The sequence below is a fragment of the Sardina pilchardus genome, chromosome 2 (genome assembly GCF_963854185.1).
Source record: "Sardina pilchardus chromosome 2, fSarPil1.1, whole genome shotgun sequence".
Classification (NCBI taxonomy): Eukaryota; Metazoa; Chordata; class Actinopteri; order Clupeiformes; family Clupeidae; genus Sardina; species Sardina pilchardus.
The window spans coordinates 19,710,934-19,780,727 of NC_084995.1; the positions used below are offsets into that span (position 1 = coordinate 19,710,934).

The following is a 69,794-nucleotide window of genomic DNA, read 5'->3' on the forward strand; positions in this document are numbered from 1 at the left end:
GTCTCAGGCTTTAAGCATACAATCTCATTAAGACTACAGATCCTGTTTCACTACTTCCTCTGTCCACAACTGTTTCAAAATAAAGGTCCTCACTGCAATAATACACTATTAAATCATTTAACCACTGAAACTACTCAACTATTGAACTGTTCAACCATTCCAACTGTCAGTTATCATCCACTATGCCTCCAGTCAACTACATGAAACCTCCATGTACCTAGCAACCAACATAGCAACCATTAAAATTAAGTGTTTATGACCGTTTCCATAGCAACCAACATGATTATACTGCAGTAACTTCTTGTTTCCTGATAGTGGCCACCATGGATACCCTAGCAACAAATGTTTCAAAATAAAAGTCCTCACTAGCAAGTTAGCTAGTTAGCATGGTTAGCATAGTTAGCATTGTTAGCATTTTTAGCATAACTGCAAAAAATCATAAACTAAGTAAGCTAATCAACCTGGTTAGCATTGTTAGCAAATTTAGCATTGTTAGCATAGTTAGCATTTTTAGCATTACTGCTAGGAATCATCGGTTAAGTTAGCTAATCAACCTGGTTAGCATTTTTAGTAAAGTTAGCATTGCTAGCATAATAAGCATTTTTAGCGTAACTGCTAGAAATCATTAGCTAAGTTAGCTAATCAACATTTTAACATGAATAGAAATCATTAGTTAAGTTAGAACTGGAACGTTTCATCTTTAAACTGTCTACCTTCACACTATCAACTCTCTGTAAACTATGCAACCACCATGTCTACCCTAGCTACACCTTAGTAACCATATCTACATTATCTATCTATTTTTGCATTTTCATGCACTGGTAATTCCTTGGAATTGCATTTCTAGTTCTTCTTCTAACGCACGCAATTCAGCTTCAACCGCTTAACGTAGAAACTCCATTCAAACTATGTCGCGTAGGTCTTACTTACGCGATGTGGGCTTTGTATTTTTCAACTTTGTAACTTTTATACTTTTTAAACTATTAGTTAAAAACTATTACAATTTCCCCCATAGACTTAACATTGCTCATTATGACATCACGGCAGCAATTAGAATCTTATGCCAGGTGGCCGGCCACCTGGGCACCAACTGTCAGTTTCTCTGGCTTTAAGCATGCAGTCTCTCAGAAGACTACATATCCTGTTAACTGTTTCCTCTGTCCACAACTGTTTCAAAATAAAAGTCCTCATTGCAATAATACACTATTAAATCATTTAACCATTGAAACTACTCAACTATTGAACTGTTCAACCATTACAACTGTCAGTTATCATCCACTATGCCTCCAGTCAACTACATGAAACCTCCATGTACCTAGCAACCAACAAAGCAACCATTAAAATGAAGTGTTCATGACCGTTTCCATAGCAACCAACATGATTATACTGCAGTAACTTCTTGTTTCCTGATAGTGGCCACCATGGATACCCTAGCAACAAATGTTTCAAAATAAAAGTCCTCACTAGCAAGTTAGCTAGTTAGCATAGTTAGCATTGTTAGCATAGTTAGCATTTTTAGCATAACTGCAAAAATCATCAACTAAGTTAGCTAATCAACCTGGTTAGCATTGTTAGCAAATTTAACATTGTTAGCATAGTTAGCATTTTTAGCATTACTGTTAGAAATCATCGGTTAAGCTAGCTAATCAACCTGGTTAGCATTGTTAGTAAAGTTAGCATTGCTAGCATAATTAGCATTTTTAGCATAACTGCTAGAAATCATTAGCTAAGTTAGCTAATCAACATTTTAACATGAATAGAAATCATTAGTTAAGTTAGAACTGGAATGTTTCATCTTTAAACTGTCTACGTTCACACTATCAACTCTCTGTAAACTATGCAACCACCATGTTTACCCTAGCTACACCTTAGTAACCATATCTACATTATCTATCTATTTTTGCATTTTCATGCACTGGTAATTCCTTGGAATTGCATTTCTAGTTATTATTACAGTGCATGAAAATGCACTGTACTGTTCTTCCTAGGCTTCTTATTCTTCTTCTTCTAACGCTCGCAATTCAGCTTCAACCGTTTAACGTAGAAACGTCATTCAAACGTTGTTGCGTAGGTCTTGCTTATGCCATGTGTGCTTTGTATTTTTCAACTTTGTAACTTTTATACTTTTTAAACTATGAATTAAAAAACGATTTCCCCATAGATTTAACATTGAGCTGTTTCCCCATAGACTTAACATTGCTCATTATGACATCACGGCAGCAATTAGAATCTTACGCCAGGTGGCTGGCCACCTGGGCACCAACTGTCAGTTTCTCTGGCTTTAAGCATACAGTCTCTCAGAAGACTACATATCCTGTTAACTGTTTCCTCTGTCCACAACTGTTTCAAAATAAAAGTCCTCACTGCAATAATACACTATTAAATCATTTAACCATTGAAACTACTCAACTATTGAACTGTTCAACCATTCCAACTGTCAGTTATCATCCACTATGCCTCCAGTCAACTACATGAAACCTCCATGTACCTAGCAACCAACATAGCAACCATTAAAATTAAGTGTTTATGACCGTTTCCATAGCAACCAACATGATTATACTGCAGTAACTTCTTGTTTCCTGATAGTGGCCACCATGGATACCCTAGCAACAAATGTTTCAAAATAAAAGTCCTCACTAGCAAGTTAGCTAGTTAGCATGGTTAGCATAGTTAGCATTGTTAGCATAGTTACCATTTTTAGCATAACTGCAAAAAATCATCAACTAAGTTAGCTAATGAACCTGGTTAGCATTGTTAGCATATTTAGCATTGTTAACATAGTTAGCCTTTTTAGCATTACTGCTAGAAATCATCGGTTAAGTTAGCTAATCAACCTGGTTAGCATTGTTAGTAAAGTTAGCATTGCTAGCATAATTAACATTTTTAGCGTAACTGCTAGAAATCATTAGCTAATCAACATTTTAACATGAATAGAAATTATTAGTTAAGTTAGAACTGGAATGTTTCATCTTTAAACTGTCTACCTTCACACTATCAACTCTCTGTAAACTATGCAACCACCATGTCTACCCTAGCTACACCTTAGTAACCATAGCTACATTATCTATCTATTTTTGCATTTTCATGCACTGGTAATTCCTTGGAATTGCATTTCTAGTTCTTCTTCTAACGCACGCAATTCAGCTTGAACCGTTTAACGTAGAAACTTCATTCAAACTGTGTTACGTAGATCTTGCTTAGGACATTGGAGGGATGTATTTTTCAATTTTGAAACTTTTATACTTTTTAAACTATTAGTTAAAAACTATTACAATTTCCCCCATAGACTTAACATTGCTCATTATGACATCATGGCAGCAATTAGAATCTTACGCCAGGTGGCCGGCCACCTGGGCACCAACTGTCAGTTTCTCTGGCTTTAAGCATACAGTCTCTCAGAAGACTACACATATCCTGTTAAACTGTTTCCTCTGTCCACCACTGTTTCAAAATAAAAGTCCTCACTGCAATAATACACTATAAAATCATTTAACCATTATAACTACTCAACTATTTAACTGTTTAACCATTCCCACTGTCAGTTATCATCAACTATGCCTCCGGTCAACTTCATGAAACCTCCATGTACCTAGCAACCAACATAGCAACCATTAAAATTAAGCGTTTATGACCGTTTCCATAGTAACCAACATGATTATACTGCAGTAACTTCTTGTTTCCTGATAGTGCCCACCATGGATACCCTAGCAACAAATGTTTCAAAATAAAAGTCCTCACTAGCAAGTTATCTAGTTAGCATGGTTAGCATAGTTAGCATTTTTAACATAACTGCAAAAAATCATCAACTAAGTTAGCTAATCAACCTGGTTAGTATTGTTAGCAATTTTAGCATTGTTAGCATAGTTAGCACTTTTAACATTATTGCTAGAAATCATCAGTTAAGTTAGCTAATCAACCTGGTTAGCATTGTTAGTTTAAGTTAACATTGTTACCATAGTAAGCATTGCTAGCATAGTTAGCATTTTTAGCATAACTGCTAGAAATCATTAGCTAAGTTAGCTAATCAACCTGGTTAGAACTGTGAGCATAGTTAGCATAGTTAACATTTTTACCATAACTGCATGAAATCAGTAGCTAAGTTAACCAATCAACCTGGTTATCATTGTTACCATAGTTAACATTTTAACATGAATAGAAATCATTAGTTAAGTTAGAACTGGAATGTTTCAGCTTTAAACTGTCTACCTTCACACTATCAACTCTCTGTAAATTATGCAACCACCATGTTTACCCTAGCTACACCTTAGTAACCATATCTACATTATCTATCTATTTTTGCATTTTCATGCACTGGTAATTCCTTGGAATTGCATTTCTAGTTATATTTACATATACTGTATGTGTTACCATGTAATTATTAACGCATTGATTAAAAATATGTGTTTACTACACTTTCATATGTTTAGCCCTGATAGTCCAGTGGACAACTGTTCCATGATCCCTACGGGAAAATGTGCCAGTCTGGCATTATGCACAGTGGTTTACATGCAGTCCACTGATGAGTTAAATCATTATTCTCATGTTATGTTATTAAAGGACCATGGTGCTCTAAGGGGACCAGAAGTGGAGCAGGACCTGCCGTCCCTGCATGAACCTTCACTGGTGTCATTTGGAGAGGACAAGTGGTGTGTGAAGTAAAGGTATCATGAACACACAAACACACAAACAAACACCTCTCCATTTATAGGTGAGGACTGATCATCTGCATTTGCTGCTGCCTGTGATTTGTATGGCAGCTCTTGGTCATGATGGGTATGTGTAGATTATTCGATGTAGGATTACTTTTAACATTAAAGCAAAATAATGGAATAAAAATAGGGAGAATGTTAAACACAATCTATCCATCTTCAGGCCAATATACGAGTGTAAATAAATATGTAGTATGCCGATTCTCCACAAGGGGACGAGAAAATAGACAAATGCACATTTACCTAATGAGTATCAGGCCAGCTTCTGAACAGTACTGCATTTATTTGGTGTCTCTTTGTTGATTTAGATTCAGTGTAATGTTTAAAAGAGGCACTGAATCTTAACTCTAAGAGTGTACCCTTTCTACCACCAAGCTTCACAGTTCCCCATTGCCTTTTTTTGAGTGAATGTAAAGAAGACTGTTTTCATCTAAAATATATTTGAAAATAAAATACAAATATGGAGCAACTTGGCTTCTGACATTTAAGAGACACTTGTCATTTATATAGCTTGTTAGAATACTTCTCATTTCAACAAAAGAACCCAATTAAAAAAAAAAAATCAGAATAGTTTACGTTAAAATAAATAAATAAATAAAAAGTATCCCCACTTGCTCACTCACTGAATTATTCATTGGAACAATTTGGCAATGGGTGAAGGTTGAGGGATATTTAGCACCAAGTTGAATAAGTTGAACCAACTATTCCTTCTTAGTTTTGCAAGGGGTCCTTGAAATACAGTACCACACATTGTCATTCTTGTTAGGCAGAAGGCATGTTGTTATCATTGTTCATGTGGCGTTGCACCCAAATACCCCCTTGTGTAATCACCTGCCCAGATACCCCCTTGTGTAATCACCTGCCCAGCACAACAACTTCAATGAGATTCCGTGCTATTTTCCTACAGAATTATCTAGTAACATTATTACTGCTGACACGCCCCATAAACGTGTACAATATGCATTTTGTTCATTTTGAATGCATTTTGTGTTACAACATTCAACAATCCTTGTGTGTGAAATAAGCAAGTTTTGCACATTGCGATGCAGATACTGCACTACTGAGTCCCCCACCCCCTCCACCCCCACGCCACCCCACTCCACCCCGATCACCACCCCAGTGTGTTGACTCCCTGGTTGTGGAGGAGCGCCGCTCCAATGTTTTCCAGCCGGGGAGGCATGCATAAAAGACTCTAAGTAGTGTGTGTGGTGCGGGGGATCTTCAGTGCATTTCCACAGTGCTCGGTGTGAGGATCCCCACCCTCAGCCTCCTCTCACACGGATCCAGCCTCCAGACTCGCTCTGCGCTGCGCATACAACTGCAGGTAATCTCTCGTTAATGGGAAGACTACAATATTCTCTCTGATGGGTGTGTTATTAGGGTGACTTGCTGTAAGGTTGCCTTTATTCAAGTGGTTCTGGTTGGGAGGATTGGTCATCTGTGTATTGCGCCCGAGTAGACAAGAAATGTATGCCAGTGTTGATACTTGGTGATGATCCCACTTTATCAAGGTCTTAATTTTATTTTCTATTGGCACTGTAAGTGGATGGAAACAAACTTTGTATACATTTTGATAATATCAAACAATTATGACTTCATTACATGTTTATGCTATACTATATACATGATGTATATAGCATTTACTATCGTAACATTGAAATAAATCAATAGGCCTAAATAAAATCAAACAACCAATAATAAGAACGTACATTTGCAAGGGTTTCGACTAGAGCTTGAGATATCTTTCGGCAGGCACTATCAACATTTGCTTGTTGGGTTCAAATAACGTCTGTATTGTTTCCGCCTGAGAGACAGAAAAGTTGTGTGTACTTAGCCCATTCTCTTTCCAGTCTAGTACCTACTGCTGTTTGCTTAGCCCTGATGGACTCTGAATGTGACTTTTGAGAGGAGCACATCTCAAGGCCTATTGCCATGGCAACAGGGAGCTGATTTCTGTGGCTGTGTCATGGCTGACGAGATTGCCTGCATACAGATTGAGACACCTCAAGGAAAGAATGGGTGCCATGCTGTGCATATGCTGCTGCTGACCACCCAAGGAGGACAAAATGACTGAGAAGACTTTCTCTTGATTTCAGAACTGTACTTTTTAATCACATGAATTAATTTGAATTCTTAAATGTTCACAGTTGAAATGAAGACCCGTCTGCTTCTCCTGTGCCTCATGGCTTCAGCCTCTGTCATGTGTGTAAGTACATTGGAGCATGGCTTCCTAAAAAGTGAGCTATTATCTGTCCATAAGCCATAGACGACAATAGCGGGGTCCAAGTACATTAGATGAAATGACCCCTAGAGGAAAATGGTTGAACGGTTTGACGGGTTCAGCACGTGACGAAAGGTAACTAGAGTTTAGGAAATGGGAGTAAATGGGACGAAGAATAAGCATGCCAAATGTAACCTGATGATTTTTTAGAGATTGACATGTGCAACTTGTAGCAACCCCCTTTCAGCCAAATTATGTTATAATAAGCACATAGCTTTTTATGTACAATTCTCAAAAGTCTGTGAAATGTCATGAAGATTGGAAAATATTGGCAGCTGAAATTTGATTGTTTTAGGGCATTTCGAAAAGTGAACCAGTTGGCAATTTGGGACATGTACATGTAGACCGAAGTGTACCAAATTAATTCACATTTTTATGTTAAGCAGTTATTGATGTATTGACATGTAGCTGTAGACCCTCCTATGGATGGAATTACATGAAACGGATGTGATTTGTGAAATGTGATTGACATGTAACTTTGAAAGAGAGCAACAAATCAAAAATCTGTAAAGGGAATTTTCCCCATATGGTCTGTAGATGTTGCATACCAATATTTTTGAGAATCTGATGCATGACGTCACTTTTAGTTTTTGAAGAAAGAAGGGCACTAAAGACACTTTTTAGTTCAAATAATAACTATTAGCTGACGTAAAAGACTTGAGACATTAGGACAATGAAAGAACTTTGACTGTAAGCCAAGCTGCTTTGGCGATACCTGCAAGAATGTGACCGTGATTATCACAGCGCCACCTTGAGGCAGGTGCCTGTCATGTCATGTGCCTGAATTAGAGGTGAAGTTCTGAACCCATCTGCCAACTTTGGTTTATTTTGGCCTGCCGTTTTTTGCTGCCCAATCACTTTTAGCCCTTTCTAAAAAATCAATGAGATCAAAAACAATGGGGTTCCAGCAGTTTCACTGCTTGGACATCTAATAAATGTTTTGTCTATCCCTCAAGGTCAGAAGCAAACCTCATGCAAAACATCATGGCATTTCCAAACATTCCCAGTCACCTCAGGAGAAGGTAACGTTTCCTCCTTCACTTATTTGGCTAATGTGCAGCATTTTAACAGTGCATTACAACAGCAGCTTTTCTCAACTCTACATTGTCATCCTTTGGTTTCTATTTTATGCAAAGGTTGTAATGATTAGAACTAAGATCTCATATTACACTCCAACTTCAATGTTATCTCTCATTGGAAGTCACTTTCGGCAAAACCATCAGCAAAGTCAATAAATATACAAGTAATACACCTAGCAACATAACTCTGCATTTAACATGCACTTTTCTCCCCCCTTCTATATCTACTTCTACTTCTACCACTTTTTCTTTCTACTACACTTTGATTAGGACTTTTAACTTCCTTTGTTAATATTATTAACATTATTAATTGATTTAGTATTAATTCCTAACTAAGGCCTCCCTGGCATTGTAGCTAGAATATTACCCCTCGTTTTTGTAAGTTTGAATAAAAGCATCAGCTAAATGATTAAATGTGAAATTGGTCTCTACTGCTTTTCTCCAGGATTCGGATCCTGAGGAACCAAATGAGGGGAAGGGTTCCATTCTACCCACTTTCCTCCCGTTTGAAGCCAGCAGCCAGGGGCAGGAGGACGAGGAGGTAACCGCTGAGGGAGGACAGGATGCCAGTGAGACGGTGGGCTTTGGGGAGGAGGAGAACAAGGAGAGTGGCACCCCTGTGCTCCTGAGTGAGGAGGCACTGGCCCACCTCCTCCAGGGCTCTGAGGACGAGGAGCAGGCAGCTGAGGAGGACGAGGTGGCAGTAAAGGAGACTGAGGTGGGAGAAGGTGATAACGGAGAAGAGGTGAAGGAGAACGGGGAGAAGGAGAAGGAGGACGGGGGGAAGGAAGGCGAGGAAGAGGCTGAGGGCCAGGAGGGGGAGGTGGTGGAGAAGAAGGTAGAGGAGCCAGAAGAGGAGAGCAACAGCAGCACTGAGTATGAGATCCCCATGGACTTAGATTATGCCAGTGACAGCGATGGGTCAGAACCTCTGGACACCAAGTTGGAGGAGACCAAACCCTCGTCCGTCGACGCTGAGAATCAGCCTGCGAAGGAGGGGAAAGTGGAGGACCAGGAGCAGGATGGCGAGGAGATCCCCGCCGTCATGGCCGACTACGACCCCGAGACTGCTGGAGAGGACGGCGAGATGCCCCCCAAAAAAGAGCTGGATGAGGAGCTCACGGACAAAGCCCAGGAGAAGGACACGTCCCTGGACAAGGAGAAAAACAGCAATGACAACAAACAAGGGGACGGCGAAGACGGAGACGACACCCTTCAGGAGGCCAAGAACAGCGTGGAGTTCAGGTCGGCGCGTCTGCCCGGGGACGACGAGGGGGACAAGCAGGAGAAGCTCACCAACGAGAGCGGCAGCCACACCAAGGGCAAGGGCCGCAAGCAGAAGAAGAACCAGCGCAAGAGGAAGGGGCAGATGCAGGGCGACCAGCCCATCCCGGCCGAGCCCAGCAGCCCAGGCCACAGGCAGATGCTCGGGCAGGAGAAGGTCCCGGACACGGATGACAACGCTGTCCAGAGGCCCAAGAGAAGGAAGTCTGGGAAATGGGTAATTGTGGGGGATGACTCCTCTTCTCTGATTGTTTCTTTTAATGCATCGTCATGCTGTGCTTTCCCCTCATGCTGACTCCATTGCCGTCCATTTCTATGCTTAAAAAAAAAAATGCTGTGTCACTACAGTTCCGAGTTTCATCGCTGGGGGATTTTTGCACTTGAAACATGAGAATATTTCACTATAAAATCAGGGTTCTGACCATGAAACGATGTGAAAAAAAAAATGTGGCCTTGTAGACCCTTAACTTAACTCCTCTCTCTCTCTCTCCCTCTCGACAGGCCCCTATGGTGGGCATGAACCCGGTCCAGATCAGAGCCACAGTGGAGCTGTACCCGAGCCTGAGGCCTCCCCCGACCCTGTCCGGCCAGGGCGCAGAAAGCAGTAAGTGTTGTTTCAGCGCTTGTGCCTGCACGCAGCCGCGCGCTCATCAGGAATCTGCTGATGCGGGTCTTTTCTTTGGCGCTCCCACACAGAATGCGGTCGCTGGCCCTGTTTTAGCCGTGGCAATGGGCTTAAGGAATCAATGGCAGAGCTCACATCTGATTTAGCCTCTGTGCAAACTCACCAAGCCCAAGGAATTTAACTCACCTCAGAAACAACCCTCTCTATCTCTCTCTCTCTTTGTCAGAATCTCACATGGGAAAACAACATATAAACATATTGTGATGGCTTACTTTGTGGTAAACTAGGTAGTAATGTCAGGTAACAAGAATGATCTTTTTCGTCTGCACTGTAGATCCCTGTGAAAATGTCAGATGCAAGCGTGGAAAAGTCTGCAAAGTCAATGAAGATGAGAAGCCAGTCTGTGTTTGCCAAGAGGCAGCAGACTGCCCTACCAGTGTTACAGAATTTGATCATGTAAGTTGAATACGGGACATTTCAGCTAAGTTCCGTTCACAGTTGACCCATTGTACACTAAACATGCATTTTGTTTTGTTCATATAATGGAAAATGTAAACTTTAATTTTTTTTTATTTTTATTAGGTTTGTGGGACAGACAACAAGACCTATGACACATCTTGCCAGCTGTTTGCCACAAAGTGTAATCTTGAAGGCACAAAGAAAGGACACAGACTTCACCTAGACTACACTGGAGCTTGCAAATGTATGTCATGCAAAAGTCTTTCATTGTTCTTCATGTTAGAAAGTAAGAGTATAGAGAGACTAATCTCAGCGGGTCTAGTACTTTTGATTTGATTTTATTGATTGATTGATTGATTGATGAGTTGGTAGAGCTCAATGACAGGCTTTAAGGCAAGTACTGTATAGTTCTTTACAAAAAAAGTATGTGAGGATAAATCCATAGTAAAGTGTTCCTCCGTTGAGCTGGGTGACATTTTGATCAAAACTCATTGGATCTAAATGGTTGCTTGTGCTGGCTCTTCAACTGTTAGAAACACATAACACTTAACATGTGCACACTCCAGCGAATGTAACATCTGTATGTGTGTGTGTGTGTGTGTGTGTGTGTGTGTGTGTGTGTGTGTGTGTGTGTGTGTGTGTGTGTATGTGTGTGTGTATGTGTGTGTGTGTGTGTGTGTGTGTGTGTGTGTGTGTGTGTGTGTATGTGTATGACTTCTCTCCCAGTCATCCCTCCCTGCCTGAGCACAGAGCTGGCCCAGTTTCCCCTCCGCATGCGTGACTGGCTGAAGAACGTCCTGCTGCAGCTCTTTGAGCACGACACCATGGCGCCCGGCTTCCTGACCCCCAAGCAACGGGCCAGGGTACGCACACGCAGCTGCAGCTCGCCGCGCAGGCTATAGACTACAGAGTCACCAGAGGGGGGCAAGGCAGTCATGAAACAAGACTAAAGGACTAAATGACTAAATGTTACATGTAAATGAAACTGTCAAGGCTTTGGTAGATGTACTGTATGTGCATGGTAGACGGGTGAACGTTTGCGTTGAACACTGGTAGAGTGGAGCGCCCCACTGCATTGTGCTCTCCAACAGTTTCGTTCATTACAACAATATGATTACTTGGGGGGGGGGTTGTATTGGCTTGATTATTGAAAGGATTACATCACCCACCCCCGTCCCCTAACACACACGCACCTACAGTACATATTGCATGCCTATGATTCCTGTTCTACAATGGCTTGTTTCTAGTTGATGATATAATACAACTACAAGTGGCTTTGAATGAAAGCGTCAGCTAAACGACTGAATGACTAAGTGCAAATGTGGCTGATGTGATGTCCCATCTGCTCCCCTACAGGTTCAGAAGATCTATGAGAGTGAGAGGCGGCTGCACGCAGGAGACCATCCCATCGAGCTCCTGGCCCAGGACTTTGAGAAGAACTACCACATGTACATCTACCCCGTGCACTGGCAGTTTGCTCAGATGGACCAGCACCCCACAGACAGGTATGGTACATCCTTAACATCGGGACAGTCCTTACGGAGTCCTAATGCTTGAGATCAAACTCAAGCACGCTTGAAACAAACCAAACGCTGCCACAAGAGACAAGTAATGTGAAAAAAAAGTTTCTTGACACAATATAAGCTTGTTGTATACTACTACTAGTGAGATAGAAGCAGAACGCGTACCACTGTGTCACCATAGCACTTGATGATCGTGCGTCACTCCAACTGCTCCCCCTGGTGTTTGCCCCGTGTACTGCAGGTATCTGTCCCACTCAGAGCTGGCTCCTCTCCGAGTGCCTCTGGTGCCCATGGAGCACTGCACCTCACACTTCTTCCAGGAGTGCGACGCAGACAAAGACAAGCAGGTGTCCTTCAAGGAGTGGGGACACTGCTTTGGCATCAAGGATGGTAAGAGCTGTGGCATTTTCACAGGGACACAAACACCTTATCTATCAGGACTTACTATATATGAAAGTGTAACACATCCAGACACTCGCTGATTTTCCTACAGGAACTCATTCAAAACATTATGACACTGCAAACCACACACACACACACACACACACACACACACACACACACACACACACACACACACACACACACACACACACACACACACACACACACACACATTTATGTAATGTTTTTAATTCATGACTTGTATTTTGACGCCATACCTAACTGTCTGCTTGCTCCTTACAGAGGACATGGACACTCACCTACTGTTCTAGTTACCTCTATACCTCATGCATGGAGAGACAGCTTCAGTAGGACTTCTCCGACTGGTGCTGAGCAGACAGGAATCAAGCTTCTCAGACTGTGAACTGTAAAGGGGGACATTGCAGATTCAAGAAGGAACACGTGCTGAGTTCTTCTTGCCACTGTTTTCCACTTAGATGGATTGAATGAGAAATGTGGGTTTTTTACAGATAATCCAATGTGGGGAAATATGTATCTACACATGGGCACGTTGTATGATGCAGTATGTAGTCTTAGCTAGTGAGGATTTTTTGTAATTAATGTGCTCTTGTATACCTAACCATTAACTACAATACTATCTATGTTACAAAAACATTCCAAAGGGGGAAAAGTTTACATTTTGTTCATATTAGATAGAATAAAGTGTTAATTATTATGCCGGAATATCATGTTTGATCATTCCATATGGTGCTTTTACATCACTGCTCTAAATAAGAGCAGAACATGAAATGGCACTAAAAACAAAAATAAAATTGAAAGATCAAATCGATTGCTGTAAGTTAACAGCAGTAGCTGTTACTATGTAGTGTAAAGTGCCACATTTTATTTTACATGTAATGTCTGATGCTTCCTTAACACTTCTAATAAAAGCCTTTGAATATGGGTGTGAATATGTAATTGCTGTTTCAGCCTATTTTCTTTTTCATGTTCAGATGGATTACTTCTGCTCTCCACACAGAAAAATAGCCAAAATCATGTTATCAAACTTGTCCAGACATTTGACAAACCAATAGTGGATACATATCTTTGAGCAACGTGTTATAGAGTTTTTAGAAAAGTGTCAGTGATGCTTTTTCTAAGCGCTATGTACTGGCTCTGGTTAAAATATTTCTGCCGCAAAAGTTGCAGAAGTTGTACTGTATTCACCACATCTGTGGGAAGTAGTTCAGCTGAGCAGAAATGTCTGGCCACAGACACCTGAGCTCTACAATCTGGATGGTCTTGCCGCTGGTAGACGTTGATGTCATCTTTACGCACTCTTTGGTCTGGGTGTGTGGGGACGGGATTTGTAAAATGATCACCTCACTAACAACCTATGGTAATCACAATGCCTGGTGCTTCACATGGTCTGGTTTCCAAAAGGCCTGAAAATACATACTATCTCTCATTAGTGGTCACCCTGACTTAGTTAAGTGTCTAAAGAGATAATGATATTGTGTGGACAGAGGTAGTCTAAGCTAGGTTCTTTATAAAAACAGGTTTTTCCTGCAGGCAGAACAGTCAGTCTTCCAGAGGATCACTGGCAGTATCCAACCAAAGGTATTGGGAAATGTGTCCCGGATGACTGAATGCTATTGTGTTTGCGTAAGGCCTAAGGTGGCTCTTCCAGTGTAAAACATTTATATTTTTCAGGTGAGACAAAACATGATCTGTTTCCTGTGGATCATCTTCCCCTCCTTGGCCTCTATGGTAAGATTGCATGAGAGCTGTGAGAGAATGCAGTCTTGTTTTTGTTATGCAACTTTCTTCTCTCTCTGTGTTTTTTTGGAGTTCACTCATGATGAATGATTTATTGTTCTCCGGATGTTTAGGCGCAGGCAGGGGGATCAGGAAGTGCAGAGGTATTGTTGATCAATAATTTGCAGAGTGGAATTTAGTCACTTTAATTATTCACATAATGTCTTGCTAATAAGGCCTTCATAGAGAATGTTTTCCTGTCCATGATTATCTTTTCTGTGTCGTAGCATGTTATGCTTTTGAACTGCTCTGTATTCTCCCAGGTTGTGAAGGCTGCCGCGGGGGCAAAAGGGGGTGTGGGTAATGCCGCTGGTGGCAATGGCGCTAATCCAGGGATCCTCAATGGCATTGTGATGAACGGACAGCTTCCTCAGGTGGATATCATAGTGTGAAAACACATAGTGTGTAACACGTAAATACAGTATTAAACATGTGATTTTTTACAAAGGATGCTGGCTTTCAGCTGAAAAATATGCTAGATATTCTGTACAGAGAAGATTTTCTGGTGTAGTATAATAGGCAAAATGTCTTACCTCGAGTTTGTGGAGTGAGTAATATTGATTACAATGTATTTATTACAATGTATTTCACACTCTTGTGTTGAAAACAACACAACTTGCGTTGTTTTTTTTTAACACATTCTGTGTCCAGATAGGGACAACGCAATTTGTGTTGTTTCCTATTTTAGTTTATTTTTTCATTTGTTTCATTTTGTGTTGAAAATAACACAATTTGTGTTGAAAACAACACAACTTGGATTATTTTTGTAACACATGTCTGTGTCCAGATAGGGACAACATGTTTTAAGAGTTCATGAACCTTTTCTCAAACAGGACAAGTGATTAAACAGTTTAATCAGCAATAAATAAAACAATAAGTCTTTCTGTAGGTGTGCCAACATCTCTTCAAGATACTTGAGGATATTTTATTAAAATAGATGAGAGGTACAATAACCCTATCAATAATGTATCCCGAGTTACCATTTCATCGGACTCCATCTCTCTCTTGCAGCTGGTACCAGTGGGTGCCTTACTCCTCCAGCAGCCTGGGGGCGCTATGCCTATGAACCAGGGGGCCATGCAGGTGCTTCCAGGGCCAGGTGTGCAGCCTGGGATGACCTTCCCCCTGGCCTTCGCTCTGCCTCAGCAGCAGTTACCTCAGCAGCAACAACAGCTGCAGCTACCACAACAGCAACAACTACAGCTGCTGCTGCAGCATCAGCTACAACAGCATCAGCTACAACAACAGCAGCAGCAGCAGCAGCCTGGACTGCCCCAGGGCCAGAATCAGCCACAACAGACAGTCAGCAATGCTTATATTACACTATATCTGACATAAACTGTCACTGTTGCATATGTTACATATCTGATAAACATCATGTCCAGACATTTGATTCATACTGCGCTGTTGCAAATCAATTCTATTGAAATATAGCCTACATTTTAAAAACGAATGGGACTTGACTTAAACAAAGCTGATTGTTGCCTCACTGCAGTTTGCCCATGTGTTTGCAGGCAGTGCCAGTGTTTGCAGTGTTGCCCCAAATGAATGGTATGGCAGGGATGGGAGGACTGCAGTTCCCTTGGATGGCAGCAGGGCAGCAAATGCAGGTGATAATCACGCCATGACGATTCATGATTCAGGTCTTTACAAAAACTCAGAGTTCACAGTGCTCATGAGTCAGTATTGGGTCGCACCTCTTTGACAACGTCTTCCAATGTTTTTTTTTTTAATGATTTCCATATATTGTTTTTATTTGTAAACATTGCATTGTTGTTTGCAATTACCTAAAGTGTTTATGTTGTGTTCGCTTCAGTTTTTGTCTCTGGGAGCGGCAAATCTCCAGCAGGGGGCAGGTGGCGGGCAGGGACAGGGGCAGGGCCAGGTCCAGGGGCAAGGAGGAGCAGCTAAAGCCCGAGTGAAGGTACTGTTGTGTCCAAGTGAGACTAGAGGCAGACATCTCGGGTTTAGAAAGTAAAAGTCTTGCAAAGTAATTGATCCAACCATTTAGTAAACCAGCTCATCCTAATTAGCTGCCAGGTATATCAGATAATTAGTGATATCACCAGTGCACAGGTTGAAAGAATATATGGCAGGACTTTTACTTTCTGGATGTCCACCGCTGACTCTATAGTAGGAACACCTTCAAGTTACCTTGAAGTCAACTTAGTCAACTATATATTTTACATGGTATTACACACATTATATATTTTATATGGTATATTTCATCATGAAAAATTATAATATGTGTGTCAGTGTGATTTTATTTTCATATTTTTACCTTATACACATACTATCAATGCACATTCAGTCAGCTCTTTTCTCTTGATCCAGCACTCTGTCAGTGGCATTCAAGAGCCCCTGTCAACGACCTCTGAACCAGCAATGGTAATTTTACTACTTGTCTCTTGTTCATAGTGCCCTCTCATTAGTATTGAACAGTAACAGTCTTCCGTCATCAGTGCTTACCCGATATATTCAGATATACTGTAAGATCTGATGTTTATATACACTGTACACTATTATCCAGGTGATGAAAACCCCAACCATGAGACCCATGTCCCTGGCTGAGAGACTGAAGGTAAACTGAGAAACAGCTCATCTGTTTTAATCCAGTTTAATGGGCTGGAAGTTCCTGTTCCCTAACATACACTAATACACTCCATTGGTGATTTGTTTTAGCTCTCTGTGACTCCTCAAAGGAAAAGTGCCTGAGGAGAACCATGTGAGTCTGGAACACACACCTACACACCTACTGTACACACACACACACACACACACACACACACACACACACACACACACACACAGACACACAGACACACACCTACAGTACACACATATGCACGCACGCACGCACGCACGCACGCGCACACACACACACACACACACACACACACACACACACACACACACACACACACACACACGCACACCTTCTCTGTCATGCTGTCACTATTGTGGCATTAAGTTGCTTCATTGCGATGCTTTGCAGCTTGCTGACTTGTCTGTACCTGAACACTGTACCTGTCTCCAGTGTTGAGATGATATTTATCTTCACTGTCAGTCTTTGCCTTTCACCAGACAGAAAGGACAAAGAACTGGTTAGAGGTGGTTTTGCAATGGAAATAATGTTGAACAAATGTACCGGAACATTATTTTCTCATATCCAAGATGATCAGAGGGAGACCCAAGCTGAGACGGAGAAGAGGTTTCAGAAAAAAAGAAGATTGACAGCATCTTTAAATACACCGTAATATAATATGTAGCTAACTGTTGGATGGATTCATGTTGGATTCATGTTGTCAAATTCCTTTTTATTAACAAATAAATTTGTTTAACTCACAGAAAGGCTCTGATTTTTTGATTGATTTTTTGATTGATGATTTATTTATTTATTTATTTTTTGAATTAGAATGAGATATGTGATAAATTCTGTTTATATATGGTTAGTGTATGATATGGGCAGCATTTTAGGCCCTCGAAATAGATTAATTACCACAGTGAATAGAAACAATGAACTTAAATATAATGGCAAACAATGACTTCACCGGCCACAATGACAGGTATACTATAATTATGCACTTTCAGAATGGCGAGTGTGGGTTGTATTTGCATGTTAGCTTGTTGAGAATCTATACGCCGCAGACAAGCAACAGCATTACATTCCTTAGAAAACCCCAAGCTATTTTCCATCTGCCTTAGTGTGCACATTTAATCAGCAGTTTTGCAGGATGTGAATGTGTTTACCTCATATTAGAGGGAGTGCTGGAAACATAAGTCATGCCTGTAGCTAACAGTATGCCCATGTTCTAGAACAGTCTTTCTTCATTTGGTTTCCTCTCTCGGCAGCTCACCATTAAATTAAAGTCACAAAATCAAACATGGCTGTTTATTGGCCAGGATGCTTTTTATTAGTTCTGTTTAGAGTCAGATGGCTTTTGAGTATTTGTCCAGTAGCCGCCTTGTTCATGTGAAATGGTGATTGGCTGCTAGATGTGCAGAAGTGTAATATCCAAAGATGAATCAATCAAAATGATCGCGAGATGGATTAAGGAGCAGATTTTAGATTATTATTATTATTATTATTATTATTATTAAGAAAAAAATAAAATAGCTTCATGGAATGTGATCTGTACAACCAATTTCAAGCAAACAAAACTTAGGCTATAATAAGGATGACCCAGGGGCATGTTTCTCAAAAGCTGCTAATGTCACCTGCTTTGCACTTGCCCAGAATCGTACCAGCAACTCGCAGTAGCTGTCGAGTGTGCTACCAATTCAGCTAAACCCCCTTGACACTGGCTCTCTCACTAGCACGTTCCTTAAGGCATCTGGAGGGAGGATTACCCATAGACAGTAAGATAAAGGATTTACCTAACATACTGCACAGCTACAGACCAGCTGGCTACCATTACATGATGTGAACTCCTGGACTATGCAGTTGCATCACAAGTGTTTTCCAAAACCATAGCGCTATCGAATTGGTATAAATTCTGTTGACCTGGGAGAATAATATGCTCTGCACTTTAAATATACAGTACTGGATATAGGCTATAACTTGGCAGTGGTACAATTTAGCACACTATCACTTTACTGTGAGCTGGACTCAAACCCATAGGGTGAGTTACTGCCTACCTAAGACACATGCTTCAGTTCACCTGCCCGCACTGAACCCCAGAGCTGATGGCAAGCTGAAGTAAATTATGCAAGAATAGAAATCTGACTGGTGTAGCCTACCATGAGGCAAAGTGAACTGTGTCATAGAATTTTGAGGAAACCAATGTGTTAGCTATTGTTAGCCATAAGGTCATTGGTACATGTACCAATGCAAGTTATTATGGTAAACAATATGCTAGATTTTCACCTGTCACATTACACACTTATATGTATGGAAAACATAGGCATATAAGAATGAACATCCAGATGTCGTATAGCCTATTACAATGTAATCATTAATAAGTTGACGTGCCTTGGCGTTTTAGTTTGACATTTGGTGTGCCTGAGTCCCAAACTGGTTGAGAACTGTTTCACACTACTGTATATCTTCAATGATGCATGTATAGGATAATATGAATAAACTTTATAACCCCTGAATTTAAAAATAGATCATTCACAAATGATACTTGATGTAGCCCATAACAAGCTCTCTGTGATTTGCAGGTGTGCCATTCCTTAGGCCACTCTATATCATTTAGCATGTGAGTCCGAACTATAAACTGCCATGGTTCAAACTTACACATTGGTACAACAGTCATGGGAAATTGTGTTAGTTCAAAGCCAAACTCCATAGTTATACTGGAATGTAGCTATACAGCTAAACTTTAAAGTACTAAATCTGTAGGTTTGGTACCCCAGAGACCTACAGTAGGTTCAAGGCAGGGAAGGGTGACTGCTCTCTCCATTCAGGGAGACACTCCTGGGCAGTTGTTAAGACACACTATACTGTAACATAACACACATAACAGTTTGAGGAACACTGTTCTATAAAGGCGTAATCGCACGGTTCCCTTCTACTGTGCCGGAGTACGGCACTCTCCCGTCCTTGGTCCACACTCACACTGCATACTGTCAAAGTGCACCCAGACACTGTTGTTGTTTACAATCTTTGCATAGGCACGATCATGAGCCCAACCATACCGTTCCTGAGTCCACCTTCTCAAGTGGACTCGGGCATGGATAAGCGTAGCCTACCGTGCCCAGGTACGGTACAGACTGATCACACTGTTCAAACGAACCAGACTTGGGGGTCAAACCTACTCGATTACGGGATGGCGCAGTGTGGGTACGCCCTAAGTTTCAGTGACCTTGCTCCATCCATCCATACCTATGAACACAAAACGTGCTAAATATACACTGAGTGATGTCACACTTAATGAAATCCAGTCTCACGGTATTTACAGCATCGGTGGTTTTCAACCCAAATGCCTCATCCTTGTCTAGCGTCAACACCTGATGACATAACTCCTTGTGGCTCTCAGCACCACAACACGAGTCTGTCTAAAAGACTAGACGTCTATTATCAGGGTAAGTGCTGACTACCTATCATAGTAATTTAGGGGAAGTGACGTCAACTAAGTCAGTCACAACAACAAGAGCTGTGTTTTGTGTGACAAAGTACAAGAGTTGTGAGAACTGTGCAAAACAGAATAGTGATGGCTGATCTCTCAGCATTTATGGCTGAGGTTTACAGTGAAGACAATACGATGACAAACAGCTGGATTACCTTGAAGGGTTCTATTGGACTTGATGTAAACACCAAGTCAATAAATTGGAACTCAGTAGTCAGCTGGGAGAACGTGTCTATTGGACTCTGAGAGAGTGACACTGTATTCCGTCTCCTGCTCTTACAACCGTCAAGATCACACAATGAAAATTCTGCTCTTTCTAGCTGCAGCTGTGGCATTTTGTAATGTAAGTAGTACAACATTAGCTGTGGAAACTGTCATTTGTATCTCCTCCTAAACTCATTCTTTGTGATTGACATGTGCTTTCTTCTTTCACATTGCAGGTCACCTCGGCGAAGGTAAGCCTTCACCAGACACAGCAGTAGCCAGCTGAGTTGATAACTTCAACTTCAATCATCAACACCGCTTACATTGCCTTCTGATTCAGAATATGACCCTCATATATCACTCTGTTGACTAATAATAATCTAAATACATAATGATAAATGAACAGAGACTAGACCGTGATTTCTCACTGATTGATTTCCTTCGCTTTCCGTTTTTGCAGAAGCTGGCTCTGATTACGGGCCTGAATGGGGGGGGCATAGTGACCGGCCTGAATGGGGGGGGCCTAGTGACCGGCCTGAATGGGGGGCTGTTGACCGGCCTGAATGGAGGACTGATAACTGGGGTGAACCCGGGTCTGGTACTGAACCCTGGCCTTCTGCCCGCGGGCAATGCCTTCTTCGCACAGCCACAGGTGGCACAGGTGAGTGGCCCTATGCCAGCCTCCTTGAGGGGTTTGTACAAGATGTTTAAAGTGTGATTTCCACTAAAGATGTGTCTTTTTTGACTGACAACATGCTGATAACACAGTAATGTGAGCTGCTGCTGTGTCTCTGTGTGTGTGTGTGTGTGTGTGTGTGTGTCTGGGCGGTGTAGATGGCTCCTGGCCCATTCGTTATGCAGCCACCTCAGTTTGGCGCTCCCAATGCTGCGGCCCAGCAGCAGTTTGCTTTCCCTGCTGCCAATGGGGTACGTTCTACTTCCATTCATCACTCTACAGAGATGCACTTTATCTCACAGATACTACAGGCAGTGGCTGCGTTTAATTTTGGCCTCTGAACAGTGAAGGTGGTTTGTAGGTTTTTAGAGAAGGCAAAGCCCAACTAAATGCAGCGTGTACTGCGTTTTAACTGTGTGGTGGTACATTATTTCTGTCTTGTTGTACAGGGCTTTCCCTATTTTGCTGGGTTTCCTCAAGGCCAGCCTGGAATGTTTCCTCCCCAACAAGTCCCGGTACGCTGATTCATAGTCATATTTAATGTGTGCTTATACTGTAGCTTGCATCTGGTGGCGTCCAGTATGGGACCCATGCTTGGACTCAGCTCTCCTCTCTCCTCACACACAGGGTGGGAATGCACAGCAGCAGCAGCAACAGCAGCAGCCCAATCCCAACGCGCCTGTGAGGAGATTCAAGGTAGAGTGTGTTATTATTAAGCCCAATTCCCACCAGGGACTCCCGACGCGACGAGACCGAGTTGCAGCGGTGTGAACTAGAAGTTGCATGGAGTTGCCAGCCGTCGCAAGCCATCTCAAAGCATTCGACATGCTTAGTCGCAGTTGCAAGGTTTTAAAACGTCATGGCTCGTCTCGTCTCATCAGGAATCTTTGGTCTGAAGCCTACTTTAGACCCTAAAGCCAGAACACAAATAGCGCAGAAATGAGGATGGGACACATTGTTATCACTCTAGGAAGACCTGCAAGACGTTTTACAGCCGATGCACTGATAATAGGGCTATTGTTACTCTGGAAGAGATGAATGCTTTTTTGACTACACTGACATGAGCGTAATGCCTGTTATTTCACTCTCACAGAGGATGCTTAGGAGACTCCAACAATCCGTTGCTGGTGTGACTCAGGTGCAGTTATCATTTTATGTCATATAAAATATTTTTTTAATACTGCAATATGTGACATTAGCTCACACAAGTCTGTGTTTTTTCTCCTGTGTGATAACTCCAACCTGCAGGCTTCTATTGAGACTACACCTCCAAGCTCGACCCCAAGCAGCACAGCTGCTGTGAAAAGTGTTGTGTGCACAGAGAAGGTGATCATCAATGGATTTAGTAGATGTGACATTTCTATAATGCTACTGGGGACCTTTAATAATAAGATCTATCTCTCTTTCCAGGAATAAGTTGACACCACCAGCGTTTGGTTTGGAAGGCTGTCTGCCAGCACGGATGATCTTATGATCAATACAATGTTAGTTAGTCTGTTATACATATGCAATACTATAATTGTTGTGTGACAGAAGCAAATAAAATCTACTATATTGCAAATACTGAAGGTTGTCCAAGTTTGTTTTCCTAAAATGGATAGTTTCACAGTCTGGCTGCAGTCTGGGTGAAAACATGTCTATAATCTACTGTGACATTCTGTAATATAATAGAATTATGGTTTGAAAAAAATACAGAATAATCCAGAAATGACAGGTGAAAGGCCATATTTCCATCAAATATAAATTCAGATTAAAGCTGATCTGGTTGAATTTATGTAACACAGATAGGTAGCACTTTAGATACAGTATGTATCAACCTGCCTAGCAACACATGTGACAAATACAATTTGAACATAATAAGATTATGCAACTTACTTAACCACTCTAACTTAAATGATGCTAACAGAAAGGACAATACAAGACACTACAGATATTGTCTAGCCCACACATATTTAAACATGTTATTTTAAAACACTATATGTGTCCAACACACCTATGGTGGTATACTGTATACTGAACAGATTCCATTGTGTTATCCTTCAAAAAGAAAACATGCATAAGGTTATTTCAAGAAGGTTTCTTTTTAAGCTCTCCCTGATTATGACACTAACCAAGAAATTCAGACCTGGAGTCACAGCACCGCCCAGTGTACACAGCTGAAATTAAAAATGTGGAGCCATAACTTCATAACCTCTACTTTCATACATGTCCAAGTGTGGCAGCATTGATTAAAACAATGTGAACTAAAAGCACCACTGATTGGGGTCAGAGTAGTCCTTTGTACCACGTTATACAATACAATATGTGGTATTTGTGTATTTGTCTCAGAGGCAGCATCAGGTCCCAGCCCAAGACCTTATTGAGATTGAGTGCTGATGACAAAAGCAGTCTACACAGTGTCGGGCTTACAGATTAAGGAAAAAAGCAATAATAAACAATAATGTCAATGCAATATCAGTGATCAATAGCCTAATGACAAGTACAGATTTAAGGCATCTTGCAGCTTGCCAATTGCAAAGCATGACTATCACACACACCATGACCTGTGTTATTTGACTAAGGGGGCACATTCAGATATCAGGGGTGAATAACATAACCCATGGTATACCATTGGTTTGTCCAAGTAAGGCATATCACACAACATAACCCGTGTTATTTGACCGAGGAGCCCTAATCGGATATGAGGGGTGGAAAACATGGTAGCAGCTTCATGCAGAGGCTTGGGCTTCAGGGCCCGCTAAATCAACTCAATAATCCATCCCTGACTGTAGGGTACTAACTCATTTTACTGGGATTTGTTCACTTGACACTTGACATAGTTTGACTTCATAGTGCCACAGTGCTATCTCAGAGGGAACTTGATGATTTTTTCATCGGAAAGGGACCTGTAGGAAACATCAACAAGTGTATCCCATTATAAAGGCACCTACTGTATATATCACATATTTTCCACTGCAGGGGCATACATTAGGAAACTTCTCTAAATCTATGTACCTTTACTTCAATGCGTCACATTGTATCCACTAGAGGAGCACCTACATTGGCACTTCTTTATGTTTTCTCACACGTAGTGCAATATACAGCGCTGCATTCCACTTCTGTACTGGAAATGACTCTTTGGAACAATGGCATGTAGGGGCAGCATAGAGGGCGCTCCATAATGGCACCCTATTCCAATGGAAAGGCACGCATTGGTAGCCTGGAGATCATGACTCTTCACAGAGTCTGACCTAGATCCATTGATATTGTTTGAACTGGCACTCCAAAAGGCACTAAAACATTTTTCTCATGCCATTAGGACACTTGTGAGAGCACTTCAATGTGTTTTTTTTTTGCTGCTTAGTCGCTATTCCTAGGGACAAGTGATGCAAATTAGCATTTGCTATAAACACCATGTTGGTCTTGATTCTCGCACAGCCTCACTGTCTGGATCCTAATAGCACAACATCACCAAGCATAACAGTGTGTACTTTATGAAAAAAACAAACAAACAAACATTTGTAGCAAGGGTCGCAGCCAGGACATATCTATAGATAGATTGATACAGTAATTAGATGTGTCTGCAGTGTAATTGCAATAAGTCCTTGAGATATTCCTGGTAAGTGTTGCATTAGACGTTGCAGATATTCTGTCTGAAACCTAAGCCACCTCTCGCAGGTGCTGTACCCACACAGCAGTAATTACAGGGCCACTTTGCAGCCATGCTGACTCACAACTATGTTTCAGCCCTTGCGACATGCCCTCTCTAAAACCTAGACACTCACCGGCCTCTACGCCACTAGATATGCTCAGCATGACTCAGCTGAATGTGTCAATGAAACATAACATGTCCCCAGTCACCAGTCTCCACCTGTGAACATCTACAGTGTGAAGATCTCAAAACTGTTTATCTCAAAGTACTGTTGTTGAACTTGTGGATGCATTTGCACATAATCTACCATTTGATGGAGACAAAATTGTGCTTTTAGCACAAATCATGAGGCCTTGAGTAGCTGCCATTTAGAAATGAGCCAAAGAGTCCAGTCTCATCCGTTCAAGGTTTGTGGTGTAATTGATTACCCATAATGGCCTCTGAGATGATGTCTGTGGAGGGGAGTTCATTAGTGCCACACCACACCAGCCGCAGACCAGAGATGGAACTGGTGAGAAGAAGAGAGAGAGAGAGAGTGAGAGAGAGAGAGAGTGAGAGAGAGAGAGATTGGGTTTAAAAGGCAAAAGCAACAGTGCTTGTGAAGTGGAGTCCAGAAAGAAAACAAGGAGCACTACTGTACATCTCTTTGCACAGAACAATATTTGATACGGTAAACATTGTCTTTTTAGAGGTGAACTGTAGAACTGTGAACTGTTTTTTTCCCACTTTTTAAAATGCATTAACTGTCTCTTTGTCTCACAGTTCAACATGATGGATATCAAAGCTGCCTCTCTCTGGACTTGTGTTCTCTGTGTCTGCAATGCAATTCCAGTGAGTGACTGTGCAGATGTTCCCAGTACGTGCATTGACTTGGGTCTTTTGTGTTGAATGAAAAGTTGCATGCATTTCATTGTTTGCCTCATCTCGTCTTTTCCAGATATTCCAGCCCCAGCTTGGAATTGTTGCAAGCGCCAGTAATGAGGTAAGGAACATTATGAAATAATTCCGAGTGCTCTGCCTGGCTGGTGTTCCACATTAGACTTGGAATGTCCTTATTTCTGTTTTCTTTTCAGATTCTTGGGCTGGGGGGAGTTGGGCTGGGGGGAGTTACCCTTACAGGTGTTGGCTTAGGTCAAGCACAGGTAAATGACCATGATGTTGAAAAATAAATATAACTTACTGGAAAATATAACACAATTATTGTTTATATTTTTTACTGATGGCTCTGTATACTTTTCAACTCTAGAGAACACCCTTCATCAACCCGTTTTTCCAGCCCAATATCATTATGCCCCAGCGGGTGCTGAACTTTAACCCTCAGGCAGCTGGTCCCTTCCTACCCCAGCAGGCCAATCCTGGGCTGCTGCCCGCGCAGGGGAACCAGGTGTCCCCTTTCCAGTTCAGCCCACCCCAGCAGGAATTGCCTGCCGGGCCTGTGGACCCTAATTCTCCACAGTTCCAACCCCAGGTAGGCTACCAGAATTGCCTTGCTGCCATCTGGCATAACAGCACTAACTGAAGCAGAATACAGTGGAGATAGAATACAGAAAACAAGGATCAAGGATCAGAGATTTTTATTTGTCACATACATAGAGATACTGTTGTAAAATAACATGCAGTGAAATAGCATTTAGCTGCTCAACTTTACTGTGTATAGATGGCTATTTATAGGGATAAGACAGAAAGATTAAAAAAAAAAGAAAAGTAGATTGAGAGACGGTAAAAAGTGCTGTGTGTATAAATGCAATATGGCAAGCCCATGTAATGTAGTTTAAAGAGTTTTATGTGTGTTCAAGATGCGGATGGCTTGTTAACTGATGTTGTTTCTAATCTCTGTGCACTAGGTCTTTCCTCAGTACTATCCCTCCATGCCATTTCCTCAAGGCGCTGGAGGACAGGTAATGAATGTTAACTCTGAGTACGCTTGATGTGTGGTAGTTCATAGGCTGAAGAGCAGGTCATTCTCAGCTCTGCGCTCTGTGTGTCCTACAGGGCTATCCCTACTACATGTCCTACGGCTATCCTCAGAGAAACAACCCTGGAGTGGTGCAGCCCAACCCAAACAATGCACAGCAGAATATTGTACTGACTACCCAGAAACCCCAGCTGCCAGTTCAGGTAAGGAGATGGTCAAGTCTTGAGCTGAGTTTGTGAGATATCCATATGGCCAGTAGAGGGCAGTAAAAGCATTCAACATGCTGACTTAGTGTGTTGGCTTCTGATTGGGTAGAATCCAGGAAAAGGAGGAGTTACGTTGAGGGCAACTTCACCACCTGAGGCTCGTGGAGACATGGCTGGCCCAGGAATTGAGGAGGTACTTCAATAACTATTGTATTCATTGTTGCTGTTGCATATGTGGTTTCATTGTCATTTCATTCAGCGCTATCAACATAGTTTTGAGTTGTGATAGTTTATTGAACATTTTTATGTCATTCTCTTACACAGGGTTATCCAAGATTTTCATTTCTACCATGAACTACCTGACAAGCTTTCAACAGGTCCCCTTTGTGTATGTTCAGTTGTGGTATTACTGTATGTATTTCCTAAGTGTGTCAGTGTCTTTAGGAAGATTAGTGGCTGTCAGCAGGCTCAGTTAACTTAGAATTTTTGTTTTCACTGTTGTCATTTGTACATTCTTTATAGATCACAGTATACCTACTTCATGGGTTACTTTCAAAATGAATAATAAACCAGCATCAAAGCATTACTGGCTTAAATGATTCCTTATTAGTTATTACAGCGAAATATGCTAGTCGAGATCCTTAGCCACAACCCAGTCCACCATAAAGCAAGACAATGTAGTTATTTTACCTTAAAACAATAGTGTCAAAATTATTTTGATGATGCGCTGGCTTGCTGTCTCTGACATTGCGCCAGCATGACTGAAATGCCTGGGATTACACAATGGAACTGTATTGCACCATGCAGGAACAGGTCCCCCTTTTAAGTTTTCAACACACTACAGCCTTCAAATGAGTATGTTCATATGTACAAGGCAGTTATAACACACTGAAGTCCCACACCAAAATTTAATTAGTAGTTGTACCATGCTTTGGGGGACATCAGGGTGCTTCTCAGAAGTGGGAGCTTTTGCACCTTTTTAAAATAAAATAAGTATTTTGAAATTTAAGAAAAACTAATTTTGAATGTCTGTGTGCTCCAGTGAAGACATACAATAGAAGTCAATGCTATATTGTACCAGTGATTCAGCAATACCTTATCCAATTATGGTAGGCTGATGTAGAGTGGGATTTATGTCATCTTGTCATAGTAATATGTCTTCATATACTACGGACAATAAAACAAGTATGACTGCACAAACAATATCCATGCTTGAATGATTTATTAAACTTCTACAGTATCATAGTTCTGATACAGTTTTGAGAGAACATTCTAGAGTCGTGCAGAAGGATGTAGACATGATCACATCTGTGATTGTGCTTCTCATCTTCTATGCCACAATTGTCCAGATCTGTAAAAGCAAACATGAATTCATGTTAAAACAAAACAGTTTATATGTATATTTACATACTGCAGATTTGAGTGATTGTAAGAAACAACTTACATGCTAATTGGCATCATCACTAATCTCTTCAGTTACTTTGGGATAGGGTCCGATGCCTGGGAACATCAGTCAATTACATCACAGCACTACTGTCAGCCAATCAAGGAGTTACAGTATGTTCTAGGTCAATAATATGATATTCTTTGCATATATAGATAGATATATAAAGAGTGCCAAAATGTGTATACTAACTTTCAGAGATGATGGCAACTTTATAACAAAGAACAGAACATTTGGAACAGAATGATACGATTTGATATTAGATCAAATACCACAGCTGAATGTAGGATTGTACAACATCATTCTTAAATACAAAATACAGAAGTACTCACAGTTCCATATTCAAAGGCAAACTTTGGCTATGAATGAAAATGTATAATGGTGACATAAGTGAGTCATGAAACATTTTAAGATTTATCAGAAAGCAAAAAGTACTTCAGAAGACAGTATTATGATTTATCAGAGAGCATGAAATACAGAAGACAGCATTATGTAAGCACAAAACACCTACGTTTGGCGCAGTTGCATTTGGATTGTAGTTGAACTTCACATAAGGCTGGGAATTCTAGAGAGTGGGAGTTAGTTATTATCAATCAGCTTCTCAGAATTGCATTAGCATACCCTTTAGGGTAACTTTTTATTATGTATTCCAATATATAACTAATATGTACATGTATTACTGCTCAATAAGGTCTGTATTAAGCATCAGTCATTAGGTCTTCATTCAACAATGTCTTATTCTTACTCAAAAGGTGAATTACTCTAGGTAAATCCTGAATAAGCAAGTAATTGGTCTTAATCCAAGGTTATTAATACGTAGGCTAGTATTAGTAAAAGTAGTAAATCATTCTAGTTATCATTCTGTCACTATAACTCACATATTCAGTGATACTAAATCCATACAATCCATATTAAATGCCAGTAACCTTAGACCAAGATCAAATGGTTGCTTATTGAGGGGTTACCAAGAGTGAATGACCAATTGATTAATAATAAGAAATTGTTCAATTAAGACCTACAGTAATAGATGTGCAGTGGTGCTTAATAGACCTTGTTGAGTGCCTACTGTATACATATTAGCTATGAATTAATGACTAACATGTTGGCTAAAATGAAGTGTTAGCCTTTCTGGATGTCATTTCTTTTAATTGATTATTATGCACAACATGTAACACTATTTTCCAGAGGACATAAATGCAAGGTGTTACCTGGGCACCAATGGATTGCTGTCCAAACTGAATGGAACATAAAGGAACAGGGTGAGGGAAACTTAGTCAAAATCAAAACCAAACATGTGACCTATAATGTGATTTCCTGACTTACCCCGGCTGCTGGTCTCCGCCGGCGCTGTGAGACAAAACAACCCCATTTAGCACCAAATAAAGACACCCATACTGTATACTGTACATCACAGTTTGACTTTTATAGCCTATATACCTCTTCAACACTCAAAACACATTTGCTCCAAATGCTTGGAATTTATACATACAGTATACATTTATACATAACAGTGATAAAATATACTATTTAATATTCTACAATTACTATTGCAAGGAGAGTATTTGGAGAGAGCAGTGAGTCCCTTTAGAAAGGGGGTAGGTGTCTTGTGCTTACCTGTGGCAGTATGAAGACGCTCTCTCCCTACAACAAACACACCAGGCAAACAGACAATTGAATGACACAATTCAGAAAGTCAATAAACCAACGTGATATAGACAGACAATAATACTTGAGTATTTACCTCCGGCAGTGGCAGACTAGCATTGATCTGGAAAGAAAACAAGATGTTTGGTTAGAAACTGCCTTTTCAAAGATTTAAAATACCATTAGTAAACATCTGTATTGTGTTTCTATCTTACTGGTAGAGTCACGTTGTCAGCCTGTAAAGAAATATTCAGAAACATTAGAAAGATTGCTATTTATGTAAACTTCTGCAAAATTATGAGACGATATTAGAATTTCTCTTTTGCCATTATTTGAGGTAAAATACAATGAAGATTTACCTTGACAATGGGGGTAAACTCCAAGAGTTCCTGCAATGAGAATATGAGGGAAACCAATTAAATCATAAGAAGTGATGCCATGAACTGCATTATAAATCCATAATTGCATTCTACATTTGATCAGTTGCATCCTTGCACGTTTTCCTCGTACCTAGGCTATAGGAGTGTGAACAGGGTCAATATTTCTGCATAGACACTGGCATTGACACATCTATCAGAATCTGACAAAACCATGTGCTATGGATGTGATACACACCATAATTTCGGGCGTCACTTGTCTTGCTCCAAATGGAAGTCTTCCACCTGCACCCCCTTGTCCCTACATCGGGAGAGGAATGCACATTCATTTGTTCGTACATTCGTTCGTTCATTCATTCATTCATTCATTCATTCATTATCAGACATCATCTCCTTGGTCTTACCCTCCCATTTTGGCCCCTCCTGTTGCCCCCCCTGCCTCCCTGTTGTGCTCTGGCCCTCGGGGCTCTCTGTCCCTGCCGTCCCCGTCCTTGACCCTGGACATGTCATGGACACAGAAAACAAAACAAACAAACAAACAAACAAAAAAGCAATCAATGAATAGATAAAAATGCCACCACGTACTCATTATGACGGGAACAGGTTCTGAAAGCAATCAAACACTGAATGAAATATAAATATGTCTGTGACAGAGTAAGGAGTACTTTCTGTTCAAAGATCCATCTTTTTGGTCAGTGCTCAATTATAGCAATTACCCTTTGGTCCCCTCTGCCAGGAACATCTGGGTCATCTCCATCATCGCATCCCTCATCGAACTGGCCCTCTCCGTCTGGTCCCCAAAGCATCTATGGATCATAATTAATTTATTTGAGTTATTTATTCATATTTTAATTAATATAAGAGACCATTAAAACACATACAAAAATAGATATGATCTTCATTTTTTGAAGCAAGGACTTTTATCACTCAAAACTTAATTCACCCATTCATCAGCCGCGTTCATGTCCCAGTCATCCATGCCTGGGAAAAAGTCCCCAAAGTCGGATCCCATTGATTCAAAGTCGGATCCCATTGATTCAAAGTCTGGTCCCATTGATTCAAAGTCTGGTCCCATTGATTCAAAGTCTGGTCCCATTGATTCAAAGTCGCGTTCCATTGATCCAAAGTCGCGTTCCATTTGTCCAGGTCTGGGTCTCCTTTGTCCAGGTCTGCGTCTACCATTCCGACGTGGCCGTGACCTTCCCCCACCCATTGACTGAGAACCCTGAGAACCCTGCATCCCAAAACCTTCGCTAGGCCGACCCTGCATCCCAAAACCTCGACTAGGCCGATCCTGCATCCCAAAACCTCCGCCAGACTGCCTTCCAAATCCTCCGTTAGACTGACCCTGCATCCCAAAACCTTCCCTAAGCAGATCCTGCAACGCAAGACTTCCAATCTGCATTCCAGAACCTCCAAATGGCCCGCCCTGCATTCCAGAACCTCCACTTGGCCGCTCCTGCCTCCCAGAACTTCCACCAGGCTATAATCACAAACACACAGTGAACATTAACTGATGACCACCTTATTTTTCTCAAAACTACAATGGCTAAAATGTCTATATCATAAGATATGATACACTTGACTATAGTTGTTGTGATTGTGATCTTGTGATTTTCCATATAGATTTCAGTTCCTCGAGGTCACGAGTACCGTAAAAACAAACAAACAAAAAAAAAACACTGAAAACAATCAGTTCTACCTAGCTTGAGTTGCCACAGCCAATGGCTAGAGCTGTCAGGCATCTACAGTACTACACTATGGGGACAGGTTCATGAACCCCCCTGTTTATGCCCCCAGAGTGTAGCACTATACCTGAATGGCAGCTCTGACTATTTGAGGCAGACACTCAAGCTAGGTAGAACGTATTGATCTGTTTTTTTTTCCCATACCAACAGTACTCTGTGACCTCAACAGACAGAGATCTCGATTCTCCTTTAAACCCAGCGTGTTCCCCAGTCTTACCCTCATAGATCCTCTGGAGGGGGAGTTCTGAGATCCAAATCCTTGCTGCTTCCCGCCAGGCTGAGTATGTAGAGAGGGGGGACATATTCCATCAGAGGCTATGACAAACGCCCTATATATCTTACTCTTCAGTGGATCTCCGGTGCTATGGCTATTTCTCCTTTAAATACTGATTTCAAGTACTATCATGTAATCAATACTGTTCTCAATATCAATACTGTGTCTTGATGTTATATATGGAAAGCAAAGCCAAGCAAACTTACGTAAGCAGCAGCACTTGACAGTAGTAAAGCCACCAAAATGAAGTACGCCATTTCTGTGAAAGAGCAATTCATATTCATCATTCAAGACAAATTCAAACAACATGCAAATCAAACTCATGTTATAACAATATTCCCCAACAATACTGTAAATAACATTTACAACCATAAAGTCATAGTGATGTAAAAGACCCAAAACAGCCACTCTGACTTACTCTCTCTGTGTGCTTCTGAGATTTTCCTCTACAATGTGTCTTTTATAGGGTTACAGCTGTTGGGCAATGATACAACACCCATACTCCACCTAGCATGTCTAATCCTATGATCAAGACAGCCATGCCGTTTTGAGAATATTGCCATGCCGTTTTACTGTTGAGATTAGTGAAGAGACGCCCACGACAAGACATTTTACTTAGACAAAGGCAAGACTCATGAAGAATAATGTTAGCGTTTCAACTGCTGAATGAAAATGATAGATGTGACAATTAATGGCAGGGAGTCAGAGTAATTAAGAAAGCTATGTCTTATTCAAACCCATCTAACCCTCCTGTTGAGTTCCATTATATGTTTACTTTTGTGTTCCTGGTCAAAAATGGCAGCTGCATTATAACTTGTTGTAACATATATGTAACACATATATTATCATCTAATGTTGTGGTAGACCTTTGTATCGACTTACAGTAAGTTCGATTAGATATATATCTAGATATGACCAGTTTTGAGCGTCCATTAGCTTTGTATGGCATGCAGGCCTCATTGACCTGAGCTCCTGCAAGTCAGAAAAGGGAAAATACTATTGGGGAAAGGTTTCAGTGGAGGCTGGCATGGCAAAGAAGTGAAGAGCGTGAGTGTGGGTGTTTGTGAATGTACAGCACACGTTCAGTCCATCTGATCAATAGGTATGTGCTTGTCTTACACTGACCATTTTCTTACCCATTAATTTCTAATGGCTGGTCATTTTTAACCAATACACATGGGTGTTCCAAAGTTAAATAAACCCCCCAATTGTTATGAAATTGATCAAAATTTGTTTTGTGTTCTCAGATGCCCTGTGTTAATGAAGTCAGAATAATTGAACAATATTTTTGAGAGAAAAGAATGGTCAACCAGTCAAATTTGACTGTGAACACAACAGGAGGGTTAATAAAGTGATTACAGAACTTGTGTATTTCTGGTCATATTCCCACTTAATACTTTAACCTTTTAGCTTGACCTGAATATTGACCTGAATATTTTTCTAATTTCTGCATTTTTGGCAAGATATTAGTGTTGTTGCAGTTGGTCTCAACATGTGATGCAAAGCTATGTTCTTTCATAATATGCTATATTAATCATATTAGCTTTTTGCCACATGAACGCCTATCTATTCTTGTAAGACACACCTTTTAAGTAAAGCACAGAGATTTAGTGCTTAACATTTCAGCAGAATGAATATTAGGAAATATGATTCTGCCATTGGGACATGCAAAATTGTTGTTGTTGTGTGGATATTATGTAATCCGTCTCTGTATTTAAGTGGAATATGACACGATGCCAAACCAATCTCAGAAATCTCTGAATCGGCGTCAGATACCCTGCAAGAGACGGTAATAGTTGTTTTAAAATGTCCCTTTTGTGTGTGTGTGTGTGTGTTTTAGTTACACTGTACATGTCTGAGTAATTTCTATTTTTTTTTTATTCAGTGATCAACATCATGAAGTCAGTACTGCTTTTGGCATTGTTCTTTGCGCTGACCCTTGCTGTCTGTGTAAGTCTAATATAGCAAACCAGCAAACCACCGTAATCAAATTTCACTGTACCACTCTAGCATTATCAGCTGTCCATCTGTGTGTCCGTCCATGAATCTCTATGGCCAGATATTTTCCTGTCACATTTTACCTTTGAAGCTGTGTTTTTCGATTGAGGAACTTGTACTGACGATCAAAGCATTGGCATGTATACTAACAGATGTTATTTATTCATGTTCACAGGCCACTGATGATCATGTGCGCGTGGCTCGCGACTCAAACTTCAACGGCAATGAGGTTTGTTTTAAGGCCCAATTATTTTCTCCAGTATCGATGGGCTAAGCGTGCCCCACACGGTCACCTTTTCAAAGACTTGATCATAACGTTTGGTGCTTTTGTCTTTTAGCAGATCACTTTGCCCGAGATCACCAGAGGCCAGTTCATGCAGCTCCTGAAGTTCCTGACAGGCCTGCTGAACAATGCTCCAGCTCCAGCCGTTGGCTAACTCAGGGGTCAGACGACCTCCAGATCAACTAAGTCCCAGATGCCATCAGAAAGACACTTGGTGGTCGCATTGGTGTTTTGTTTATTCTGACAATGCGGGGTATAATGACATGTATTGACATAACAATAAAAAACAAACTTTCACTCACAGTAAACATTTGTTTTGTTTTTCAATCTACGGCATATGCAGAGTTTTGCCTCACACATTACAAGTGGATATTCTACGATCTGTTCTCCTACAGAGATTGAAATTATACCAAACCATTCATGAGATAAACAATTTATGTTTACTACTATTTACAGTTTTTGCCCGTTGCTTGAACACTACAGACCCATACTTAGACTAAAGTAACACAACTTGAAGTTTTGTTGTCAAATCTCAAACACATGTACCTATACCTTAAACAAAAGTGCTGCTTTGCACTCTAGTTGTAATTCTACAACACACTTGCTCCTTTATGCGAGACACTTGGTCCTGCATACTACTCTCTATGTCATACACAGACACTTCGTTCAAAAATGAAATCTCATAGTACCATTTGTTAAACACATGTATCCAAAATACAAAACACATCGGGTAATTGCAACCTCTCAAATACACACCTGAACGCACTTACTTTCAAAACTGAACACCAATCAGCCATCTACAAAAAGCCCTCAGTTTAGCCATTGGAAATGGTGATGTGAATGGTATATTTCCCAGTGTTGTGTCATGTTTACTTGTGTGTAGAGTTTTGGCACAATGAGTGAAGTTTTGCTAAATGTATTCAAGCAAATATGTTTTATATAAAGTAGACTAGTGTATTCCTCCTGATTTGCAAGTGTATGCATATGATGCAAGTGTGTTTCATTTTGTCACCAGAGTTACATTTTGACAGAGGATGGTTGGGTTTTGATAGCAGAGTTTAGGTACTGATAGAAGAGTTTCAATTTGGCATAGATGTGAAAGGTTTATTTCCTAGTGTTGTGTTATATTCACTTGTGTGTAGAGTTTTGGCACAGTGAGCGAAGTTTTGCCAAATGTGTTCAAGCAACGGGCAAAAACTGTAATACTATTTATGTGAGATGCATGATACCATCATTTCCCCACTAACAGCTGCAGTTTATACATTGATTTAGCAAAATTTATTTAGCTATGAGGTTAATACACAGGGGCAGTTACAGTTTTTGCCCGTTGCTTGAACACATTTTGCAAAACTTCGCTCACCATACCAAAACTCTACACACTAGCGAACATAACACAACACTAGGAAATAAACCTTTCACATGTATGCCAAATTGAAACTCTTCTATCAGTACCTAAACTCTGCAATCAAAACCCAACAATCCTTTGTCAAAATGTAACTCTGGTGACAAAATGAAACACACTTGCATCATATGCATACACTTGCAAATCAGGAGGAATACACTAGTCTACTTTATATAAAACATATTTGCTTGAATACATTTAGAAAAACTTCACTCATTGTGCCAAAACTCTACACACAAGGAAACAATGACACAACACTGGGAAATATACCGTTCACATCACCATTTCCAATGGCTAAACGAATGGGCTTTTTGTAGATGGCTGATTGGTGTTCAATTTTGCAAGTAAGTGCGTTCAGGTGTGTATTTGAGTGGTTGCAATTACCCGATGTGTTTTGTATTTTGGATACATGTGTTTAACAAATGGTACTATGAGTACTTCATTTTTGAACGAAGTGTCTATGTATGACATAGAGAGTAGTATGCAGGACCAAGTGTGTTGCATAAAGGAGTAAGTGTGTTACAGAATTGCAACTAGAGTGCAAAGCAGCACTTTTGTTTAAGGTATAGGTACATGTGTTTGAGATATGGCAACAAAACTTCAAGTTGTGTTACTTTAGTCTAAGCATGGGTCTATAGTGTTCAAGCAACGGGCAAAAACTGTAATACGGTATTAATATGGTTTTGTTTCTTATAACTTGCATAAAACACTGCCCTGCGGCTTATACATACAGTAATGCAGCTAATGCACAGGAAATTGCTGTACAGTATTTATTTAAAAATAAATCATGACATTACCTCCAGGTGAGGTTTCCATAGTGACCCACCATCATTTTTTTCCCCCCGAAAAACCTCTGTGAAGATACAACATGTTTGGAAATGAGATATGATAAAACTACTATCTGCTAAAGCAATATTTACTGATATACTGTATTTCCATCAATAGCTGTGTATACAAAAATTTATTTCTCGACAATCACACACTGTTACATTGCCATTGCCCATTACCTTCGTAACCAGCTAATACGTACATCTCCCATAACTTATTGAGAAATTGGGAAAATAATGGTCACACTGTGAGACAGGTATATTTTCTATAAAAAATGATGATGATGATGACAATGCTCACATTGAGCAAAATTATTCTTTTTCTGTCACAGCCATTTTTTTTTTTTTCAAAAAGTTGGGATGTTGTCTAAAATTTGAATAAAAACACAATGTGATGTGCACATCTCAGAAGTGATCATTCTGGAATGAAAATCAGGCAAACTTCTGATAACCATTGCCTAAGAACACAGTTTGACAGCATGGTTCCAGAGCAGAAGAGTCAAGGTGCTAAAATGATCAGCTACAGTATGCATACGACCCACTGTACAAGCCTGTTATGATCTGGGCTTATAAGTCAATCTTTTCTTCTGTAACAGCACACCGTGAGCAAATTTCAGGATGACAATGCCAAGAATGCTCCGCCTCAAAGTGTGAAACAGTGGATCAAGTAGGATGAAGAATCATCTCCACAGCTAAACCACTGGATTGACTTAATCCCCATTGAAAACCCTTCTGATATGCTGAAGAAGATTTTGCGCAAAGGGTGGAATCTTATTTGATCCAAGACCTTAACAACAAATAATGTTGCTCTGAATGAGTTCTGAACAAAATAAGTATTGTGACAAATGTGAGGTGATAATAGTTTATCAAACAATGTCTAGGAAAAAGAACATAGTTGGGAAAACTTGATACATATAATACAGAATCTCCTTTCTTATGTTAATAGTTAATAGCTGACGGGTCAGTACTAAGACAATTTGTGAAAATATGTTATTAAGAATGTAGAAAGAACAACTTATGTGATATGTGGATCTATCTGTCTTCAAATGTGAGTGTGTATGTATTTTACTACATGCATGAAAGCAACACATGAAGGCAATTTTATTTACATTCAAGGTGAATTGTCATGGCTATTGAAAACACATCTATTTTTTGGATATTTGGCATTTGGCAAATACATTGAATGATTCAAAATGTTACATTTACACAGTTTTTGCTAATGCGGTTTCTCATCCGGCATATAATGACATGTTACTGTACGTGTCGCTCAGGACCCTGAGAAACAAAACATGCATCATGCACATGATGTAATGTGGTTAAAAGTGTTTTAAATCAAAGTCAAATCCTCCAAATCTGTACCCAACATTTTCCTCATTTGTTGACAAAAATAAGATTATTCCTCTACATGTAATTCTAGTTCTTCAACATGATTGGCTACATAGAAGTGTCCTTTAAAAAGACCCCTTGGTGAAACTTTTTACGAAACCAGTTAGTCTTTCTGAGATGAATCTGCTTCTCTGCTTTTCTGCACTGTCTCCAGGTCAGTTCAATACACTTTATTGATAGACTATCTGGGAAGTTTTCATATACAGCATACTTTGATGTTTTTAAATTCTAATTTTAAAGTTCCTATTGTACTTTTGATACAGGCATCAGAAGAAAAGATGAAAGTAGCCATCATAGCTGTGTGCCTCCTTGGCCTCCTTTGCCTCTCCTTTGCAGCTCCTGTAAGTAACTAGTGAAGCCATAAAACTGGTGAATTAACCATGCAGAACTTATGAAAAGACTAACTGTATGTTTGTGTCCAGCATGGTGTCGAGCTTGCCCGAGATGAGCTTGCCCGAGAGAAGCGCTCATCCACTGGAGAGGTTAGTTTCCTCCGTCCATCACACCAAAACAACTCTCAGAATATTTCTTAAAGGTCTAAGATCCATGGTCTCAGACAGGTTATGCTTGTGCTAAAATAAGGATCAATGTCTGGTTGAATAGCAATACCAGTGAAGCAGGCAGTAAGAGACGGTCAGTTAAGCTGCTATGTGACTTCCTTGGGTTTCAGTCAGGAAGTTGTAATAGTCCATTTGACATGTAGTGAGGAGTGTTTCTCATGTCTTCAGAACAACGGGGGTTTTGGCTTTAACCCCTATCCGTACCCCTTCTTCCCGCCAAACCAGGACCAGAACCAGTGGCATTTTCTCCCGGAAGTCAAGGAAAGCGAGGCTTCCCCCATCTTGCCCCACAAACAATATAATTGTAAATAAAACATTTGATTTAATCGTTTTACAGTTACATTTATTCTTGCTGTGCTGTTATCTGCCGTTTTCATTTCATATTTTGCAATGAGTGACACAGAGCCTCCATAATTTGTATTTAGTGAATGTGGTGAAACTCAGTAATTACACTCCCGTTGTCTCCAAGTGGCACTCAGCCCGAGTTGGAACAACCTCTCACCCAACAGCAGGGCTAACTCTGAATTTCTATTTTGTCTGTCACATCACTGAAGACATTGTTTCTTGTAATAAAGGTCATTAATACCTACATTTCTTGTCATGTTTCATTTATATGCTCTAGTATCAAGTCATATAACAAAAGACAAACTTTTTTTCAATAATTGCTAATATATCATTATTATAATTTCTGGACCTTTGAAAAAAGTCGTTCAAGACCATATGGATGTTGCTAATCAATGTGTTAACTTGTGGATATGTGTGCAACACAGAGCAGAGGTGGTTTTGACACTACTGTACATCAAAACAGTCTATAAACTCCCCATTATGACAGAATATATCAATAACCTTCTCAAAATCAACTTTTCGTGTATTAACAATGTACAGTACCAAGGACAAATTACTTCTTGAATACCTTAGAAGATATTGCTCAATTACAGTTTTTGCCCCTTGCTTGAACACATTTTGCAAAACTTTGCTCACTGTACCAAAACTCTACACACTAGTGAACATAACTCAACACTAGGAAATAAACCTTTCACCTGTATGCCAAATTGAAACTCTTCTATCAGTACCTAAACTCTGCAATCAAAACCCAACAATCCTTTGTCAAAATGTAACTCTGGTGACAAAATGAAACACACTTGCATCATATGCATACACTTGCAAATCAGGAGGAATACACTAGTCTACTTTATATAAAACATATTTGCTTGAATACATTCAGAAAAACTTCACTCATTGTGCCAAAACTCTACACACAAGGAAACAATGACACAACACTGGGAAATATACCATTCACATCACCATTTCCAATGGCTAAACGAATGGGCTTTTTGTAGATGGCTGATTGGTGTTCAGTTTTGCAAGTAAGTGCGTTCAGGTGTGTATTTGAGCGGTTGCAATTACCCGATGTGTTTTGTATTTTGGATACATGTGTTTAACAAATGGTACTCTGAGATTTCATTTTTGACCAAAGTGTCTTAGTATGACATAGAGAGTAGTATGCAGGACCAAGTGTGTTGCATAAAGGAGTAAGTGTGTTGCAGAATTGCAACTAGAGTGCAAAGCAGCACTTTTGTTTAAGGTATAGGTATAGGTGTTTGAGATATGGCAACAAAACTTAAAGTTGTGTTACTTTAGTCTAAGCATGGGTCTATAGTGTTCAAGCAACGGGCAAAAACTGTAAAGACTTAATTAATGTGCAATTATGCTTAATACATATTTTGTTAGAATATTTTGTTGTGTATTAATGATTAACATAAACTAAAGTGTTACTGTAGCCTACACAGTATATGATATGATATGATATGATATGATATGATATGATATATGTTATGATATGTGGATCTATCTACCTACCAACTACCTACCTACCTACCTATCAAGTGTGTCCTCAAATTTGAGAATTGTATTTAATCACATACAAGTGAGCAACAAATGTATGCAATTTCATTTTTTATTTTTGTTCAATGTGGATTGTCATGACTATGTGGCAAACCTTTCATAAGTGCACACTTGCACACCTTGAATGGCTCAGAATGTTACATTTACACAATTATTGTGGTAACTTATCGGGCATATACTGACAGGCATACAGATCAAGCGTCTCTAGGGACCCCGACATGCATTATGCATATGATGTAAATGTGGTTAACAGTTTCATAAATCATGGTCAAATCCTCCAAATCTGTGATTGCAACATTTTCTTTAATTGCTAATAATTAGAAGATTATTGGTCTACTTCTAGTTCTTCAACGTGATTGGCTACATGTAGATAGACATTTACTTTAAAACGACTCCTTGGTGAACTGTTTTACTGTGTGAGTTGAATCTGCTTCCAGGTAAGTTCAATATACTTTGTTAAATCATACACCATCTCGAAAGTGTTCACATTTGTGCTGCCTATTTTTGTGTGGATAAAACTGTATTGTACTTTTGATACAGGAGTCAGAAGAAAAGATGAAAGTAGCCATCATTGCTGTGTGCCTCCTTGGCCTCCTTTGCCTCTCCTATGCAGCTCCTGTAAGTAACTAGTGAAGCCATAAAACTAATTGACGTTGCAGAACTTATAAAAAGACTAAAGTGTATGTTGATGTGTTTGTGTCCAGCATGGCGATGAGCTTTCCCGAGATGAGCTTGCCCGAGCGAAGCGCTCGTCCAGTGGAGAGGTTTGTTTCCTCCCTTTGTCACACCAAAAACAACTCTTACAATTCAGAATATTTTGAAAATGTCTTAGATCCATGGTCAATCTGGTTGAATAGCAACATCTGTGAAACAGTCAATAGACCTTTGGTTTAAGTTTTATAGTTTTAGAGAACAGTAATTATTACCAGGGAAATACCTATTAATCCTGTATGAATGCGAATAACACGACCCTCTTTGAAAATGTATGTATATATATGCAGTTCAAACATATTTTCCCACATTTTACTTTTTTTCTTTAACATTGAGGCGCTTGAAGAATCACATGGTAATAAAATAATGTACTTAAACCACAGAGTGATGATTTTATCTCGCAACTAATGCAATCAACAAGAAGAGTGAATTTGTGTGATATTTTCTCAGCTGTAGAACAACCGAGTTTAACCAGAAGTCTTTCATCATAAATGTCTTAATCCTGTGCACATTTACAGACATCCTGTGGTAAAATTACTTCACTCCACGTCTCCAAAACTAATCCCGTCTGAATAGGGCTAAAGAGAGAAGATCAGTGACTGCCTTGGGTTTCAGTCAGAAAGGAAGTTGCAGTAATGCATCTGAGATGTACAGTAATGATGTTTCTTATATTTGCAGGGCTTTGGCTTCTTTCCGTACTATCAGCAGGACAATTCCCTGCAGACTGTACTGTCCCTGCTGTTGGCACAGTTAATCAATAACCAGAACAACAACAACAATAACGCTGGAGGAGGGGGCTAAGTAACAGGACCTACATGCTGCCAGGGATGGAGGACAACCTCTCACACAACAGCAGGGTTAACTCTGCATTTATATTTGTCAGTAACATCACTAAAGACACTGTTTCTATGTTTCCATGTTTTCTCTAATAAATTTCATTAATGTTTCATGTACTTTTCCATGTAGCCTATATTCTCTATCAAAACACAAATATAGTGTGCATTTTAAACAAACTAGTGCAGTGCCCGTACAAACACTGTTTTCCAAGAAACTTGCTGCCCAATTACGTTGATGCAGGTAGATCATGTTAAATTGGCGATGATGTAGAATCAGGCCTATGCAGTTAGTAGAGCATTACATACCCCTGATTTTAAGACCCATAACGTTACCAAATTTGAGGTCAGTCGGATGAGTGGTTCGAGATTTAACCTATGCGTAGTTGGCCTACAGACAAATATATAGGAGTATAGTGACAGACAGACGTTCCTTGCATTTACATTAGATGTTCAGAGATCAGGCAACAGAACCGCTAGGGCGGTAGGCAACTGCGGTTGTTGATGTAGAGTAGCCTATGCAACGTTAGGTTACTTTAACAAGCCTGCTTACCAACATGGGTGCATGTGTGTCGGACTCAGCACGTTTATTCAAGATCAACGATCTTGAAACGGTCCGTTGTTTAAGACATCGTACTGCATGAAAGCGATCAAACTTTGCACTGCACTCACGCATGCCATTAGCAAGACCTGTGCCAAAGGTCAGTTGGATGAGTGATTCGAGAGTTATGCGTGGAACAGACAGACAGACAGACAGAGTGACACAGACAGACGTTCCTTGCATTAATAGATATCTAATATCTAGACCATTGGAAAGCTCATTCAAGACCATCTGGAGCTTGCTGATCAGTATGCTATACAGTACAGTATGTGCGCATGGGGTGCCGGATTAGGACAATTGTAAGGGCCCAGCACTTACAGTAATAACATATTAAAGTTTACTATTATAGATATTATATTCTAAATATTATAACATATTAAAGCACACAGACACAGGCACACACATATTCACATGCACGCACACACACATTGTGACACCCCTCTGCTCCCCCTATGGGCCATGTGTTATTTTCCATGGTGGTCACATGGCAGGTTGCCAGCCTGCAGTGGGGAGGTGAATTAACCCTTAGATGCATAGGCTACCAATACGTACACTCTTCCATGAGTGGGGTCAAAAATGACCCCAATTAGAATGCATGCGTTTTTTGCTGTAAACTCAAATAATGTCTTTCATTTTGGTTAACGATGATGATTTTTATTATATATTTGTCAAAAAAATAATTATTTCATGTTGGACATATTGATGTATCACTGTTTATTAAAATGTTATTACAAAACAGCTTTTAGAGTGGCAAAAAAGGTAAACATCCTAAAATTATCTCAACTTAGGTGAATAGGGTAACATTTTTAACTTAGAGATATCTTCATGAAACTTTATCAGTTGAATATTCACATCAATAGGAGAAAAAAACGTATTGCAAGTTTTCTGTATTTATGTTTAAATATGCTAATTAGGTAATGTCTAATTAAATATGCGCTGATCTGCATATATTTTTTGATGCAAAGAATCTGACCATTGGAAAAAGCCAGGTTGAAAATATTTGTTTTGTAGTGTTAATATATCAAATAAAAAAACATTTACACATTTACGTGATTATGAATATCTTCTTTTGTTATCCAGTCAATCAGAAAATACTGCCAATTGGCTTAAAAAATGGATTTCCGCCCTATTTTTAGGCATAAAAAGTCATACAAATCAGGCCAAGAACGCTATATCAACAAATCCCTCTGTAAATATCGCTTGGTGAATTCTGCTTCACAATGATAGGAAGAGCGGACATCGAAGGATCAAAAAACGACGTCGCTATGAACGCTTGGCCGCCACATTATATGATGATAGATTTATGTTGTTGTGTAAAAATAGCCTTCAGGATGGTGAGACTGCTGATATGAGATGTGATAATCAACAGTAAATGTATACCTGACTGCCACAGTTGATAAAAATCAAAAGATCCTAGGGTTAACTTTTGAAATTCCATAGAAAATGCTTGGGGTCATTTTTGACCCCACATATGCGGAACGGTGGTATTGATACAAAACATGAAATTACTTTAAAGATATAACAATTAGACACAAATCCAAATGGCCTCATGTCAAAGACAACCTATTTGAGGAATACATGGAAGGTTAAAGGTATACTATGCAACGTTTTTCAGTTAATCAATTCGTTCCATACTGTTATATATGTGTGTTGCCTTTAAGGCATTTACCTTTCTGTTTTTATTTTAAAGCAAATTTCTTTATGTTATTATTGCTTGGAAATAATTTGATAACCAATTGTTTTGATTGTCTTTCATTGCTGTTGTTATTTGGGAAGCTGACAACTGCATTTCATTTGCTTGTTACCTAGTTACCTAGTGTAATTTTAAAATTGTTATGCATTGTAAACTTGTTATGCATTGATGCTACGTCTGCCGACAAAGACGTTCTAAAGCCATTGATAGTTTGTTGTTGACAAACGAACCCGGTTGACAGACAGACAGACAGCCAAGAGACTTAACTTTAAACTACTGCGCAAAGTCTAAGAAGCAATGCCGTAAGTTTAATTGCATGTGTATATTATTTGAATTGAAGAATGAACTGAATGATTACAATGATAGTATTACTTAAATGATGTGTGTTATTTCACTTAGCAGCGATTTTGCTATCATACAGTAGCCTGCATGTTAAACAACGCCATTGGTTACCTTAGTAACGGTAAACAAACATTTTAGACTGTGCTTAACGGGAAAGATGGTTATGGTTATGGTTATGGTTATTTAGCAGACACCTTTGTCCAAAGATACATTGTTTAATGCTACGTTCTTTCACAAGAACACACACTGATACTTTGTATTTTGTACTGTTCACAGTTTTCACCGTATGTCTTTTGAATGTGAAAAACGTCAGTAAACGCTGAATCTTACTACGGACTCTCTCTTCATTGGCAACGGTTTAACTTGGTGTTAAGTCAGAGTTCCTACACACTGCACAAGAACACTAAAATATGATTAAATGGGTCATTGCCGGTCGAACGGTGGGTTTTTTTGGCCGCTCTAGTGGTCTATAGCGGTAAAACCACACTTGCAACTTCAGGAGACACCGGGCACGCACCCATGCTCTACTCCAGGAAGTGTCATGAAAGTCTCATGAAAAGGCACGGCAGACTGACCGATTGAGGAGTTTTGTCAAATATACACGCTAAAGCTGTAGGGGAAGCTCTGCAGAGAAATATGCAAGCATAAAACGAGCGGAAATTAAAAGTGAAAGCGAAACTGGCGATGAAATCGCCAATCCTGCATAGTATACCTTTAAATGAAAAAAATGTAAAATGAAGAAGATACTGCAAGAAAGCAACCTCTGGGGTCATTTTTGACCCCACTTAAGGGTTAAGGGAGATTGAGATTGGCCACACTCAATCACTTATGGGCAGCCACCTGAGAGGTAGGCTACTTGGTGTCTGTGTTATTTCAGGCCTCATAGGAACTACCAACTCACTGGGCATCATAATGTTTGGTCAAGTGTACAGTATGTTCAGTTTTATTTTGAGTGTGTGAGTCTGTCCAATTGTCTTGCTCAGCCCTACCATCCGTTTAAAATGAAGAAAATAAATAAAATAAATAATCAATACATTATTGATCCACTTGCCTCTGTCTGCATCTATTTAGTTGGACAACTTGAGTGGCCCTGTCACAATTCCTTATTAGTAATTTACCAAGGATAAATTACTTATTGAATACCTATGAAGAAACTGCTTAAAAAAAAAACAAATTCATTTTTTATTTAAGGTGGATTGTCATGACAATTGCGAACACATCTATTTTTGGATATAGCTGGCAAGCCTGACACCTTGAATGACTCAGAATGTTACATATACACAGTTCTTGCTACAGTGTGGTTACTCATGATCCGGCATACAGTATACTGACAGGCAGACTGATATCGTGTCGCCCAGGACCCTGGAAAACATGCACAACATGCATCATGCAAATGATGTCATGTGGTTAACAATGTCACAGATCATGGTCAAATCCTCCACATCTGCCATTTCATCATTTTCCTCATTTGTTAACAAAAATAATGAGTATTGTTCTAGCTTAAGTTCTTCAACATGATTGGCTACATTTAGACATGAATGTCCTTTAAAAGGACCCCTTGGTGAAACATGTCAGTGTGAGCTAGATCTGCTTCTCTGAACTGTTTATATCCGGGTAAGTTCAATACACTTTGTTGATACACATAGTATATCTGGAAAGTTTTCACATATATGTATACTTTGCTGTTTTTTTGTGGATAAAACTCTTTTGTACCTTTGAGACAGGCATCAGAAGAAAAGATGAAAGTAGCTATCATTGCTGTGTGCCTTCTTGGCCTCCTTTGTCTCTCCTATGCGGCTCCTGTAAGTAACTAGTGAAGCCATTAAACTGGTGAATTGACCATGCAGAACTTATGAAAAGACTAAAGTGTATGTTCATGTGTTTGTGTCCAGCATGGTGACGAGCTTGACCGAGAGAAGCGCTCGTCCAGTGGAGAGGTTTGTTTCCTCCGTCCATCACACCAAAACAACTCTCAAAATGTAGAATATTCATAATAGGACTAAGATCCATAGTCTCAGACAGGTTATGTTTTTCAGTGTAGATGTCAGTTCTAAAAAAAAAAAAAAAATCAATGTCTGGTTGATCAGCAACATCAGTGAAAAAGGCAATACAAGATGGTCTGTTATGCTGTTGTGTGTTGTGTGGGTTTCAGTTTGTAAGGAAGTTGCAATAGTGCATTTGAAATGTAATGATGAGTGTTTCACATATTTTCAGAACAACAGGGGCTTTGGCTTTGGCCCATTTCCGTACCCCTTCCCACCATTCCAGAACCAGAACAATAACCTGCAGCCCTTACTGCTCCTGCTGCTGACACAGTTGATCACCCCGGCGCCTGCTGCTGCTGCAGCAGCGGGTTAAGTAACAGGACCTGCATGCTGCCAGGGATGGAAGAACCTCTCATCCAACAGCAGGGCTAACTCTGCATTTATATTTGGCTGTAACACCTTTGAAGACACTGTTTCAATGTTTCTTCTAATAAAGATCATTAATACTTATATTTCTTGTCATGTTTATCATTTATATGCTCTGCCAAGTCATAACAAAACATACACCTTTCATGCTTCTTAAATAATTGCTAATATCTGGTGGTGTGAGTATGCCCATGCACATACTACATATAAAGGGCAGCCATGGCCTACTGGTTAGGGCTTCGAGCTTGTAACCGGAGGGTTGCCAGTTCAATCCCTGACCAGTCCACAGCTGAAGTGCCCTTAAGCAAAGCACCTAACCCCTCACTGCTCCCTGAGCGCCGATGTTTGGGCAGGCAACTCACTGCTCTGGGTTAGTGTGTGCTTTACCTTTCATTATTGCGTGCTTTCACGAATTGGGATAAATGCAGAGACCGAATTTCCCTCACGGGATCAAAAAAATATACTTACTTACAGTACTAACATGCACGCATGCACACACACACACACACACACACATTGTGACGCCCCTCTGCTCCCCCTACGGGCTGCCTGCTGTTTTCCATGGTGCCATGAGCAGGTTGCCAGCCTGCAGTGGGGAGGTGAATTAAGGGAGATTGGCCACACTTGGGGCTGGCGTTGGCAGTTGTAGGCTCATACATTTTTGAACCCATGGTAGAGTTGACTAAAAGGAGGAATATAAAACCATCTTTTTGAAACACTAAAGAATTTTTTGTACCTCAAAATGATGTTTCCAAAATACTTTCAGAGATTCATCTACTCGTAACAGGGTGAACGGCACTTCTGCACTCACTTCGTGGCCCTCTATCATTTATAACCACACTACAGTATGCAAGTTTACCAGTTTGGGTAGCGGATCTGTAGTCTGATGGAATGACAGAAAAAAAACGACAACTTTGACTTGCTTCAATGTCGCAATACATCATACTATAATAATATCATGCAACTTACTCTACCTTGTCTGTGGACATCATTATTTGCCTGATAAACAAATAACGTGCATGCGACAGAGGAAAGATGCTTTAGTGTTGCTTTAAAGCCCTAAGTAAAAAAATAAGGAAACATCCAACCATTAAGGACACCAATTTCCTTTGTGAATAAATAATACATCGTAAACTAGATGTACCGCATTGTGGTACAAAATATGACCGCCACTCAGTTCTGCACATCCTCTCTGCAAAAATAAATGACACTTGTCAACTTGTCTGTATCTCCTATTTGTGCAACTTATATGCATATCTCCTACTCTTGCAGCTCATATAAACATGAGAGTGTGTATGTGTAAGTGTACAGTAAGTCAGCAGCTATTGGCTAGCGGCGGTCATGATAAATAAATGTTTTTCCTTAAAATACAGGGGTCATAAGTATTCTCACCCCTATGTTCAATTCCCATAGAGGCAGGCAGATTTTTGTTTTTAAAGGCATTCTATTTCATGGATCCAGGATATACATCCCTCATCAGCCCCAATAGCCCAACATCATCACATACCTCTTTTATTCAACTTTAGCATCGGTTCAAAAATGTATAAGCCTAACTGTATCATCGTCATGCCTTGTATCGGTCTCTCTCTCTCTCTCTCTCCCTCTCTCTCTCTCTCTCCTCTACTCAATTACACATGACTGACACGCATCCATGCACTTAATTTCCACCTCCTAGACATTTCCTGTAGTCTACTTTAAATAAATGTAATTTATTTATAATTATATATAATTATATTATTGGTTAAACTGTGTCAAGATCTTTTGTGTTGTCAAAAAATGTAGTGGCCACTGGGCCTTCTCCAGGCGACTCTTTTACTGGGATTTTTGTCAGGGCGTAAAACAGACAAGTCCCTTTTTAGGGAGTATATAGAACTGGCAATCAATCTGACAAATTATCTAAAAGACATCATTGGCTGACAGTGGTCATGTGACTAATTAACATCAATCTTCCAATTTATCTAGAGGTTTCATTGCAATTATCTAAAGATAGCATTACATGTAGGTTATTATATAATAAAGATGCAGAAATAAATAACAACATATATTTATAGACCAAGACACAACCCAATCCCCATGTACTTCTAAAGAAAGGGTCTAAAATCTATCTCCTCATTGAGGCCAGGATATCAACAGTTTACCGACGACCGAGAAGAGCACTCAGTCATTTATTTTTTCTATCTTTTGTGTTGTGCTGTGAGCTGGGCGTAAATACACACAAACACACATAAACACACATAAACACACAAACACACAAAGAAGCAATGGGGATGGAGAAGGAGATTGTCACAAATTGGCATGTGTCATTTGTTTTTGCAGATAGGATTTGCAGGACTGAGTGGCGGTCATATTTTGTACCGCTATGTGGTACATCTAGTTGTATGCATGTTTGAATTGGTTTATTTTCATTATGTTTAGTTTTCTCTGTGCTGAGTGCCATTGTTTCGTTTACACAGTACTTCTTGTTGTGTCTTGAAGCTGAGCATATCAGAATCATAGAGCAGCATGTTAAAAACTGTTATTTAAGGTGGTGTCCTGACTATTGCAAATGCGTTTATTTTTGGATATGTGGCAATGACACCTTAATGACTCAGAATGTTAGATTTACACAATTCTTGCTAGTGCAGTTACTCATTGTTAGGGTTAGCCGTTTATTATCAGACAGATATCGTGTCACTTAGGACCCTGGAAAACATGCAAAACATGCATCATGCAAATGATGTCATGTGGTTAACAATGTCACAGATCATGTCCAAATCCTCCAAATCTGCCATTTCAACATTTTCTTCATTTGTTAACAAAAACAATGATTATTGTTCTAGTTTTTTGTTCTTCAATGTGATTGGCTACATGTAGACATGAATGTCCTTTAAAAAGACCCCTTTGTGAAACTTTTCTCTAAACCAGTTTCTCAGTGAGCTGGATCTGCTTCTCTGAATTGTATATCCAGGTGAGTTGTCTACACTATCTGGAAAGTTTTCACATATGTGCTTTGCTGCTTTGAGTGGATACATATCTATTGTACTTTTGATACAGGCATCAGAAGAGAAGATGAAAGTAGCCATCATAGCTGTGTGCCTCCTTGGCCTCCTTTGCCTCTCCTATGCAGCTCCTGTAAGTAACTAGTGAAGCCATGAAACTGGTGAATTGACCATGCAGGTCTAATGAAAAGACTAAAGTGTATGTTCATGTGTTTGTGTCCAGCATGGTGACGAGCTTGACCGAGAGAAGCGCTCGTCCAGCGGAGAGGTTTGTTTCCTCCGTCCATCACACTAAAACAACTCTCAAAATGTGAAATATTCATAATAGGTCCATTGTCTCAGACAGGTTATGTTTTTCAACAAATATCTCAGTGCTAAAATAAAAAGCAATGGTTGAATAGCACCAGTGAAGCAGGCAATGAGTGGGGGTCTGTTATGCTGTTATGACTTCCATGGACTTCAGTCAGTAGGGAAGTTGCAATATTGCATTTGATATGAATGATGAGCTTTCTCATATTTGCAGAACAACGGGGGCTTTGGATTTGGACCATATCCGTACCCATTCCCACCATTCCAGGACCAGAACAATCAGCTGGAGCCCTTACTGTTCTTCCTGCTGGGACGGCTCCTGACCCCGGCTCCTGCTGCTGCTGCTGCTGCTGCTGGTTGAGGAGGGGGCTAAGTAACAGGACCTGCATGCTGCCAGGGACAAAAGGCAACCTCTCATCCAGCAGCATGGCTAACTCTGCATTTCTATTTGTCTGTCACATCACTGAAGACACTGCATAAATGTTTCTTTCAATAAAGATCATTAATACTTGTATTTCTTGTCATATTTCATTTATATGCTCTACCAAGTCATATAACGAATCATAAACTTCTCATGCTTTTTAAACATTGCTAATATATGGACCGTTGGAAAAGGTCATTCAAGACCATCTGAAGGTTGCTGATCAGTGTGTTAAGTTATGGATATCTGTACAACACAGAGCAGAGGTGATTTTGACACTACATCAAAACAGTCTATAAACTCTCCATTATGACAGTATATAACCTCCTGAAAACCAACTTCTTGCTTATTAACAATTTACCAATCACAAATCACTTCTTGAATATCTTAGAAGATATTGTTCAACTAAAAACGTAATACATTTGCAAGTATGCTTAATACAGATCTTGTTACAAATAGTATCAATGATTAGCATGCATTCTCCAAAACAAAAGTGATACCGCATATAGCCTATGTAGCCTATACAGTATGATAAGATCTATCTATCTATCTATCTATCTATGAATTGTGTCATCAGATTTGTGAATTGTGTTTTATCGCAGGCAAGTGAGCAACACATGTAGGCAATTTTATTTTATTTAAGGTGGATTGTCATGGCAATGTCAATGTCAATGTCAATGTCAATTTATTTATATAGCACATTTAAAAAACAACCACAGTTGGAGTCACGTGATCTACTGGACAAGATGGCAGCCTAGGTTTTTAGCTCCTGGCCCGACCTTGACAAATTGTTGTTGCTTGCGAGTTATTCGTTGAAATATTGCCTCAATTTATGTGTCAGAACTAAGTGGACGAGATGTCTTCGAAGAACAAACTTTGTCGGCAAGATGTTGACGCTATTGCGGACTCCGTATTGGAAAAACAGCGAGGCTTCTTTGAACCGCGTCTGACGCAGCTTCAGAAGGTGGGGGAAGACAACGTAGAGAAGCTAACTGCTATTCATGCTGAACTAGCCTCCCTAACGGCAAGCTTGGGTTCCATCAAAAATGACGTGGAGCAACTTAAAACTACTGTCCAGAGCAATTCCAGTGCGCTCAATAGTTATGGCCAGTCTATGCAAGACGTGGAGTCGAAATTGGCAGACATGGAAGATAGAAACAGAAGGTGTAACGTTCGCATCGTGGGTTTGGAAGAGGGGCTCGAAGGCTCCAATGCCATTCAATATCTTACTCATTCCCTCCCCAAATGGTTCCCGACCCTCTCGGACACTCAGATTGAGATTATGAGGGCTCATCGAATCTACAGTGACACACGCAGTCGGGGAGCTAATCGTACAATGATTTTCAACGTGCTTCGTTACACAACTCGTCAGGCCATCTTGCGTGCTGCCAAGAAAAACCCTCTCTCCATTGATGGTCGGAAGATTCGTTTTTCGCCAGACTACAGCAACTTTACTGTAAAGCGCCGCCAAGCCTTCCACCAGGCTATGAACACGGCCCGGGCTAACGGCGTGGACTTCTTTCTACTGTATCCTGCTACGCTGAAAATCAAGGATGGAGCACAATACAGATCATTCTCCTCTCCCAAGGAGGCAGAGGACTACTTGGCTACAATCTCCGCAACTTCAGCGAACTTGGCCGACACTTCCGCGGACATCGCTGAGCCAGGTGACTGAGCGGCTTACTGAGGGTGAATCTACACTTCGCGATACGGATCACTGGTTTGTTCTTTTGGGTATTCTAATTTAAGAACTGGACGTTTTTTGAACATTTCTACGAGATGTGTACAGACTTTGTAATGAGCCTGGCTCACAAGGACTGTTTTGCCAGTTTACGTCATTTTGGCTGATCTTCACTTGTAGCCTATGCTATATCTGTTTTGAAGGCTATCTAGCCTACTTGCCTTAGCCTATTAATAGTTTAGCATAAAGTGGCTTATTTAGCGAACTAAGGTTATTAACAACTATTTGTTTTTTTGGCATTACATGACATGCTCTGCACTTCTCACTTTTCAATGCCTGGTTAGGCCTTTTTTGTAGATGTTTAACGAGCTCTTTATTAGGCTCATGGGTATGCCATAGCCCTACCGTTCAAAGTTTTGGGCTGGTCTATCCCTGCGCTGCCCCATATCCATGTTTGGATCACAGACCTGCAGTTTGACTATGTATTTTCTCTTCTCTTTTACTCTTTGTTTAGATTTTTTGTTCTATGTGTCTATGTCTATGTTGTTTTTACGGAGGGACCTAACTTTGGATGCACAGTTGTTGAAATGTAATGTGGAAGGCTATGATCAGCGTTTTTCAGCCTTTTCAGCCTGTATGTGCCTTTATTTACAACCTTTTTTTCTTGATAATGGCTGAACTTTCTTTTTTAGTGTGGAACTGTGGTGGGTTGAATGCTCCCCATAAACGCGCGAGCACATTGAGCTTATTGAAGAGTAAAAAAGTTGATATTGCGTTGCTCCAGGAGACGCATCTGTTAAATGTGGATGCTGGACGTTTGGCTAACAGATTTTATTACACTGTGGCCTTCTCTTCGGCTACCACAAAGACGAAAGGTGTAGCAATTGTGGCTAGGCGTAATCTTCCACTTAAGGTATTGTCATCTTGGGCAGATGATGCGGGCAGGATTGTCATTACTAAAGCAGAATTTAATTCTAGGAAAATAGCACTCATCTCTGCATATGCCCCAAATGTTTTTGATGCCACTTTCTATGATACTCTTACTGTAAAAATGCTAGAATTGACTGATTACTCTTTTGTTGTTGGCGCAGACTTCAATGCGGTGTGGGACCCTGTTCTTGACCGGTCAAATGCGACATCATCAGGGGACCAGGGCCAGGCTACTAAGGCTTTAAAATCATGGGCCAGTACTCTAGGGCTGATGGACACGTGGCGGATGGTCAATCCCTCCTCAAAAGATTATACTTTCTATTCAGGCAGACATAAATCTTTTTCTAGAATTGATTTTCTTTTTGCATCTCACCAACTTTTTTACTCTATTGAGAAGGCAATCTTACTACCAATGGCTTTATCTGATCATAAGGGTGTCCTTTGCTCCACCACTTTGGGTCACCTATCTCGTCGTGCAGCTAGATGGCGATTTAACACGTCTTTATTAAAGAATGAAGCTTATATTGCTCAATTTATTACTGGATTCAAGGAATTTGCAGATTTTAATGTTGGCTCAGTGGAGGACTCAAGAATACTATGGGATGCCATAAAGGGTTTTATTAGGAGTAACGCTATACTGTTCTGCTCTAATGCACAGAAGGAAAAATCTCGTCAGCTGCAAACTCTTGAAAACAAATTTATGAGGTTAGATGCTGCTTTGCAATGTAAATTCTCAGAACAAGTGGCTTTAGAGCGTGCTTTAGTCAAGAAGGAAATTAATAATATTTTGAAACGGAAATCAGAATTTCAAATTCATAGAACAAGACAGCGATATTATTTTCATGGTGCCAGACCCAGCCACCTGCTTGCTATGAGAATTAGGACTTGTGATAATTTCTCTGACATACCAGCCATACAGATAACAGATGGTAGTATCAGCACTGATCCAAAGGAGATTAATAGCACTTTTAAAACCTTCTTCTCTGACCTGTACCAATCAGAGGTTATTCTAGATAAACAGCAGTGTGATGGCTGGTTGGCTCAACTGGACTTGTCCCAACTTTCTAGAGTGGACTCTGCAGGCCTAGATAACTCAATTACATCAGAGGAACTGAGAGTAGCTGTGCAGAAAATGCAGAAAGGTAAATCGCCAGGCATTGACGGAATCCCCCCTGAATTCTATATTACTTTTTGGGATCAGTTGAGTCCTTACCTTCTTGATATGATTAATGTCTCTATTGATAAGGGTGGGTTTTCCAGGGATGTTAACACTGCTTTAATTTCCTTACTCTTGAAAAGAGATAAGAACCCTACAGAGTGTTCTAGCTATCGCCCTCTTAGCCTGTTAAACTCTGATATAAAGATTTTTGCTAAACTCCTTGCCCTCCGTCTTGAGCCACACATGTCAGCATTAGTCAGTCCTGATCAAACAGGGTTTATAAAATCAAGATTGGCAGCAGATAATGTTCGACGCCTACTGCACATCATTGATGCTGCAGCGGACAGTAGGACGCCAATGTCTCTTCTCTCCCTAGATGCAATGAAAGCTTTTGACAGATTAGAATGGTCATTCTTGTGGTCAGTTTTGGAGGTAATGGGATTTGGCTCCACTTTTATTAAAATGATCAAGGTTTTATATTCCAATCCTTCAGCTCAGGTATTAACTGGCCGGAATCTCTCAGCTCTCTTTTCAGTTTCTAGGTCTTCACGTCAGGGATGTCCATTAAGTCCTTCTCTATTTGTCATCTCACTTGAGCCACTTGCTCAAGCTATTAGACAGAGCGCCATGGTTTCTCCGATATGCATTCATAATACTCAACATCACCTGTCATTGTATGCAGATGATGTGATGCTGTTTTTGGAAAACCCTACTCAGTCTGTACCCCATCTCCTGTCTATCTGTGAGGAATTTGGGAAATTATCAGGATTTAAAATTAATTGGACCAAATCTGCTCTTCTTCATCTTAATATTCATGCCCAAAGCTCAGCCCTTTCTGTTGATATTCCTATTGTAAATCAGTTTAGATATTTGGGTATAGAAATCTTTCCCACTTTGAATCAGATTATCAGGCATAATTTCTCCATCACTTTAACCAGTGTTTTGAAGGATATGGATAGATGGATGGTTCTTCCCATGTCCATTCAATCACGTATTTCTATTGTCAAAATGAACATTTTACCAAGGATAAATTTTGTTAGTTCGATGCTTCCTCTCCCCCCTCCATCTGATTACTGGAGTAACCTTCAGTCTAAAGTCTCTCGTTTTGTATGGAAGGGGAAACGGCCACGCTTGAAAATGTCGATTTTACAAAGGAGGAGGGAGGACGGCGGTCTTTCTGTTCCTAATTTTAAATTTTACTTTTGGTCATTTGTACTCAGGCCTTTGCTTTCTTGGTTTGACCCTCATTCCTCTGTCTCCTGGCGTTCTTTAGAAAGCAACTTAGTAGAACCCTGGTCTCTTCAGGACGTACTTTTTGCCAACGTCTCTAATAAGCAATGCCAGCTACGATTTGGCCCTATCGTCTCCTATCTTATACGCGCATGGAGACTGGTGGAAGCACATCGTCGTCTTCTATTTAAGTGGCACACCCTTTCACCAATATTCAATAATAAAGCTCTAATGATAGGCGGGAGGCCTGTATCATATCCTCAGTGGGAGCGGAGTGGCGTTCATCATCTAAAGGATATTTTTAATGATGATGGTCTACTCTCTTTTTCTGATATTCAGAATGCATTCAATCTGCCAGGTTCCTCTTTTTTCTTTTATTTACAGTTGAGATCAGCGCTCAAGGCATATGGTGTTCCTTGGCAGGGACCTTTGCCCACTCACCCAATTCGGAATTTGTTTGCCATACAATCTACAAATAAAGGAATGGTATCCAAACTCTATCAACTTTTGATAGTACCTACACAATTTGGGCTTCCTATTGAAAAGATCTGGGAACGAGACTGCCCTGAATTAGACAAAGAATTTGATTGGCATGATATGTGGTCTGATATTTCACAAGTATCACGAAACCCAGACCATCAACAAATTCATTTCAATTTTGCTCACAGGACGTATCTCACACCAGTGAAATTGCATCACATGAATTTCCTTACTGACTCTTGTTGCACACACTGTTCATTGAAAGCTCAGGGCACTTACCTGCACATGATGTGGGACTGTCCACCGGTCAGTAGGTTTTGGAACAGTGTGGCTTCCAATTTATCTGACCTGGTCAATGGTGCAATACCTGTGTCTGTGGGTGCATTGATTTTAAACGACTTATCAGACCTCAATCTTTCCAAACTCAATAAGCGTGCTGTCTTTGCTGGGCTGACAGCCGCGAAGAAACTTATTGTAACTCGTTGGAAGCCACCACACACTCTTTCTGTTAAGAACTGGTCTCTTTCCTTTTTGGACATTACATATCTGGAGCTGTCTACTGCTCGAATTAATGGCGCATCCGACAAGACTTTAGATTTTTGGCACAGTCTTGCTGAATCTTTGAAAGAAATGCTTTTAGCTCTATAGCATTTTCCACTGTCTGCTGTGATAAATCCCCTCTGTTTTGTTTTGTTTTGTTTTGTTTTGTTTTGTTTTGTTTTGTTTTGTTTTTTGTCTACAGTATGTCTATGTCTCTGTTTTATGTACATGTCTGTTAATGGTTTGGATTGTTTTTCTTTTTGTTAATGCCTCATTGAATGTATGAAAAAATACCATATGTTGTGTTTTGTATGGTTTTGCATTTAATAAAATAAACATTTGATCGCAAAAAAAAAAAACAACCACAGTTGACCAAAGTGCTGTAAAATAAAATAAAATAAAAATAAAATAAAAATAAAGTAAAATAATTATAAAATAACTTTAAAGAAACATAGTAAAGATTAGTAAGTAGTAATAATGATAATAATAATGAAACCAAAATAGCAATGCAAAATGCAAAATGTGGTAAGCCTTTCCTAAGTGTGCTGCTGACACCTTGAATGACTCAGAATGCTAATGTATACATTTACACAATTCTTGCTACAGAGTGGTAACTCATCGGGTAGATACTGACAGGCAGACAGATAAAGTGTCGCTCAGGATCCTGAGAAACGTGCAACACAGTTTCATGAATCATGGTCAAATCCTCCAAATCTGCAATTGCAACATTTTCTTTGATTGTTAATAATTAGAAGATTATTGGTCCACTTCTAGTTCTTCAACGTGATTGGCTGTGTGTAAACAGATATTTCCTTTAAAAAGACTCCTTGGTGAAATGTTTATTGTGTGAGCTGAATCTGCTTCCAGGTAAGTCATACACCATCTGGAGAGTGTTCACATACTGTATGTGCTTTGCTGTTTTTGTGCGAATAAAACACTACTGAACTTTTGATACAGGCATCAGAAGAAAAGATGAAAGTAGCCATCATTGCTGTGTGCCTCCTTGGCCTCCTTTGCCTCTCCTATGCAGCTCCTGTAAGTAACTAGTGAAGCCATTACACTGGTGAATTGACCTTGCAGAACTTATGAAAAGACTAAAGTGTATTTTCATGTGTTTGTGTCCAGCATGGCGATGAGCTTGCCCGAGATGAGCTTGTCCGAGAGAAGCGCTCCTCCAGTGAAGAGGTTAGTTTCTTTCCTTTGTCTCAGTAAAACAACTCTCAGAATATTTCTGAAAGGTGTAAGATCCATAATCTCAGGTTATGCTTTTCAATTAAGATATCAGTGCTAAAATCAATGTCTGATTGAATAGGAACATGTGTGAAACAGCCAATAGCTATTTGGACAGGATTAGTTTAGTATGGCCACTTGGGGTCAAGTAATTATTACCAGGGAAGTATCTGGGGGAAAAGAAACAGTGCGGTTAACATTTATTCTTCTGTAAAAATGTGTGTAGATACAGTATGCCCTGTTTAAACAGAATTCCTCTTTTACTTTTTTTTTTAAGTTTTTTTTTTTTTAGCATACTAGGCACTTGACAAAGCACTCAGTAATATATAATGTAATGGTACTATAGGGTGATGATGTTGCCTCGTAACTAATGTAATCATTATTATGTGACTTCCTTGTTATGTGATTTCCTTGGGTTTTAGTCAGTAAGGAAGTTGTTACAGTGCATCTGAGTTGATGAGTGTTTCTTATATGTGCAGGGCTTTGGCTTCTTCAATCCAAACCAGAACAGTGTCCTGCAGACCTTATTGTCCCTGCTGCTGCAACAGTTAATCAATAACCAGAACAACAACAACAACGCCGCTGCTGCAGGAGGGGGCTAAGTTATAAGACCTGCATGCTGCCAGGGATGGAAGACCCAACAGCAGAGCTAACGTTGCATTTCTATATGTCTGTAACATCACAGAAGACACTGTTTCCATGTTTCTTCTAATAAATATCATCAATTTATATTTCTTGTCATGTTCCATTTTATATGTTATGATATAACAGAACATAAACGTTGTGTCTTTTTTAAACTACGTGTAATTGCTAAATAAGTGAGGCCTAACATTCTACATCGTGGCTTGACCACTGCATTAGTACTGCTGATGCTCATAAGATCAATGGAAATTGTTTATGAGGCATCGTCTTACCATGTCCCTTTTGTTATCGTACTTGATTGTATAGTCTCCCAGAAATGTCACAAGAACTTAATAGTGACTGTAAAGCTAAACTGGATTGGTCTAAGCTCACAAATGAAGATATGATGTTATACTATGGTAGAACTGATGGTCTTTTAAGGGATGGATGTGTATCTACCCAGAAATGTAAATCCAGCTTTGGGATTTAAGTGCAAACCTTGCTCTTATCAAGGGAGTACAGTATTAAAAAAGATTATTGAACTTTTGCCATCTGGCTTTTCTTGCAGACCTCTTGTAAATAACAACAACAAAACAACCCCTTTTGGATTTACCCTAAAGTGAAAAATCAATTTTACGAAAAATCATTTTATTTTAAACTCAATTAATCGAACAGGCGTGGGTGCTTATGCTGAAGCCAAGAATGCATAAGGCCTTGCTCCTGGTCCTGAAAGGTACAGTAGGCCCAGAGAGGGGCCTACAAGGGTGTAACAAGCAATTAGAGTAGCTACTGTAGCTGATAACAAAGCAAGTGGCTTAGATCAGATCACTGCAGAGCACCTACATGTGCAAGTCTGAGGGCTGCGGCTCTTCTTGCAATCTGCTTTACAGGCTCTATGACTCATGGTCTACTGCTGCACTCCGTGTTGTCTGTTACCTTGGTGCCTGTCATCAAGGACAAAGCAAAGGACAAAGACAAAGCAGCTTGGATAACTAATTGCGTTTGTCAGTGTGTTATCCAAAATGCTCAAAAGAATTTGATTAGATAGACTAAGTCTTTATATCGATACCACAGAGACAAGCAGTTTGGCTTCAAGGCTAAGCATGGTATCTGATCTATGCATATATGCCCTCAAGGAAGTGGTTGAAATATATACAGTAGAAGACTGAATTCTCCGGTTTTAATTAGTTTTATTGATGCATCAAAGGATTTTGACAAAGCCAATCATTTTAAGTTGTTTTCAAAGCTCATTCATAGAGGTGTACCCAGAGCCATAGAGAGAGAGAACTGCAACACTCTTTGATGTCACCGACAAACGATCAAAAGTTCCAAAAAACTGTGCTGAATGGGTGATTCGCAGGAGGATGGAATGTATTTCTGGATGCTAGAGAGTGTAATCAATTAAGTAATTGACTACTGACCAAGAGATTGTCTGTTTGAACTGAAGTTCCAAAACTCTCCTAACCCAGAAACTGGCATGCAAGCACTGCTACTTTTTCCACAGTCTCTTATGGGAGTGTTCCCACTCTGTTTTTTCTACTGCTCTCGCTGCACCCTAGCCTGGCTAGTGCCTACCACTTCTCAAATGAGACGTGGTCTGCCAACCAAACGTTCATTTTCTCAAAATTGAAAAAATGCCCAGATCCGTTCATTGGGCGCCACGGATGTCTATCAAATGCGTCTGTGCATAGCTCATCATCGTCTTGCTTTCCCCCCTGTTTTGTGATTGGTCCCCTATCTCAGGCAAAAATTAGGGCGGTTTCCAGACTGCCTTAGCAGCGTGAATGAAATCACCACGCAAGGCAGGATGGGAACACCCAGGCTAGGTGTATCAGTAGCATAATTAAGATCCTAGCATATTGGTATGCTAACCACAGCATGCAGGTCAAGTGGGAGAATGTAGTCTCTACACCCTTTGGCGTGGGTAATGGAGTTTGTCAGAGGGCGTCACTCTCACCTGCCCTTTTTACTATTCATACAGTATATCTCAACTAAGAGCCAGTACAGGCTGCATGATTGGCAACACTCTAGTAAACCACCTTATGTATGGCCATGATTTAGCTATATTTTCTCCTAGCAGAGCTGGGTTTCAAGAGATGCTGAATGTATGCACAGATATGGTGTCAAATGTGATGTTAAATACAATAGCAAAAACAGTGTTGTACTAATCTGTAAAACAAAAGATTAGAGACATACCTGTAAGAGATAAGATCCATCTTTTTACCTGGCAGAGCAAGCTTTAAAGGAACACTTCACTGTTTTTTTTTCTTTTTTTTCATATTAAACTACGTTATTCCCTTAACTAAGACGAGTTGATACATACCTCTCACGTTTCAATACATGCACTCACTGGCTCTGGTGCGCTACTTTGATAGCACTTAGCTAGCCCAGCCTACCTCCATGTTTTCCCTATTAAAATACAGTTACACGAGTAGTCACACAAGTATGGTGAGACAAAATAAAATGTGGTGCATTTCTAAGCAGGTACATAAGAGGGATAACTATATTGTGTGGCGGAATAACACTTGGGAGCACTTAGACTCAGGCACAGTAATATCCTCACTCCAAAGTGAAACTGAAAGTGCAAGATTGATGATATTACCGCACCGTGTCGAAGTGCTCCCAAGTGTTATTCCGCCACACAACAGTTATCCCTCTGCAAATACGGCTTTCACCCTATGCTTTCACCTAATAAACTCTGGGCGCCATACTGTATTTTATCTTTGAGAGCCATCTTTCCTCCTTTATTACCGCAGTTTGATTACCCTTAATGCAGCCTCTTAGAAAGCTGAATATGTCACGCTTCACTCAGAAACTGTTTACTCAGAAGATTTTGTGACTGTTACTTTGTTGTTCTCACTCACTCACCAAGTGATGCAGCAACTTTCAAAACAGGAGCTTCTGAAGTGTAAAAAATGTATGCAGGATGGAATAATCTTTGTGAAAGAAGATGCACAGCTTTCCAAAGGTAAGGTTTTGTTGAAATGCAAGGAAATTCAGTTATACTGTTAACTGCTAACGATTAGCTAACATTAAAAGGTTAAGTTAACAGCTGCCACGAGAAGGAGGTCTCTTTTGTCTGTTTTTGTCTGGTTTGTATAGGTTTGTAGAACCCAACTAGCTATATTTAGCTAACTAGCCTATAGCATAGCCTGGCATTTTTAGCCTTAGGCTATGTGCTAATTGAAAGTCCTCAGAAAGGCTAGCTTGAGGTAAATGCTTAAACAATCCTGTAAGCATCAGTATCTTTGTTTATGTGAAAATTATTCATTTGAGTTGTGTATGTACACCAGTTTGTCATTTCATTGTAGCTGTAACATGCTTCATGTTCAGAGAAACTTAAATTGTCAATAGAGGCCTGTTTGTAATAGTCCTACAACTTTATTGACAACCTACTGTATTTATTCATCTGTCCCTCCAATACAGAGTAGGCCTAATTGCTAACAACGAAGTACCTTGGATCTAATGGCTATGTAAGTTAACACACCTTTTTTATAGCATATTTGTAGAATTTCTCTTATAAATGTTAAAAGAATTACATCAATAAATTACGTACTTTTGTTCAAGAGTAATGTCATTAATATTGGTTGGTGCTATCTTTGTGTTATTTAATTATATACTGTATGTTAGCAGCAACAGTTGCCAACCAGTAACCATATAACTGCGGTAAAAATAAATGAACAAATAAACAAATAAATTGTGGTAAAATTACGTCTTTTCCCTGTATATATTGACTGTCGCTTATAACCGTAAAATTACAGTGAATATATGTTTGAGAAAGCTGTATATTTTCATCTAATTGTATGCATGTTTGTACTGGTTTATTTTCATTTTGTTTGGTTTTCTCTGTGCCGAGTGCTATACACTGTTTCATCTCATGGTGCTTGTCATGGTTTGCTACCTGCAAGGTGGAGTGCTGTGCCTTAGTGTGGAAGCTGAGCATAGAGATCAGATCATGCAAGTTAACAAGTGCATCCACATGCTGTTACTCCATGGCCATAAGGGTCAATCAATCAAAATAGCTGGCGGCCGTATTAGTTCATTTTGGGTTCCCTAACCTCTGACTTAGTGCTTTCACATGGTAGACTGTTACTCATGGGCCATTAGGAGTCTACAGTATGTCCCAGGCAGTATCAGTTTATATTAAGTTAATCCTTGCTATCCAGTGTATCCATATCAGAAGCATTCTGCAGGTACTGATGAGTGTGTGTTTGCTTTGTTTTCATTTTCTTTTGGGATGTTTTCTTTCCTTTATTAAGGGCCCCAATCCCCCTGGCCAGTGTGGCCTGCTAGATCAGCTGTGTAACATGGATAAGGTAACGTTAAGACTGCAGCCTACCGTTAGCTTGCATTGTGAGCACATCCTAGTTGTTCAGTGTGTACTGAGAGACTCCTATCTACATGTATACCCACGTGGTCTAACTTGCTTTTGAAGGTTGAGTATTATACTGTTGTGTGTGTCTACACAGTCTTCCATCTAGGCAGCCATCTGAGAGTTAATTGGTAACCGTATTATTTCAAACCTCTTAGCAACTTCCAACTTACTGGGCATCTTAATGTTCTGTTAAATGTATGTTCGGTTTTCTTTTGGTTATACGGTGGTGTGTTTGCTCACCCCTACCATTTTTAAACAAAGAAGATAATGAAAATATACAGTATATCATTGTTTATACTACTACCTCTGCCTGCATCCATTTAGTGGCCCTGCATGTCACACTTAGATCAAAACCAACTTATTGCTTGTTAGGAAGTAAAAATTACTTCTTGAATATCTTCTTGAAGAAACTGGTCAATACAAACATTCATTTTTTTTCAAGGTGGATTGTCATGACAATTGCAAACACATCTATTTTTGGATATATTTGGCAAGCCTGACACCTTGAATGACTCAGGCAAACTGATACTGTGTCTCTCAGGACCCTGAGAAACAAAACATGCATCATGCAAATGATGTCATGTGGTTAACAGTGTCACAGATCATGGCCAAATCCTCCAAATCTGCCATTTCAACATTTTCCTCATTTTTTAACAAAAATAATGATTATTATTCTAGTTTTTAGTTCTTCAACGTGATTGGCTACATTTAGACATGAATGTCCTTTAAAAGGACCCCTTGGTGAAACTTTTCACTAAACCAGTTTCTCAGTGTGAGCAGAATCAGCTTCTCTGAATTGTATCTCCAAGTAAGTTCAATACTCTTTGTTGATACACTATCTAAAATGTTGTCACATATACTTTGCTGTTTTAACTCTATTGTATTTTTAATACAGGCATCAGAAGAAAAGATGAAAGTAGCCATCATAGCTGTGTGCCTCCTTGGCCTCCTTTGCCTCTCCTATGCAGCTCCTGTAAGTAACTAGTGAAGCTATTAAACTGGTGAATTGACCATGCAGAACTTATGAAAAGACTAAAGTGTGTTCATGTGTTTGTGTCCAGGATGGCGATGAGCTTGACCGAGAGAAGCGCTCTTCCAGTGGAGAGGTTTGTTTCCACCCTTTGTCACACCAAAAATGTAGAATATTCATAATACTGTAGGTCTAAGATCTATGGTCTTGGATATTTTTCAATGAAGATCTCAATGCTAAAATGATAATCAGTGTCTGGTTGAATAGTTGAGAGACGCTGAGGATGGCTGTTTGCCGAAATGCGTCCGTCTTGCACATGCTGTCAGGATAAATAAAAGCACAAGAATATATTTGAGAGTGTGTTTATCTTTCTTTAAACTGGTTGAATAGCAACACAAAGCAGGCAATGAGTAAAGGTCAGTTATGCTATTAGGTGACTTCCTTGGGTTCCAGTCAGTAGGGAAGTTGCAATAGTGTAGGCTATTTGAAATGTAATGTTGAGCGTTTCTCATATTTTCAGAACAGGGGCTTTGGCTTTGGCCCATTTCCGTACCCCTTCCCACCATTCCAGAACCAGAACAATAACCTGCAGCCTTTACTGCTCCTGCTGCTGACACAGTTGATCACCCCGGCGCCTGCTGCTGCTGCTGCAGCGGGCTAAGTAACAGGACCTGCATGCTGCCAGGGATGGAAGAACCTCTCACCCAACAGCAGGGCTTACTCTGCATTTATATTTGGCTGTCACGTTACTGAAGACACTGGCTCAATGTTTCCATGTTTCTTCTAATAAAGATCATTAATGCTTATCATTCTTGTCATGTTTAATTTATACGCTCCACCAAGTCATATAACAAAACATACTTGTCATGCTTTTTAAAAAAAATAATTGCTAATATCTGGACCATTGGAAAAACTCATTCAAGACCATCTGGAGCTTGCTGATCAGTGTGTTAACTTGTGGATATGTGTCCAACACAGAGCAGAGGTGTTTTTGACACTACTGTACATCAAAACAGTCTAAACTCTCCATACATATCAGTCACCTTCTCAGACCAACTTGTTGCTTATCAACAATTTACCAAAGACAAGTTACTTCTTGAATACAAGATATTGCTCAATTACAGACTTAAAACACAGGCAATTATGCTTAATGCAGATCTTGTTACAGATATTAGTTGTGTATTAAGTATTAACATGCATTCCCTAAGCTACAGTAAAATGTTAACACATACTGTATATGTTTGCCGATATATTATATGATATGTGGATCTACTGTATCTACCCATCTACCTATCAATTGTCTTCAGATTTGTTAATTGTATTGAATTACATGAAGAAAGCAGCAAATAGGCAATTTTATTTTCATTTCAGGTGGATTGTCATGACTTCTGTAAACACACCTATTTGTGGATATGTGGCCAACCTTAAGTGTGCTGCTGACACCTTGAATGACTCAGAATGTAACATTTACACAATTCTTGCTACAGTGTGGTAACTCCAACCCGTAACTCATCGGGCAAAGACTGACAGGCAGACAAATAGATGGTCTTTAAGGACACTGAAAAACATGCAAAACATGCATCATTCATATGATGCAAATGTGGTTAACAGTTTCATAAATCATGGTCGAAACCTCCAAATCTGCCATTTCAACATTTTTCCTCATTGATCCCAGATTTCTAGATCATTGTTCTAGTGTCCACGTGATTGGCTACATGTATACAGATATTTCCTTTAAAAACACTCCTTCGTAAAATGTTTCACTAAACCAGTTTCTCAGTGTGAGCTGAATCTGCTTCTCTGACTTGTATCTCCAGGTAAGTTCAATACTCTTTATTGAATCATGCTCTATCTGGAAAGTGTTCATTTATAAGTGAATACTGTATGCGCTTTGCTGTTTTTGTGGGGTAAAACTGTACTTTTGATACAGGCATCAGAAGAAAAGATGAAAGTAGCCATCATAGCTGTGTGCCTCCTTGGCCTCCTTTGCCTGTCGTTTGCAGCTCCTGTAAGTAACTAGTGAAGCCATTAAACTGGTGAATTGACCATGCAGAATTTATTAAAAAAAAAGACTAACGTGTATGTTCATGTGTTTGTGTCCAGTATGGCGATGAGCTTGCCCGAGAGAAACGCAGTGGAGAGGTTTGTATCCACCCTGCGTCACACCAAAACAACTCTCAAAATTAGATATTCTGTCATTTGTTGTTTAACATAGTTTCCCACATATTTTTTTAGCATAGAGGCACTTGAAGAATAGTAAATAATGCTAGGCAACCACAGGGTGATGATTTTGCCTGCAACCAAATGTAAACAACAAAGAGTGAATTTGTATGATTTTTTGTCAGCTGTAGCCTGTAGAATACCCAAGTTTCATCACATTTCATTGCAGCCTACAGTTGTTCATTACATATTGAGCATTGAGTTACTAGAAGGCAGAGATTTCTTTGTCCTGTGCAAATTTTAGACATCATGCAGTAAAATTACTTTACCCCACGTCTCCACGTAAATCTAACCAGTCTGAATAGGCCTAAAGAGAGAGGTCAGAAGAAGTACCAATAGTGCGCTTGGGATGTAACAATGAGTGTTTCTCATATTTGCAGAACTTTCGCTTCTTTCGCTTTGGCTACTATCCATACTATCAGAACCAGAACAGTCTTCTGCAGTCTGTGTTACCCCTGCTGCTAGTACGGTTGATTAACAACAATAACGCTGGCTAAGTAACAGGACGCGCATTCTGCCAGGGATGGAAGACAACCTCTCACCCAGAAGCACGGCTAACTCTGCATTTCACATCATTGAAGACACAGTTTCCATGTTTCCATTTTTGTCTTAATAAAGATCATTAATACTTATGTTTTTTGTCATGTTCCATTTACAGTATATGCTCCATCAGAATATTATGGTTTTTTTTTTAACTAATTGCTAACATGTAGACCATTGGAACGTCTCATGCAAGATAATCTGGAGTTTGCTAATCACTATGCTAATTTGTGGATATGTGTGCAACTGACAGCCAGGCAGATACAGCAAAGTGTCTCGCAGGACATTGAGAGACATGCAAAACGTGTGTGAATGTGTGTGAACTTAGGTGACTTGCAAAAGGCTGTAAGTCTCTCAAAACATTTAAAGCATGCAGCAAAGGCAAATTTTGCCCTCAAACAATACATCCTCATCAAATCCTCCACCTGTGCACTGCTTTGTGCACTGGTGCACAGTCATGTTGGAACAGGAGGTGGCCACTCCTAAGTTGGGTGCATGGAATTGTCCAAAATCTCTTGGTTAATGCTGAAGAATTCAGAGTTCCTTTCACTGGAACTAAGGGGTCAAGTGCAGTTTGGGGCTGGTCCCTTCCTGTTCCAACATGACTGTGTATCAGTGTGCAAAGTAGGTTCATAATTGACTGGCCTGCCCAGAGTCCTGACCTCAACCCAATAGAACACCTTTGGGATGAATTAGAGTGGAGACTGAGAGCCTGTCTCCTCATCCAACATCAGTGTATGACCTCACAAATATGCTTCTGGAATAATGGTCAAAAAGTCTCATGAACACACTCCTAAACCTTGTGGAAAGCCAGAGTTGAAGCTGTTATACCGGCAAAGAGTGGGCCAACATCATATTAAACCCTATGTATTATGGGATGTCACTTATAAGTTTATATGCGAGTCAAGACAGGTGACCCAATACTTTTGGCAATACAGTAGTGTATTTTGTGTATGCATGTATGTCTGTATGTACTGTACATATGGTGTGTGGATCTACAGTACTTATCTACTTATCAATTGTGTCTTCAAATGTGTGAAATGTATTTTATTAAGCATCAATTGAAGCCGATGTCTTTTTTTCATTTGAGGTGGATTGTCATGTTTATCGCAAACACATCTATTTTTGGATGTGGAAAATCTTTCATAAGTTTACAGCTGACACCTTGAATGACTCAATGTTACATTTACACAGTTCTTGCTACAGTGCAGTTACTCATCTGGCATATACTGACAGGCAGACAGATAAAGTGTCACTCAGGGCCCTGAGAAACATGCAAAACATGCATCATGCACATGATGTAATGTGGTTAACAGTTTCAGAAATCATAGTTAAATCCTCCAAATCTGTACACTAAACATTTTCCTCATTTGTTAACAAAAATAAGATTATTCCTCTAATTCTAGTTATTCAACGTGATTGGCTACAGAGGATGTTTAAAGGACAGAAATGTCCTTTAAAAAGACCCCTTGGTGAAATTTTTCACTAAACCAGTTGCCATTGTGAGCTGAATCTGCTTCTCTGAATTGTATCTCCAGGTAAGTTCAATACACTTTATTGAATCATGCTCTATCTGGAAAGTGTTCATTTATAAGTGAATACTGTATGCGCTTTGCTGTTTTTGTGTGGATAAAGGTCTATTGTACTTTTGATACAGGAGTCAGAAGAAAATATGAAAGTAGCCATCATAGCTGTGTGCCTCCTTGGCCTCCTTTGCCTCTCCTATGCAGCTCCTGTAAGTAACTAGTGAAGCCATTAAACTGGTGAATTAACCATGCAGGTCTTATAAAAAGACTAAAGTGTATGTTCATGTGTTTGTGTCCAGCATGGTGACGAGCTTGACCGAGAGAAGCGCTCGTCCAGCGGAGAGGTTTGTTTACTTCGTCCATCAAACCACAACACAATGTAAACTATTGTAGGTCTAAGATCCATGGTCTCAGACGTCTCAGACGTCTCGCACATTTTTCAGTGAAGATATCATTGCTAAAATAAGAATCCATATCTGGTTGAATAGCAACACCAGTGAAATAGTCAATGAGAGAAGGTCAGTTATGCTGTTAGCTGACTTCCTTGGATGTCAGTTCGTAGAGAAGTTGCAGTAGTGCATTTGAGATGTAATGATGAGTGTTTCTCATGTTTTCAGAACAACGGGGGCTTTGGCTTTGGCCCATATCCATACCCCTTCTTCCCACCATTCCAGGACCAGAACAATCAGCTGGAGCCTTTACTGTTCTTCCTGCTGGGACGGCTCCTGACCCCGGCTCCTGCTGCTGCTGCTGCTGCTGGTGGAGGAGGCTAAGTAACAGGACCTGCATGCTGCCAGGGATACAAGGCAACCTCTCATCCAGCAGCAGCGCTAACTAACTGCATTTCTATTTGTCTGTCACATCACTGAAGACACTATTTCCATATCCGTTTACATTTCTCTTTTAATAAAGAACTTAAATACTTGTATTTCTTGTCATGTGCCATTTGTATGCTCTATCATATTACAACAATATGATTTGTTTAACTGTAAACTAATTGCTAATATGTAGATTGGAAAATCTCATTCAAGACCTTCTGGAGCTTGCTGATCACTATGCTACCTGTATCTTGTGGATATGTGTGCAACACATATGGGCATATACTGACAGGCAGAGACACATACATTGTCTTTTAGTTACAGTAGGACACAGAGACATGCAAAACATGTGTGGGATCTGACTTGCAACACAAGCAGTCACATGACAGTTTCCCCGAAGCTCCGGACAGATCAAGCAATCAGGGCAGTCAGCTTGCTAACTTGTTGACATGGCTCAATCAC

General features: G+C 40.0%; 6 protein-coding genes and 3 long non-coding RNA genes across 9 annotated transcripts; 8 read left to right on the forward strand and 1 right to left on the reverse strand.

Moving 5' to 3' along the window:
- The first annotated feature begins 5,862 nt into the window (after positions 1–5,862).
- On the forward strand, positions 5,863–13,322 carry sparcl1 (SPARC-like 1). Its single transcript, XM_062520794.1, has 11 exons — positions 5,863–6,033; positions 6,857–6,915; positions 7,947–8,012; positions 8,515–9,570; positions 9,855–9,957; positions 10,313–10,434; positions 10,561–10,681; positions 11,164–11,300; positions 11,794–11,942; positions 12,202–12,350; positions 12,648–13,322. Exons 2-11 carry the CDS (start codon positions 6,862–6,864, stop codon positions 12,674–12,676), a joined length of 1,986 nt encoding a protein of 661 aa, XP_062376778.1. The 5' UTR covers positions 5,863–6,033; positions 6,857–6,861; the 3' UTR covers positions 12,677–13,322.
- A 605-nt stretch (positions 13,323–13,927) lies between these two features.
- On the forward strand, positions 13,928–17,513 carry LOC134101235 (serine/threonine-protein kinase Wnk-like). The gene is made up of 11 exons (XM_062554835.1): positions 13,928–13,964; positions 14,058–14,114; positions 14,237–14,266; positions 14,426–14,536; positions 15,174–15,464; positions 15,677–15,772; positions 15,979–16,086; positions 16,497–16,550; positions 16,693–16,743; positions 16,845–16,887; positions 17,337–17,513. Exons 2-10 carry the CDS (start codon positions 14,070–14,072, stop codon positions 16,875–16,877), a joined length of 819 nt encoding a protein of 272 aa, XP_062410819.1. The 5' UTR covers positions 13,928–13,964; positions 14,058–14,069; the 3' UTR covers positions 16,878–16,887; positions 17,337–17,513.
- A 2,960-nt stretch (positions 17,514–20,473) lies between these two features.
- scpp9 (secretory calcium-binding phosphoprotein 9) lies at positions 20,474–22,674 on the forward strand. Its single transcript, XM_062554846.1, has 9 exons — positions 20,474–20,576; positions 20,674–20,688; positions 20,898–21,098; positions 21,272–21,364; positions 21,563–21,628; positions 21,741–21,809; positions 22,207–22,251; positions 22,362–22,439; positions 22,524–22,674. The coding sequence occupies exons 1-9, from the start codon at positions 20,532–20,534 to the stop codon at positions 22,527–22,529; spliced, it is 618 nt and encodes a 205-aa protein (XP_062410830.1). The 5' UTR covers positions 20,474–20,531; the 3' UTR covers positions 22,530–22,674.
- Positions 22,675–25,348: 2,674 nt separating this feature from the next.
- Positions 25,349–27,448, forward strand: odam (odontogenic, ameloblast associated). The gene is made up of 9 exons (XM_062520808.1): positions 25,349–25,414; positions 25,507–25,575; positions 25,682–25,726; positions 25,818–25,886; positions 25,991–26,212; positions 26,589–26,642; positions 26,737–26,862; positions 26,975–27,058; positions 27,190–27,448. Exons 2-9 carry the CDS (start codon positions 25,513–25,515, stop codon positions 27,217–27,219), a joined length of 693 nt encoding a protein of 230 aa, XP_062376792.1. The 5' UTR covers positions 25,349–25,414; positions 25,507–25,512; the 3' UTR covers positions 27,220–27,448.
- A 624-nt stretch (positions 27,449–28,072) lies between these two features.
- LOC134065758 (keratin, type I cytoskeletal 9-like) lies at positions 28,073–32,609 on the reverse strand. Its single transcript, XM_062520822.1, has 17 exons — positions 32,559–32,609; positions 32,296–32,355; positions 31,274–31,813; positions 31,047–31,136; positions 30,735–30,827; positions 30,569–30,631; positions 30,313–30,342; positions 30,169–30,189; positions 30,051–30,077; positions 29,924–29,950; positions 29,633–29,656; positions 29,518–29,544; positions 28,821–28,874; positions 28,642–28,668; positions 28,502–28,519; positions 28,310–28,365; positions 28,073–28,216 (listed from the first exon to the last, which is right to left on the reverse strand). The coding sequence occupies exons 1-16, from the start codon at positions 32,607–32,609 to the stop codon at positions 28,342–28,344; spliced, it is 1,176 nt and encodes a 391-aa protein (XP_062376806.1). The 3' UTR covers positions 28,073–28,216; positions 28,310–28,341.
- Positions 32,610–34,095: 1,486 nt separating this feature from the next.
- Positions 34,096–34,941, forward strand: LOC134101256 (uncharacterized). Its single transcript, XR_009941364.1, has 4 exons — positions 34,096–34,141; positions 34,238–34,302; positions 34,526–34,579; positions 34,689–34,941. It is a non-coding gene; the product is annotated as an uncharacterized LOC134101256 (long non-coding RNA).
- A 3,414-nt stretch (positions 34,942–38,355) lies between these two features.
- LOC134101334 (uncharacterized) lies at positions 38,356–39,340 on the forward strand. Its single transcript, XR_009941370.1, has 4 exons — positions 38,356–38,402; positions 38,512–38,589; positions 38,671–38,730; positions 39,034–39,340. It is a non-coding gene; the product is annotated as an uncharacterized LOC134101334 (long non-coding RNA).
- A 26,638-nt stretch (positions 39,341–65,978) lies between these two features.
- LOC134101270 (uncharacterized) lies at positions 65,979–66,839 on the forward strand. Its single transcript, XR_009941365.1, has 4 exons — positions 65,979–66,045; positions 66,159–66,236; positions 66,332–66,370; positions 66,829–66,839. It is a non-coding gene; the product is annotated as an uncharacterized LOC134101270 (long non-coding RNA).
- A 1,646-nt stretch (positions 66,840–68,485) lies between these two features.
- Positions 68,486–69,412, forward strand: si:dkey-22i16.7 (uncharacterized). Its single transcript, XM_062554882.1, has 4 exons — positions 68,486–68,526; positions 68,646–68,723; positions 68,814–68,858; positions 69,132–69,412. The coding sequence occupies exons 2-4, from the start codon at positions 68,661–68,663 to the stop codon at positions 69,285–69,287; spliced, it is 264 nt and encodes an 87-aa protein (XP_062410866.1). The 5' UTR covers positions 68,486–68,526; positions 68,646–68,660; the 3' UTR covers positions 69,288–69,412.
- The last annotated feature ends 382 nt before the right edge of the window (positions 69,413–69,794 follow it).

What these genes read in the sequence shown, in the direction of transcription:
- LOC134065758 (XM_062520822.1), bottom strand. Translation starts at nt 32,609, where the DNA reads ATGGCGTACTTCATTTTGGTGGCTTTACTACTGTCAAGTGCTGCTGCT. An exon ending in CCTCCAGAGGATCTATGAGG is followed by an intron (nt 31,814 to 32,295) that starts GTAAGACTGGGG and finishes TTGTGATTATAG; the next exon opens with CCTGGTGGAAGTTCTGGGAG. An exon ending in AAGTGACGCCCGAAATTATG is followed by an intron (nt 30,343 to 30,568) that starts GTGTGTATCACA and finishes TTCTCATTGCAG; the next exon opens with GAACTCTTGGAGTTTACCCC.
- si:dkey-22i16.7 (XM_062554882.1), top strand. Translation starts at nt 68,661, where the DNA reads ATGAAAGTAGCCATCATAGCTGTGTGCCTCCTTGGCCTCCTTTGCCTC. An exon ending in GCCTCTCCTATGCAGCTCCT is followed by an intron (nt 68,724 to 68,813) that starts GTAAGTAACTAG and finishes GTTTGTGTCCAG; the next exon opens with CATGGTGACGAGCTTGACCG. An exon ending in AGCGCTCGTCCAGCGGAGAG is followed by an intron (nt 68,859 to 69,131) that starts GTTTGTTTACTT and finishes TCATGTTTTCAG; the next exon opens with AACAACGGGGGCTTTGGCTT.
- LOC134101235 (XM_062554835.1), top strand. Translation starts at nt 14,070, where the DNA reads ATGATCTGTTTCCTGTGGATCATCTTCCCCTCCTTGGCCTCTATG. An exon ending in CGACCTCTGAACCAGCAATG is followed by an intron (nt 16,551 to 16,692) that starts GTAATTTTACTA and finishes ACTATTATCCAG; the next exon opens with GTGATGAAAACCCCAACCAT. An exon ending in CCCTGGCTGAGAGACTGAAG is followed by an intron (nt 16,744 to 16,844) that starts GTAAACTGAGAA and finishes GATTTGTTTTAG; the next exon opens with CTCTCTGTGACTCCTCAAAG.
- sparcl1 (XM_062520794.1), top strand. Translation starts at nt 6,862, where the DNA reads ATGAAGACCCGTCTGCTTCTCCTGTGCCTCATGGCTTCAGCCTCTGTC. An exon ending in GTGTTACAGAATTTGATCAT is followed by an intron (nt 10,435 to 10,560) that starts GTAAGTTGAATA and finishes TATTTTTATTAG; the next exon opens with GTTTGTGGGACAGACAACAA. An exon ending in CCCCCAAGCAACGGGCCAGG is followed by an intron (nt 11,301 to 11,793) that starts GTACGCACACGC and finishes GCTCCCCTACAG; the next exon opens with GTTCAGAAGATCTATGAGAG.
- scpp9 (XM_062554846.1), top strand. Translation starts at nt 20,532, where the DNA reads ATGAAAATTCTGCTCTTTCTAGCTGCAGCTGTGGCATTTTGTAAT. An exon ending in CACAGCCACAGGTGGCACAG is followed by an intron (nt 21,099 to 21,271) that starts GTGAGTGGCCCT and finishes TGGGCGGTGTAG; the next exon opens with ATGGCTCCTGGCCCATTCGT. An exon ending in CGCCTGTGAGGAGATTCAAG is followed by an intron (nt 21,810 to 22,206) that starts GTAGAGTGTGTT and finishes TCACTCTCACAG; the next exon opens with AGGATGCTTAGGAGACTCCA.
- odam (XM_062520808.1), top strand. Translation starts at nt 25,513, where the DNA reads ATGATGGATATCAAAGCTGCCTCTCTCTGGACTTGTGTTCTCTGTGTC. An exon ending in TTGCAAGCGCCAGTAATGAG is followed by an intron (nt 25,727 to 25,817) that starts GTAAGGAACATT and finishes TTTTCTTTTCAG; the next exon opens with ATTCTTGGGCTGGGGGGAGT. An exon ending in CTCAAGGCGCTGGAGGACAG is followed by an intron (nt 26,643 to 26,736) that starts GTAATGAATGTT and finishes TGTGTCCTACAG; the next exon opens with GGCTATCCCTACTACATGTC.